Below are 72,089 nucleotides of genomic sequence, written 5' to 3'. Positions count from 1 at the left end.
CCAAATTGCGTGAAAATGTAATCACATGTCAGTTCTAGTATAATATATTTGTCCAATGAATACCCGTTTATCATCTGCATTTCTTCTTGGTTTAGCAATTTTAATGGCCAGTAGTGGATACAGGATTAGTGTGAAGTCGCTCCTAGTTTTAAATGTGCAGAAGTTTTTTATTGATGAATATTTGCACATAGAACAAACTGTAATCGGTTCCCAGAACCCTGAGAACATGTGTATTTCACTGCAGTTCATTATAATTATGCTCCTGCGTTGTCGAAGAAACGACATAAACGTGCAGGAATGTCCTGAAGATTTCTGCAGGAAAGTCACAGGTACATTTCCGAGAACAGCGGTGATCCTCTCTTCTAATTCGTCCAGAGTGCGTGCGTTCTTCGGTACACCTCTTCTTTTGGCCAATTCCACAAAAAGTAGTTCCAAGGCATCGCGGAGGCCATTCTTGGGGACCTTGCCGTTCCAGCCAACCTCCTGAAAAATATTCGTCCGTCCAGTCGCTAACGATGCAGGCAAAATGAAGCGGTGTCCCGTCTTGCTGAAAGGGAATGTTCGCAACATTGCCCCATCGTGATATCAGTAGCCACACATATATATTCAGCAGTGGGCGATACCGGTCGCTGTTCATAGTGTCTCGTAATATGAATGGTCCAATGAAACGTCTGCTGGCATACCGCCGCAAACTGTGAATTTTGGTCAACTTTGTAATTTTTCAGTTGTCACTCCTGGATTTGTTTCTGCCCAGTAATGGCAGTTGTGTCGACTGACGAACCCTCATCACTTCAAATAAGATTCTTGAACCAATCTGACCAACCATTATGCCATGACAACACAGTTTCCCCATTTTCCAGCCGGCTGTGACAATCCGCCAACGATAACTCCTGTACATAATGGGGTTCCTAGGGTTTCCAGATCATGTTCTTCTTCAACTCAACACACACCGTGTGCCTACTGATTCCACTCTCATAAGCTGCCTGGTGTGTTAATTTATCATGACTGTGCGCAAAGATGTCCCTCACTGATGCTACATTTTCTGGAGGTCGCGTCACTGAAGGTCGTTCTCTTCGTGGTTGATCCTCAACTGACCCAGTTATCATTACCTTGGTGTGACAGTTCCTCATGGGATTAGTGTCAAGTGTGGCATGAGGGCCATGAACACGCCACCACTATCACTGAACAATTCAAACCGCGAAGCGATGTAGGCGCACTTTCGCAAAGTCAACTTTCTTGCCATCTCGTCGTTCACCACAAGTAGATGCTACAGATGGTCAAGGTACCGTCCAGGAGGCTGTAACAAAACATAACACCTTTCACTAATGAATATCAACAATCACAAAACTTATGGACATTTAAAAATACCACCCATCGTGTAGAAGAAAGAGCAAAATTTGATCACTGACAATGATGATATAAACCTTGTGCTTCACGTTCACAGTAACTTCAATAGGAGGCAGAAGGCATGGTGTGAAACACACTTGTGAAACATCACGGAGCCACATCCGGTCTGAACTCCACACTCCACAAACTGCGGGCTACACATCTCATTGGGTCGTCTGTGCACTCTACAGCTTGCAGTGTTTGGAAACACGTGAAGTCGCGACTAGTCAGACCACAGTATACACCTTCATTCAGATGCTGACCAGTGTAGTTTGGCACCATTATCTGCTGCTGTGACCAGTGGCCTCTGCGAAGTGATTGAGCCCGTAAGTAGTGGGACAACCTTCGTACCACCCCAAGTTGCAGTGTTGCCAAATTTATTCGAGATGGCGGATCCAAGATGGCAATGGTAGATGTGGCAACATTGCAATGGCGTCATGGCGGGAAGTTCAGATTTTGGCTTGAAAATAGGTCAACTGGGCTGCCCTCAGTAACCTAACCCCCTCCGCTCCGCCTATCACCCATAAAATGGCATGAAGTTTAAATTTTGGTGTGGCAAAAAGGGCACCTGGGCTACCTCCACCAGCCTAAGTCATCTGACCGCCACCCTTTCCTTGGAATTGACAGGAAAGGGCTCAGTCTGTGATGAACTGCTGGATAGGATGAACATAACTCTCTATTTTGCATGCAGTGTTTATTTAAACAATTTGAGTTGTCTTAGGCAGTAGCTCCACCCAGTGTGTTCACCATGAAGTCCAGAGTCCAGCTGACCTTGTGCTACACAGTACTGCCACCAGAGTGCACTGTCGTCCCTTGGCGGTCTGGCGAAAAATGGCTGGAGAACGACTCAGTCTGTGTCCAGCTGCTGAAGAGAGGAAGGAGTGTATTTTATTTATTTTGGAACAACCTATTTAGGGAGGGATTTCAAGTAGTTTATTTATTACACTGATACAAAAACTCACCCTGAGGTGCTTGAGTCACTGTAAATAGCCTACAGACCAGCAAACTACTAGTAAATCACCGAGATAGTGCAGTACACAGATGTACAGACATGGAAACAACTCATATATTGTCAAAATAATGCATGTGAAACGCTCTGCAAACACGCTCACTAATTGTAAACTGTCGAAGCAATGCATTGCAGAACCTACAGACATGCAAACTACTCGTAAATCACCGAAATAATGTATGTATAACGCTCTGCAAACACGCTCACAATGCTTAAACAGCCGAAATAATGCTGTGCACAAACACTCATCACAAGTAAAAACGCTTTCGAAGTATCGTTAAGAAATTCAACCGCGACATTCAGCGAACAGATCCCTACAGAGGCCCCAATACGCACACGCCAGGGCGGCGCGAGCACGTCGGTTCAGCTTGCGAGATGCCTCCAACCCCGCACGTGTTCACCTAACCACCTTTGCTGGCACAGTCATGCATAACCTTTGCCGCTACGGTCCAGCGAAGACCTAATTGCTGAGTGACTCACGATCGCAACAAGTCCTCCTCTGGACGCGGAATAGAAATATTTTGCAATGGTTCACAGAATTGCACAGGGTGCATTGTTCCGCCCGCATCTCGTGGTCGTGCGGTAGCGTTCTCGCTTCCCACGCCCGGGTTCCCGGGTTCGATTCCCGGCGGAGTCAGGGATTTTCTCTGCCTCGTGATGGCTGGGTGTTGTGTGCTGTCCTTATGTTAGTTAGGTTTAAGTAGTTCTAAGTTCTAGGGGACTTATGACCACAGCAGTTGAGTCCCATAGTGCTCAGAGCCATTTGAACCATTTGCATTGTTCCTAGCGATCCTAACGAGACATGTCAGATGCGTCTACCCGCATACGTGTTTATCGTGGCTGACGCATATCTTACAGAGTTGCGAGTCCGGCGGAGGCCTAATTGCCAAGCGAGAGATGTCTGCGAAGTGACTCACCCACATAGGCGCAGCTACAATGCTGTCGTTATTATACTGATGTCTCATATATTTGTAAATAACAGCCAAGTCTCCCTCTGACGCGCTATAGTAATCTTCTGCAGTGCTGTCAGAAACTGTTAACGAAAATAGTCCAGAATAACGCCACATGCATCTTCCTGACACTCCTAACAGCAGAGTCCGTCCTTCACATATCAGCCCTCATGGAAACCCTAAAGTGTCGCAGAAATGGTTAATGGTCGCTTTTGTTGTTGTTGTTGTTCTATGAGCTTTCGTGATGTCTCAAACTTGTCTGCATGGAAATTCTTGCCCGAACAGGTGCTGTTTACGAAAAAAAACTCAAAATAACACCGAATGCATTCTTCCTGATGGTTCTAGCCATTCTTTTTTCAGACGAGACTTTCATCACTAAAACTATCAAAACTATTTTGTACAGATCGCCATATTGCACTGACATTTAAGCCATGCAAAAGTGGGCTACAGATCGTCCAATACAGAAAGACACTTCCTCAACTACACTGCTTTGCCACTGACAACGGAAGATTGAATATTTCAGTGTGAAACCGATCTCCACGCACCATATTGATGTAGAAAACACACAATTTGTATTCTGTACCATACAAATCGCCACTTCTGCATCCTGCATATAGTTATCGACCACCAGACACTCGTACATATACTGTGAAGACAGACAGCATTATCACCTACACCATATATACTCCTCGCAGCACTAGATATTCCCCGCGTGGTCGGGTGGTCATCGACCACAGCAGACGGTCACAAGTCAACCACCCTCGCACACACTCGACCGACACAGGACCAGAGCGTCGTCGGCGGTCCGAAGCCACTCTCCAAACTGTTGTACAAAGGCTGGGTCGGTTCCCCTCGGCACAGCAGCGTTACTGATTCTGGCCCCTACCTGCTTCCTTGCTTTCTACACCTATCTCCAGACTCTGGGATTACAAGGACACATGTATTTTCACATGGTTTGCCGGAGTATCATACCATTTTCGCGATACTTCTCAATATCAAGCACTTACAGTGTGCTATCGATCGCTTGCACACTATAATTCCGAAGACATAGACTGGAAATTATTTCTCTAGAAACTCGAAACGTTAGCAAGATGGAGCGTGCTGTAAACTACTGAGTAACTAGAAATTTATTTCGAAAAAAAAAAAGATAGAGTTAACTGGTATCTCCACTCGCGAATACTGATGTCTTCGATATAACAGATTCCAAATCATCTTTATAATTTACAAAGTCAAGTAAGGTGTTTCTCACGTCTTGAGAACCAGCAAACGTGTCTTCCACCGCCGCGCGGGATTAGCCGTGCGGTCTCAGGTGCAGCAGTCATGGACTGTGCGGCTGGTCCCGGCGGAGGTTCGAGTCCTCCCTTGGGCATGGATGTGTGTGTTTGTCCTTAGGATAATTTAGGTTACGTAGTGTGTAAGCTTGGGGACTGATGACCTTAGCAGTTAAGTCCCATAATATTTCACACACATTAGAACTTTTTTTTTTTGTCTTCCACCTGCCTTTCACCTGCCAATCGATATTCTCTCAATCAAATAAAGACAGGAAATGTGCGGAAGCAGTCAACTGGACAGTTTACATGAGAACGAATAATGGTCCAGTACAAATACGCGTCCATATTGAGTCTTCTCAGATTTCCACAGAGAACACACGTGATCATGAAGGATGTCCAACACACACTGAGTATTAATTCGCTTTTCAGCCATCTAGAGGGCTACACGGTTAGGTAAGCTACATTACTGTACCCCAAACGGTCTTTCCATTCGGACAGCTCCTGCCATTAGCGGGAAACGTGAATCATTCCCAATACAGGCCACCATCGCCGCACGCCACGCACCCCTAGAGAGAATTGTCCTAGGAAACCGGCTACATATATATTTGTTCACTGTGCGTACAATTAAATTTTACGATCACGGTCTCAACTGACAACATTCGACAATGAGCGAAGTATCGGAAATACACCTTGCTGACAGATAGAGATGTGTGCCATTCTTATGACTTGACATACTTTTCCAAGAAAAAAAATCTTTCATTCCCCTTGCTATCGCATTATTCTATGTCAGATCCATACCTTCCTTACGACAGCACACAGTATTTTCTTTGCACATGTCGGAACACACACACACACACACACACACACACACACACACACACACACTAAGTGGTTCAAATGGCTCTGAACATTATGGGACTTAACTTCTGAGGTCATCAGTCCCTTAGAACTTAGAACTACTTAAACCTAGCTAACCTAAGGACATCACACACATCCATGCCCGAGGCAGGATTGGAACCCGCGACCGTAGCGGTCGCGCAGTTCCAGATTGAAGCGCCTAGAACCGGTCGGCCACACCGGCCGGCCACACACACACACACACACACACACACACACACACACACACACATTTCAGAAGCCTGATGCTCAAGATGAACCTATCACGCATCCCCTACTGCTAAGTATAATACGTCGCCATTAACTGATTGCTGGCGATACGAAACGATACTGAGTGAGATTCAGCGATGGGTGGACATGTCTCATAAGTTTTTGCTGCGAGTGGTACCACTGTGTCTCAGAAAGAGAGGCGTGGTTGTCTTACAAGCCGCCAGATGTTAGAAACACGATCGCAACAACCCTGTTACTGTCACAATCGGTCGTGGTTCTCCCGGTGCACACAAGTATCCATGTCAAAGCTATACTGGCTTTATAAATCGAGGTATTGCATTACCTCTGAATGAAGTGGTTTTTCCAGACAAATACCGTGACACTAAATATAGACGGTGATCGCTGGAGCGTATATTATCAGACCAACAGTGCAGTTACACGTCGCCGACGGCGCAACATCGTAATAAAATCAGTGAATTTAGAAAGTAATTCCGCTAAGGAGCGTGATATGAAGCCGGTATTTGCAACTCTCTCACACCATCGATGGATATTTCTCCAGTATTTGTAACACATTCTGTCTCGATGCTGTGTCAGAGGTTCTGCGATATATTAACTGGGTTATAGGCGATGGTTGATTGAGAAGGATCACGTGCAGTAGGTAATGTGCTGATTGAGGTGGTAAGAAATGTACACAGGCTTCTCAGATCTCATAGTGTTACACCCTCTGGTAGCAATATGTCTGCGATTTGGGATCAAATTTTTTCCATTCAACCACATATCTGCGTTGTATCCTATGGGGAAGAGTTTTCATAATTACAGCCACTAGTGAATCAAATTTCTGGCACACTCATAACTCGAAACGAGTCACCTTTTTCGAACCTATCTGCTACAGTAAAATTTTAAGTACTCCCTATGTATCTTGTAAAAACCCCTCACACTCTGCGCTGCCACCCTGCAGTATTGCACATGTTATCATTCCAATTTAAATTGGAACTGAGCTGAAGTCGGAGAGAGGGGTATCTACCACATTCTGCAGCCCGTGTAGAAACAGGCTCAGCTGAATTAGTGCGACAGGGCCGTGTTTTGACCATTCGATGGAAATGGGAACATGTTGTCGTAGCTATGCCAACAGTGTACAATGTGTAAGGTCAGCGCCGAAGGAAACCCACCCTTGCAAAACGAGATAGTATGCAGACAGTACGAACAATTACGGTTTTGTTTCTTGTCGAGAAAAGTAGGCAAACATCATACAGGTACTGCAGTCTGAAGCAGATCAGCATCCCTCAGTGTCCATTAACGTCTATCACCCCAACATTCTATCATCGTATTCCGTACCATCCAAGAGAGAAAAATTACGAACCATAAAAGCTCTGCTAACCTCATCCGATGGAAAACGCGACAAGATTTTTACCACATCTCTCTCCTCCCATATATCGAAAACAAATTCTGTCTGTGTGCCAGCATGTAGCACATGTGGCGGTCCTATGAGATACAGAGGAATTGATCCATTGCACAGACCTGTCTAAAATCTCACGGTCTGTACACATTTTGTTTTCTCCACCAGGACTTTGAGGTTTGTGTCAGGTTCTTAACTGACATTGACACTTTCTGATACGTTGCCTCTAACAGAAAACTATATGTCGCACAGTGTAAATCATGTTGTTGCTGTTGCTACCATAACACACGCGCACACACACACACACACACACACACACACACACACACACACACACTGGATGATTTTAAATGAAAGACACTTACATCACAAGGAAAGTGGAAGAGTTTTGCGGCGTTGTGGAGCGTTTCCGAACTGCTCTCCGACGGCGATAGACGACCTCTACTTTTAAACTCATCTGTCACAGTGACGGGATAGCTGATGACTCTGTGTTCTGTTTCGAATGATTCCTCATATTGCAGCCATTTACGCTGTATATAACTGACAGGGGTGACATATTGTATACGGAAACAGAAAAAGCAGACCGCATATTGGAACATGCCACACAAATACACAAGTATTATTAATAAAATAATATAGCCGAAATCCTAGAATTCCATTTCGCAAAAGTCATCACACAGAAGAAAGCAATCAAAGCAATTATAAAAAAACGAAATCTTTAAAAGTGCAACAAAAAATCGAAGTGTTGATGGTTGCATTATCTCTTTCCTGTCACAAAGTTAACATGAAACATCGCTATCGTGTGGTTTCGTCAATGGATCCATATCTGGACGCAGTAATTACAAGAGTGCAGACAGACAACGCTAACATTACTGACTTTCTTAAATAAGCCTGTAGTATACAATTGGATCTTTCCTTTCGCCTCCTTTTCACTAAACGTTTTAGAAAATACGACTACTGTGCCGTTCACGGTTAATTTGAAAGTATTATTTTCTCTGTAGTGTAACTGTTAATCTGAATCTTTCCAGTCTCTAATCACCCATGTGTTCGATCGTTTTTGGTTTCGATCGGTGACTACCACACCTACGTTTCAAATTCTTTATTCGCTTGCTGTGGAATGTTCCCATTTCCTAATCTCCTAGCTGCCTTTTGTGACTTTGTTCCCAGCAACATAGGTATCATTCTAGGAATGTGGCGATTTTAAAAGAAAATATTTTCTAGTTAGTATTTTTTAACGAGGGCGAAAATTTCCTCAAAAGAAAAAACGAATTTAGCAGAGCTTGGTTTCGATCCACGGACCTCTTTTTTTTTTTTTTTTTTTCAGTTTTAAACTATTTATATGCTAAATATGTCTAATACAGTAATAATGGTAAAACAAACTTTAAAAGTGGTTACAGAACATCGTAATATATATTAAGGTATGAAACGTGGGTTATTGGCCCAGCACGCTTCCACTGCGCCACTCTGCTTTCGTGTGATGTTGACATCAATACGTGTAACACAAGTGACACCCAATCACCTGATCACATTCGAAGTCCTTGGGTACTGTGGAGCGCCCCATTCTGCTCCTTCACGATGTCTAATGACTACTGAGGTCGCTGGTATGGAGTACCTGGCAGTAGGTGGCAGCACAATGCACCTAACATGAAAAAGTATGTTTTTGGGGGTGCCCGGATACTTTTGATCACATAGTGTATAAACAGCGATTCCTTATGATATAGAAGGCAAATTAATACACTTATCCGTGTCAAGGTTCTTTTATTTTCTCCTTTAATCCAATAACGCATCTAGAGATGAGGGTGTAAGCTCTCTAAACGCATTGTGTTAGAAAATAAAAGTTATTTTAATTTGTCTTTTAGAATGTATTTATCAGACAAAAGTGTACAGGTCTACCACGATCATCTCACTTCGATCATTAGAGCAACTTTCAAGTGATCAGTAAGTACAGATCTATGTAGTATATACATTAAAATCCCCCCAGAATTTTCATTTTTGTATATTCTGGCTAATCTAAGGAACTAATGTAGGGATTTTGATACGGTTTTCACTGACAGACAGACTGATTCACAAGGAAGGTTCGTGTACATAATTTTTTGTTTGTAGCAATGATGAGTTGTAATACTTGTATCATCATTTGTTCCATGTTTTCCCGCGCCCGGGTTCCCGGGTTCGATTCCCGGCGGGGTCAGGGATTTTCTCTGCCTCGTGATGATTGGGTGTTGTGTGCTGCCCTCAGGTTAGTTAGGTTTAAGCAGTTCTAAGTTCTAGGGGACTGATGACCGTAGATGTTAAGTCCCATAGTGCTCAGAGCCATTGGAACCATTTGTTTCCATGTTTAATTGGCGTTTGGAGTGATATCTCGTGGCAGTGATAGGGTCTACAAACTTGTCAGCCAGAGACGAGGCGGCATCTGACGGGAAAAGCAATAAACAGCAGCCACAACTCAAGAGAGCAGCGAAGCTACGCCACTTTCTGTACATATTACAGATTAAAGCTCCGAACCGCGCTTTTCTGTGTGTATAGGAGGCTAATCTGAGGAACAACTGTAGACCACACAGTGTACGTATGTTGTTGTGATGGGTGCAGAAATTAAGCAAGCAAGCAGGTAGGGGCCAGAAACAGTAATGCCTTTGTGTTGAGGGGAACTGCCCCATCCTTCGTTCAACACTTTGGAGAATGACCTCGGGAAATATCTAGTGCTGCGAGGAGTATACACGGTGCAGGTGCTTATCCCGTCTGTCTTGGCGGTATATGTACGAGTGTCTGGTGGTCGATAACTATATGCAGGATGCAGAAGTGACGATTTTGTATGGCGCAGGATACGAATTGTGTGTTCACTATATCGATATCATGCTTGGAGATCGGTTTCACACTAAAGTATTCAAGCTTCCGTCTTCAGTGGCAGAGCAGTGTAATTGGGGAAACGCCTTTGCGTATTTGACGAGCTGCAGTCTACTTTTGCAGTGTTTAACTGTCAGTGCTATATGGCCATCTGTACAAAATAGTTTTGCTGCTGAAAGTCTCATCAAGGGAAACAAAAAAAAAAAAAAAAAAAAATGCGGACAGTCCGGGCGAGTGTTTTGTATCAGTGTAATAAAAAGACTACGTGTAATCCGTTCCTAAAGAAATTGTTCTAAAATAATTAAACTATACTCGTATTAACAGAATCTTCCGTCGGTTCTTGGTAGAACAACATTATAATACATGAAAATCACCAGTTTGCTTTTGTTCTACAATATTACTTTTATTGCTAACCGGTTTTCTGCTTACAAGGCCATCTTCAGCAATAAAAGTAATATTGTAGAACAAAAGCAAACTGGTGCTTTTCATTTATTAAAGTATACTCCTTCCTCTCTCGAGCAACGGGGCACAGACTGAGTCTGATGAAGTGTCAGTGTAGAGTGTCTCGATGTGCGGTACTGGAACGTGGACGATGAGGGAGGATGACAGAACAAGGCTGGAGTGCAAGATGGAAGAATAAGTTGAATGGCTAGAGTGAAAAAATTGGAGGCACTGAGAAGAGTGGGGGAGCGCAGACAATTATCGAGTGAAATAAAAAGTAGGAAGAGGAGCCGCATAGGACTCGTACTCTCTGTGATCAAAAGTATCAGGACTCTTGTTACTGGACATTAGTATGGTGTGTGCCCAACCTTCGGCTTTATGACGGCTTGAACTCCACTGAGAACACTTTCAATGTGGTGTCTGAATGTCTGTGGAGGAATGGCATCCCATTCTTACTCAAGAAGCGAGACTAGAGAAGGTAGTGACTTTGGAAGCTGAGATTTGGAGCGAAGTCGAGGTTCTGACTCATCCGAAATTTGTTGTTCGGAGTGGGCACCTCAGTCCATTTCAGGACTGCTGCTCTCCAGAAACTATTGCCTCACAGACACTGCTGTATGATAGGGTGCATTGTAATGCTGATTCATAGGATCATTGTGTTCAAACAGTTCATCTAAAATACGAAGTATAGAATAGCGTAAAACGTGTTCGTATCCTTCTGTACTTAGCATTTCTTAAGCGCTATAATGGGACTACACACTAACCACGAGAAACACCTCCATACTGTAACATCATCCCTTCTGTATTCCGCTGTTTTCGCTGCACATGATCGCAGGTAATCTTCTCCAGGCATCCACTAAACTCAAACCCAAACTCTCCCGTCGTGTTACCAAAGACCGTAGACCTCCAAATCACTTCTTTCCTGTTATCCACTTTTAGCCGTCGCACTTTGCACAACCTCAGGTGTCACTTACCGTTACCTCCAGAAATGTGTGCGTTGTGAGGAGCTCCCCAACCACTCTATCTATCCTACAGAAAGTAATTTTCGTAGCTGAGCTGTGGGTAGCAGTTTGGAACACACAATTGACTACTTACGGTGATTGCTTGCTCCAACCTCCGCAATGCTCTACGCCCCATATCTGTCAGTACATCAAGTCTGCGTGGTCTATGTTTGGCTGCGGTTCTTCCTTCGCGCTTCCCGTCCACAGTGGCGTCACCATCCGTATACTTTGGTAGGTTTATAAGGCTCGAAACGGTCCTGTTGGGTCTGTTATTCAGGTGACATCCAGTGACTCCACGTTCGGAGTCGGTAAGTTCGCCTGATCGACCCATTCTAAAAAATGGTTCAAATGGCTCTGAGCACTATGGGACTTAACATCTGAAGTCATCAGTCCCCTAGAACTTAGAACTACTTAAACCTACCTATCCTAAGGACATCACACACGTCCGTGCCCGAGGCAGGATTCGAACCTGCGACCGTAGTGGGCGCGCAGTTCCGGACTGAAGCACCTAGAACCGCTCGGCCACACAGGCCGGCTCTACCCATTCTGCTGTCACTTCTTCGTTACTGACAACGCAGTACGCCCCGCCTCCTTTCATAATGGCAGCTCCGCCTCTTGTGACATCTCGTGGTCAATTCCGTATTACACAGGGCTGTGTGCATACTTTTGACCGGATGTTCATCTACATCTACATACGGTGCGTAGCGGAGGGTACCTTGTACAACAACTAGCATCTTCTCTTCCTGTTCCACTCCCAAACAGAACGAAGGAAAAATGACTGCCTATATGCCTCTGTACGAGCCCTAATCTCTCTTATCTTTGTGGTCTTTCCGCGAAATATATATTGGCGGCAGTAAAACTGTATTGCAGTCAGCTTCAAATGCTGGTTCTCTAAATTTCCTCAGTAGCGATTCACGAAAAGAACGCTTCCTTTCCTCTAGAGACTCCCACCCGAGTTCCTGAAGCATTTCCGTAACACTCGCGTCATGATCAAACCTACCAGTAACAAATCTAGCAGCCCGCCTCTGAATTGCTTCTACGTCCTCCCTCAATCCGATCTGATAGGTATCCCAAACGCTCGAGCAGTACTCAAGAATAGATCGTAATAGTGTTTTATAGGCGGTCTCCTTTACAGATGAACCACATCTTCCCAAAATTCTACCAATGAACCGAAGACGACTATCCACCTTCCCCACAACTGCCATTACATGCTTGTCGCACTTCATATCGCTCAGCAATGTTACGCCCAAATATTTAATCGACGTGACTGTGTCAAGCGCTACACTACTAATGGAGTATTCAAACATTACGGGATTCTTTTTCCTATTTATCTGCATTAATTTACATTTATATATATTTAGAGTTAGCTGCCATTCTTTATACCAATCACAAATCCTGTCCAAGTCATCTTGTATCCTCCTATAGTCACTCAACGACGACACCTTCCCGTACACCACAGCATCATCAGCAAACAGCCGCACATTACTATCCACCCTATGCAAAAGATCATTTATGTAGATAGAAAACAACAGCGGACCTACCACACTTCCCTGGGGCACTCCAGATGATACCCTCACCTCCGATGAACACTCACCATCGAGGACAACGTACTGGGTTCTATTACTTAAGAAGTCTTCGAGCCACTCATATATTTGGGAACCAATCCCATATGCTCGTACCTTAGTTAGGAGTCTGCAGTGGGGCACCGAGTCAAACGCTTTCCGGAAGTCAAGGAATATGGCATCCGTCTGATACCCTTCATCCATGGTTCGCAAGATATCACGAGAAAAAAGGGCGAGTTGCGTTTCGCAGGAACGATGCTTTCTAAAGCCGTGCTGATGCATGGACAGCAACTTCTCTGTCTCAAGGAAATTGATTACATTCGAACTGGGAATATGTTCGAGAATGCTCCATAAACCGATGTTAAGAATATTGGTCTGTAATTTTGAGGATCCGTTCTTCTACCCTTCTTATACACAGGCGTCACCTGCGGTTTTTTCCAGTTCCTCGAGACTCTACGTTGAGCAAGAGATTCGCGATAAATGCAAGCTAAGTAAGGAGCCAATGCAGTGGAGAACTCTCTGTAAAACCGAATTGGAGTCCCATCATGACCTGGCGATTTATTTCAAACCCATTCAGCTGATTGACAAACCCAGGGATGTCTATCACTATGTCTTCCATACGGGAATCTGTATGTTGTGTGTTAAGAATGAAGGAGCGGCTTGTAAAAAGTCTGTGAATGAAAATATTCTTCTCGGGTATGCTGCCGGATCATAACGTCTTCTTGACACAATATTTCTGCGGTCCAACTGGCCGTCATCTTCAGGTGAAGGTGCTGGTACACGATCTCGCCGGAACTGATTTCTCAGCGCGAGCGGCGGCCCCTATATAGGCAGCAGAAGGCGTGCGCGGGAAGGTGCCGTAACTGCCCTCTAGGGCAAGTAAACATACCGCGTCGCCAGTGGTGGAAACAGGCGAAATCGAGATATCGCTATCAAAAATTAAAAATTATTCCGACGATCGAAATACGGACCGTTGTTTTTTAATGTCTGGGTTCCAAGTCTTACTTAAAAGGTAACCTTGTATCTATTAATAAGATTATCAGATAAACGAATCTCAATGGATTCTTTTAAAACGCAGTCCCAATAGCGAGATGCAGGGGCAACGATTTGTGTCTCGTCATACAGCATTCTATGTCCCTCGGTGAGACAGTGTTCCGCCACTGCAGATTTCTCAGGTTGAAGCAACCGTGGGTGCCGCTGGTGCTCAACACATCGGGCCTGAATGCTCCGGATTGTCTGACCAATATAAGCCTTCCCACAGTGGCAGGGGATCTTGTACACACCGGGTTTCCTCAAACCCAAGTCATCCTTAACAGAACCAAGAAGCGCTCTAATCTTGACTGGCGGACGAAAAATACTTTTGATATGATATCTTTTTGGAATTCTTCCTATCTTCGACGAAATGCTCCCAGCAGAAGGTAAAAAGCCATCGATTTGCAGGTATCTTCTGGTGGTTCAGGCGAAGGTCCAAACTGGAAAGCAGGACGGATCTGTTTATCCGTATAGTCATTCTGCTTGAACAGAACCTTGAGATGGTCCAATTCTTGTGTCGAGCTTTCTATATCTGAAATGGCATAAGCTCTTCTTTCCCTGCATCCTAGCATCAAGTTTACGATGAAAGTGGAAAGCGATGGAAAGCTTCCGTTTCTGGATGTTGAACCGCTGAAATATTGTGTCAAGATGACGTTATGATCCGGCTGCACACCCAAGAAGAATATTATCAATTATTACGCCGGGTAAGCCTCCGTAATCACATCAGTCTTTGAATTGTATGTGGAAGGGAAAAGGAGATGAGCAAGCGAAACGTTTTTTTCACTCTGTTGTTACGTGTTTGAAACCGAGTCAGAACACTTAACGTTTTCCCTGTCAGCCGACGTGTCGTGTGTTTTATTTACCTGCAAAGCAGGTGAAGACGTTTACTCGATCCGCACACCTCTCCATTCAACTCTGCACAAATGTGAAACAAAACGACCGTGTTCAGTGTGTGTTGCGCGACTTATTTACTACCTAAAACTACTTTTACTATTCTGTCACGATCTCTTTCTTTGTCATAAAATGTTGTTGTTGTGGTCTTCAGTCCTGAGACTGGTTTGATGCAGCTCTCCGTGGTACTCTATCCTGTGCAAGCTTCTTCATCTCCCAGTACCTACTGCAACTACATCCTTCTGAATCTGCTTAGTGTATTCATCTCTTGGTCTTCCTCTACGATTTTTACCCTCCACGCTGCCCTCCAATGCTTAATTTGTGATCCCTTGATGCCTCAGAACATGTCCTACCAACCCGTCCCTTCTTCTTGTCGAGTTTTGCCACAAACTCCTCTTCTCCCCAATCCTATTCAATAGCTCCTCATTAGTTATGTGATCTACCCATTTAATCTTCAGCATTCTTCTGTAGCACCACATTTCGAAAGCTTCTATTCTCTTCTTGTCCAAACTAGTTATCGTCCATGTTTCACTTCCATACATGGCTACACTCCATACAAATACATTCAGAAACGACTTCCTGACACTTAAATCTATACTCGACGTTAACAAATTTCTCTTCTTCAGAAATGCTTTCCTTGCCATTGCCAGTCTACATTTTAAGTATCCTCTCTACTTCGACCATCATTAGTTATTTTGCTCCCCAAATAGCAAAACTCCTTTACTACTTTAAGTGTCTCATTTCCTAATCTAATTACAGCAGCATCACCCGACTTAATGCGACTACATTCCATTATCCTCGTTTTGCTTTTGTTGATGTTCATCTTATACCCTCCTTTCAAGACACTGTCCATTCCGTTCAACTGCTCTTCCAAGTCCTTTGCTGTCTCTGACAGAATTACAATGTCATCGGCGAACCTCAAAGTTTTAATTTCTTTTCCATGGATTTTAATACCTACTCCGAATTTTTCTTTTGTTTCCTTTACTGCTTGCTCAATATACAGATTGAATAACATCGGGGAGAGGCTACAACCCTGTCTCAGTCCCTTCCCAACCACTGCTTTCCTTTCATGTCGCTCGACTTTTATAACTGCCATCTGCTTTCTCTACAAATTGTAAACAGCCTTTCGCTCCATGTATTTTACCCCTGCCGCCTTCAGAATTCGAAAGAGAGTATTCCAGTCAACATTGTCAAAAGCTTTCTCTAAGTCTACAAATCCTAGGAACGTAGGTTTGCCTTTCCTTAATCTTTCTTCTAAGATAAGTCTTAGGGTCAGTATTGCTTCATATGTTCCACCATTTGTATGTAATCCAAATTGATCTTCCCTGAGGTTGGCTTCTACCAGTTTTTCCATTCGTCAGTAAAGAATTCGCGTTAATATTTTGCAGCTTGTCAGAAATAGGATGTTAGAAATGTCTTTTGCCTAAACGGCATGTAACACTACACAAGGGAGAGAATTTAGACAACGAGCGATGTGCACGAGCAACAGCGTTAAGGAGGAAGCGATGGGCAGCCAGAAATTAGGCGCAGTGGATAACAGAGAAGTGACGGTGGTGTTTCTGTACGAGGCCGTCAACGTACCGCGCCTCTCGTCCTGTGCGCCTGGCCTTAAATGCGAGCAGCGGCTGGGCTGCCGTGGCGTCCTCTGCGCGGCCTCTGTTCACCCTGCCGCGTTCCCGTTGCCGGGCTGCGCGCGCGCGTGTGTGTGTGTCCCCAGCTGCGGCACGCGCGCTGGGACCCCGTTTCAGGCTAATCGGCGGTGCGTGCCGCCACGTCGCAGTGCGTGGGCGTGCGTGCCACGGCGACGGCCGGCTGGCTGGCTGGCTGCGGGCTCCACAGTGCGTGACCGCCGCTCCTTCCCGCGGGAGGGTGGGAGGCGCGTATTTTTAACCCGCATGCTCGCAGCCGCCTGCGTAATGGCTCTGCGCAGACGGCTGCAGAGCGGCAGCTGTGCGCAGCAGCAGGTCAGGTCTCACGATTCGTCAGGCAGGGTCAGCAGCGCTCTCGGATTGTTCGCTGGCGCTGCTTTTGCCTACGGCAAAGTGAAGAGTGCTTAAAAACTTTCGTCCCATTTCACGACACTATACGGGGTGGTCCATTGACCGTGATCGGGCCAAATATCTCACGACATAAGCGTCAAACAAAAAAATTACGAAGATCGAAACTTGCCTAGCTCGAAGGGGGAAACTCGCGTCTTTCATGTGCTGCCACAGCCCGTTAACGCCAAATTCCGCAGCACTATCCTAACGGATAGTTGACTGGAATACTCTCTTTCAAATTCTGAAGGTGGCAGGGGTAAAATACAGGGAGCGAAAGACTATTCACAATTTGTACAGAAACCAGATGGCAGTTATAAGAGTCGAGGGACATGAAAGGGAAGCAGTGGTTGGGAAAGGAGTGAGGCAGGGTTGTAGCCTCTCTCCGATGTTATTAAATCTGTATATTGAGCAAGCAGTAAAGGAAACAAAAGAAAAAATCGGAGTAGGTATTAAAGTCCATGGAGAAGAAATAAAAACGTTGAGGTTCGCCGATGACATTGTAATTCTGTCAGAGACAGCAAAGGACTTGGAAGAGCAGTTGAACGGAATGGACAGTGTCTTGAAAGGAGGATATAAGATGAACATCAACAAAAGCAAAACGAGGATAATGGAATGTAGTCGAATTAAATCAGGTGATGCTGCAGGAATAGTAAAGGAGTTTTGCTATTTGGGGAGCAAAATAACTGATTATGGTCGAAGTAGAGAGGATATAAAATGTAGACTGGCAATGGCAAGGAAAGCATTTCTGAAGAAGAGAAATTTGTTAACATCGAGTATAGATTTAAGTGTCAGGAAGTCGTTTCTGAAAGTATTTGTATGGAGTGTAGCCATGTATGGAAGTGAAATATGGACGATAACCAGTTTGGACAAGAAGAGAATAGAAGCTTTCGAAATGTGGTGCTACAGAAGAATGCTGAAGATTAGATGGGTAGACCACATAACTAATGAGGAGGTATTGAATAGAATTGCGGAGAAGAGGAGTTTGTGGCACAACTTGACTAGAAGAAGGGATCGGTTGATAGGACATGTTCTGAGGCATCAAGGGATCACAAATTTAGCATTGGAGGGTAGCGTGGAGGGTAAAAGTCGTAGAGGGGGACCAAGAGATGAACACACTAAACAGATTCACAGGGATGTAGGTTGCAGTAGGTACTGGGAGATGAAGAAGCTTGGACAGGATAGAGTAGCATAGAGAGCTGCATCAAACCAGTCTCACGACTGAGGACCACAACAACAAAATCCTGACGGATACGTTCATCATACGTCCCACAGTAACAATACGAGTCAAGATAGATGTAACGGAACTTGAATACCGCATTTGCCTCTATTGGTTACGGTAGAGAGATCAATCTTTCGGTCCTGTCTGTATATTTATTTATAATATTGCATGAATAAAGGCTGGGCGAGTATAAAGCTATCGTTAAAAACGCACGCCGCGCGATTTGTTACGATTTGGTCGGTCATAATAATAATAATATGCTTTTGAATACAATTAAAATATAACGGAGATACCTGTTTACTGATATTGGAAATAATATGTAGTAAATTAATGACTTAGGTAGTCGATCCTATAAGAAGAGGTAAAATTGGGCATATTGAAGTGTTTTGCTTTAGATCGATGAGGCCAATGATACGGCGTCATTTTTTCGTTTACTCTTGGTTCAAATGGTTCAAATAGCTCTGATCACTATGGGGCTTAACATCTGTGATCATCAGCCCCCTAGAACTTAGAACTACTTAAACCTAAGCCGGCCGAGTGGCCGAGCGGTTCTAGGCGCTACAGTCCGTAACCGCGTGACCGCTACGGTCGCAGGTCCGAATCCTGCCTCGGGCATGGATGTGTGTGATGTCCTTAGGTTAGTTAGGTTTAAGTGGTACTAAGTTCTAGGGGACTGATGACGTCAGAAGTTAAGTCCCATAGTGCTCGGAGCCATTTGATCCATTTTGAACTTAAACCTAACCTTGAACAGTGGACCTTACATTTCAGATGTGTTACTACCCGTTTCTCTACCTTCATACAACCCTGTCAAATTGTCGGGAAATCCTTCTTCGAAATGTTGGTCAACTCGCAAGCCACATTGCTGGAACGTCCATGATATCGTCCAAGCGTTATTATCGCAAAACACAGTTCGCGTAAAAGTTAAAGTTTTTCTCCTTTTCATAAATTGGGGCCCGCTCTGCGCGATATAATTTTAAAAAACGGTCTCAATACCGCGTCCCTCGTGAGATGCGTACAGATTTATCCCGTAATTGACCGCCCTGTAGGTGTACTCAGTTTAATGACCACACTTGGCTGTCCGGGATTTCGTGTAACTAAATGTCCTTTTGTTCCTCTGATCGTATACAGACTGAAGCGCTTAGAACCGCTCGGCCACACGGGCTGGCGAAAAGGTACCCACTAAAGGTTCTAACTTGGTCGTCTGCATTCGAGAGCTTAAACTCGTTTAAACGCACAGTCGAGAATTATTAAATTCGTCTTCAATACTTGCTTGCTCCCCTCCGGAGACGGCTGCTGTCACTCCTTAAGACCCGCAGTCTTGTGTGCTTAACGCATGCGCCACGGGGTGTCCTTCTCGCGGGCCTCTTGCTACACAGTTTTACAATTACTCTGGGTGGAAAGAAACTTTTGGTATGGCTACGAAAATATTTAAAGAAAACAGCAGAGGTGACTCACTCTTTATGTAAACATTTTTTTGTTATTTTTTATGAGTATATCTCTACACTATAGGAAAAACGGAGAATCGGATCAAACTAGTTGAAATATGAACGATACACAATAAATTAACGTCAGCAGGAATGTTTTAGACTTTAAAGATGAGAGGCAAATGCCTAAACCCATTGACTGTGTACCAAAATATGTTTAGATCAGTAAATCAGTGGTTGTAGAGTTTTATATTTGTATCTTTAGGTGTTAAATCGTTCAGTGTATCAGTCCATAATATTTCTTGAAACATTGTAATTTGGGACCTCTTGTTTTCTCGCCGTGACTGATTAGTGGTGAGCTTCTGGATGTTCACACGACCGCCGTCTTGCCGTGCTGCGAGTTTTGCTGTTGCGTGCACTCGCTGTCTGCACTCCGACCACACTCTGAGCGTCTCTGCAGCTGAGTCCGACCGCGACGCCCAGTACGTCTTTTGCTGCTCTTCTGATTTTCAGAGCCGTAGTCTCCGGTGGATGTGATGGTTGACGAGGTCTTAATCAGCTGAGTGCCTGACCCCAAATCTTGTTTGAACTGAAACCTTTGTCCCCGTTTATTATGTTTTCCTACGTCTTCATTCTGATAGACACCTTACCCATGTTGTCCGAGAAACTTGACGATTGCAGCAAGAAGCTGATCTCGTCGTATTTCACTTCATAATTATACTGGAGGCGGTGCTCCGTGACAGCTGATTTGCTTTGCTATTATAGTTGGGTGTGTCGCTGATGTCCCTGTCCCACGTAAGACTTGCCGTATTCTTCGCATGCAGTGCACTACACACTCGGATTTCTCAGACCTAGGTCGCCCTTAACATTACAAAGTAGACTTTAGTTATGATCTTCAGTCGGAAGGCAGGTTCGCGCTATCCAATTCCATGCAATGCTCATCGTCCCTGCATAACTGTTGGAACACTCATCCAGTTGAATCTGTTTACTGTAATGTTGGTCCTCTCCCGTACCCCGTTGCCGGATGTCTTGATCTGTTTACCAACTCTACTGTCACATTCTGTACTCTGGAGGTACAGAAAGCTGTATGCTTTGTAACAAAATTTTCTACCCGCCCGGGAATAGAACCTTTTTTTTAACGTATATAGACTTTTATTTACAAAATAACAATTTCGTTTTACAAATACAGTTTACATTTAACTTGTAAAGACGAGACAATCCATTTTTTGGCTTTTATTTTTCTGTTACTGTACTGTCCAGGTAATTATTTCATTTGGTGTTTTTTTTTAAATATTTTTCGAGAGTCTGTCAGTCAGAGTTTTTTAGTTGTAGTTTAGCAATTTAGCTTTTCTTCACGTTGTTAGGCAGATATACGACGTCTCTGCAAAGGGTGTGGTCTATTGCTTTTTGGTTCTTACAAGAAAACGACAGCCTTAATTGAATAACTGTAGGTTAAAAGGAAATCGTAAATAAATTGTCCAGTGATGTACTGTTTCAAATTAACCAGGGCCTTTAGGGAACTAAAGAAAGACGAGTGTGGTGTAAGTTTTTAGTTATCACCGTTTGTTATGGCACTACAATACTTCTTATTGTAGAAACTATGTTACAAATCAATATAAACTATGCTATTCGGACTCATCCGATTTCGTATTCAGAAGTATAGTTTTCTGTCCGCTTGGAGCGCAGGTGTCTCAGTGTATGACAAAAAATGAGCAGGGGTCTTGTGGCTGTATGTGTTAGTGTTATAACTTAACAATTCTGTACCCTGACATGTTCCAGTGTACACATGTATTTATTCATTTTAGATATTTGGAACACACCATGAATTAAATTTCGTAATTAATTTTTTTTTACACTTTTCATATAAAGATGCTATTGTATACGCCACACACTACATAAGGAAACCGAAAAAACATTAGGTGGGCGTAGTTTCAACTGCGTTCTTTCTTTACAACAGGCTCGTTTTGCTTTCATTGAGTCGTGCACTTTCGCTTAATACCACTGATGATATCACTCTTGATGGAACATTATAAACTGAAAAACAAAACTGCAGACATCTTTCGCTTAAAGGAAATTTCAGACATCTATGTTTGGAAAGAGCCTTTTGCAATATATGGTGTTTCAAGGCTGGAGGAAGATGAAGCAGGTTGCCCATAAGGACCGACGACAAGGAAAAAAGAAGACACGAGAGACCTTCAGAGAGTCCGCTAAGTCGCAACATTCGTGGAGCGCCTTGTAGGCGCGAAGTGGTCTGCGTACTCGTCTGCGGAAAACCTCCGACCGCTGCGCTGTCGCAGTTTTGGACAAGCTACTTGCCTGCGGAATATCTGTCCGAGTAGCCTGATAGTAGCATATTGGAATTACGAGATCATCAGGGACATGTATCACATATTTCTCGGTGAAGTGGGCTCGTCGTCTATACGAGAAAGCTGTTACATTTGCAGAGCTGGACTATATGAAAACCTCTGCAAAATCGACGCATGTGGGGTTTCTACATTCACATGAGCCACCTTTCCAAAATGGCGGATCGGTGAGCAAGTATGGTGTGCATCTAGAAAATGAAATACCTGCGTAGGACCATAGCCAGTAACTGTTGCCTTGTAATCAAACGTTGGTATCAAAAGTTGCAGGAAGAAAATCCTTTACTAAAATCACCTGGTCTTCCAGGATGCCGATTGCGCATAGACCAATCGCATAATCTTCCGAAACAGTTTAATGGTTTCTAATTTAAGTAACAGTATAAAGTCATCTTGAGTACAGCGAATTATTTAAAAGATGAAATTAATTTGAGAATTCAAAACACAAATAAAATGACTCCACAGGTTTCCGCAGCAATGTCGTTGATTGTTGACTCAGCACCAGTCTTTCAATATCTTCTGATCCGACATTTTGGCCTTCTTTCTGAGTCCGTCTTCAGGGAAGCGATTGCACCCAGGGTGCAAAAATGTTGTGATAGCAATAACCAAGATCTTTTAATAAAACATATTCTCCTCTGACAAATATCTTAAAAGAGCAGAAATAGCCCTAGGACAACAGAAAGACTCATCTGTTAGGTCCTCAACGTTGCTTCCGCCGTTGAAGGCTTGGTTGTGAAAAACTTACGAAACATTTACGATTCAAAGTGTTGGTCACCGATGTATTCACCTAGCAGACATAATACGAATCCCGCTACGGAATTGTGCATTCGTTCATATGACCGGGAGTGCTGGTCAGCCAGGCCCTGTGCCATTGCTTGAAAAAGGCGGTAGTCAGAGAGAGCATTGGCCGCGCGGGATTAGCCGAGCGGTCTCAGGCGCTGCAGTCGTGGACTGTGCGACTGGTTCCGGCGGAGGTTCGAGTCCTCCCGCGGGCGTGGGTGTGTGTGTTTGTCCTTAGGATGATATAGGTTAAGTAGTGTGTAAGCTTAGGGACTGATGACCTTAGCAGTTAAGTCCCATAAGATTTCACAGACATTTGAACATTTGAAAGGGAGCTATGCTCGAGAATACGGCGGGTGGGGCAGGACTTCCCATTTCGACGTTTCCAGATATTCTTTTGACAGGCTTTGCGACATGGGATCGAGCATTCCATGCTGCAATATCACTTTTGCATGTCTATCGCTATATTCTGCCCGTTTGTGTTAAATGGGTGGCTTAAACGCATCAACTGCTTTGGATGACGACCTCCTGTGATTGTTTCCGTGGGTTTCAGTAGATTCTAAAACCTTCTCTCTTTGCCGGCCGGAGTGGCCGAGCGGTTCTAGGCGCTACAGTCTGGAACCGCGCGACCGCTACGGTCGCAGGTTAGAATCCTGCCCCGGGCATGGATGTGTGTGTCCTTAGGTTAGTTAGGTTTAAGTAGTTCTAAGTTCTAGGGGACTAATAACCTCAGCAGTTAAGTCCCATAGTGCTCAGAGCCATTTGAACCTTCTCTCTTTCTCTTCGACGTCGAACTCACCGTTCTTGAAGCGTTGAAACCATTCTCTGCTCGTTCTTCCACTAATAGGTGCCTCGCCATAGGTCTTATCCAGCATTTTATGAGCCTCATCCGCAGATTCCTTCATGTTAAAGAAGAAAAATAAAACTTCCCGCAAATGTCGAGAACTGAGCTCGTAAGTTGACAAATGACGCAGTCACAAATAGACTAATATTTTGATGGCATTATGTTTACAAATGGCTAAGCTTATCGTATGACACTTACGACCTACCCCCTGCACCAGCACTACTGCCATCTATTGTAAAACGGCGGAAGCAAACTTGAAGACGTAATATAAAGTTCGTTACAGAACCAGTTTTAACGTACGTCTGTGAAACAGGATATTTTTTACGGTATTCGTAATACGTAGTTCAAAAATTTCCATGTCCGAAATTCATTGATTGAGTTGAATCTAAGTGGCCGCTAACAGATTCCTTCAACGAAATAGTCTTCTGTTCAACGGAAAGTCTAACATTTTCTCTGCTGTTTAGACAGCCGGCTGATATTTTACTCGGTGGTAAAAATTTCTCCCCGGCCGGGAATCGAACCCGGGTCTCCCGCGTGACAGGCGGGGATACTAACCACTACACTACCGAGGACTGTGAGCCAAAACTGACAAAGGACTGTTAAGAAATTCGTCTCTTGTTCAGAGAGGCCATCAACTGAGGAAAAGCATTGTTGAACGTTTACTGCTCGTTAGTATTTACTAATTTAGATAAATTGGTGTCTTAATTTTGACTATTCTGTAGATTTACCTGCGCTACCACGAGGCGAACTGTGCATTACAGTCGGCTCTCGATATTTTGAAGTTCAGGGGACTTCAGAAAAGTTCAAATAATTGTGAGTTCGATTTAAGAGAAGTTTGAAATCATTTTAAATAGAAACAGTGTAAGATCAGAGAAGTTTGAAGTCATTTTGATCGCTTTTTTTCCTAGGAACAATGTTCCGAAAGATCAAGCTGGAATCAAGAAAAGTTCAACTATAAAGATAAAGTTAAATAATGGTACTGTATTTTGAATAACATTTGTGTATTTTAACACAGTCATGCGAAAAATGTGAACTGGCTCTCATATGTAAAGGACGTCGATATTTTTTATGAATTTCATTAATTCTCTGTCACAGAGAACTGCAACTCATACCCACGGGTGGTGTGTACGCGTCCATTCGTGACATTCGACCATGCCTTCGGCTTGTTTCACTTTTTTCGTCAGGCGGTGTAGCTGCATAATTTCTGTTGTATTGCATGTGTTTCTCGTTCTATCGTTGCCAAACGTTGCTTCAGGATCGGTGTTGTAAGATTTTCATTTCCGAGACGCCGTCGTGTCATGTAGTATGCATAATAAACGAAAAACATACACAGTTATTGTGTCGACCAAGGAAGATGAGGAGTATATCAGAGAGTGCGGTGAGTATCGTTAAAAATGGAGGAGCGCGTGTCACGCATTTACGGTCGCCAACAGTGTCGGCTGGATTATTTTCTTGCTTCATTTTGTATTTAAAATTAAGAAATGTACAGTAAAAAGTCGCTGTTAATCTGTTTAGTGCAGATGTAGCTGGATTTGAACGAATCCGAGGCCATCATCAGTGCTAAAGACGTGTAAGTGACAGTAAGATGCATGCATGAATCAAAGCATGTAATACTAGTATAAGCTTTGTACAAGAGTAAACTAACATACAGGTAAGATGCAAGTCAAATCATCATTATTGCTTGCCTGTATGAACGACCCCTTTCGAGAATATCTATGTCATTATTTGATTTCATATTGGGGCCACTGCTTACAGTTATTACACAGCGGACCTCGGTGTGATTCATAATTCCGTGCAGGTCCCTCTGTACATTTCTTGTTTAGATTACAGAATTTACTAGCCTTCTTCATATAATGTTGGCTGATATTTGGAAAATATCACATACAATAGATATAACCATTGCCAAAAACTGCTAAGATATTTATTATTCCAAAGGCAGTCGCTACCCATTTGCTGATCGACCTGTCTGGTGGTTGCTGTGTGAACTAACGGTGGTTTGTGCAGATATTGCTGTTTAGAAAGGTAAATAAATAATAAAAATGTACAATTACTTGATAACCATCTTGAGGTTGAAGGTGTTTTGTCTGTGTTTGCTTTACCAATGACATATGTTTTTGGGTGGGGTTCGCCTTTAGCAAAAATATCCTGTTTCACAGACATACGTTAAAACTGGTTCTGTAACGAAGTTTATATTACGTCTTCAAGTTTGCTTCCGCCGTTTTACAATAGATGGCAGTAGTGCTGGTGCAGGGGGTAGGTCGTAAGTGTCATACGATAAGCTTAGGCATTTGTAAACATAATGCCATCAAAATATTAGTCTATTTGTGACTGCGTCATTTGTCAACTTACGAGCTCAGTTCTCGTCATTTGCGGGAAGTTTTATTTTTCTTCTTTAACATGAAGGAATCTGCGGATGACGCTCATAAAATGCTGGATAAGACCTATGGTGGGGCACCTATTAGTGGAAGAACAAGCAGAGAATGGTTTCAACGCTTCAAGAACGGTGAGTTCGACGTCGAAGAGAAAGAGAGAAGGTTCAAATGGGTCTGAGCGCTATGGGACTTAACTGCTGAGGTTATCAGTCCCCTAGAGCTTAGAACTACTTAAACCTAACTAACCTAAGGACATCACACACATCCATGCCCGGGGCAGGATTCTAACCTGCGACCGTAACGGTCGCGCGGTTCCAGACTGTAGCGCCTAGAACCGCTCGGCCACTCCGGCCGGCAAAGAGAGAAGGTTTTAGAATCTACTGAAACCCACGGAAACAATCACAGGAGGTCGTCATCCAAAGCAGTTGATGCGTTTAAGCCACCCATTTAACACAAACGGGCAGAATATAGCGATAGACATGAAAAAGTGATATTGCAGCATGGAATGCTCGATCCCATGTCGCAAAGCCTGTCAAAAGAATATCTGGAAACGTCGAAATGGGAAGTCCTGCCCCACCCGCCGTATTCTCGAGCATAGCTCCCTTTCAAATGTTCAAATGTCTGCGAAATCTTATGGGACTTAACTGCTAAGGTAATCAGTCCCTAAGCTTACACACTACTTAACCTATATTATCCTAAGGACAAACACACACACCCACGCCCGCGGGAGGACTCGAACCTCCGCCGGAACCAGTCGCACAGTCCACGACTGCAGCGCCTGAGACCGCTCGGCTAATCCCACGCGGCTTTAGCAAAACACAATTTTGTTTTTTGTCCCAGACATGTTTCACTGCAGTTGCAGCATCGTCTGTTTAACAGCCACAATTATATAAAAAAATCACTGATGATGATGCAACTGCAGTGAAACATGTCTGGGACAAAAAACAAAATTGTGTTTTGCTAAAGGCGGACCTGACCCAAAAACATATGTACAATTACTCTTGTTTACACAAATAAAACTTTGCTAAAAATGCAGTTGGTTTCATTTTAACGAGCCGGCCGCTGTGGCCGAGTGGTTCTAGGCTTTTGAGTCCGGAACCGCGCTGTCTACGTTCACAGGTTCGAATCCTGCCTTGCGCATGGGTGTGTGTGATGTCCTTAGGTTAGTTAGGTTTAAGTAGTTCTAAGTTCTAGGGGACTGATGACCTCAGATGTTAAGTCCCATAGCGCTCAGAGCCATTTGAACCATTTCATTTTAACGCTCCAATTACAAATCTCTGAGGATGTGGTGAAAATTAATGCCTCCGAATTTTTCATTCTGTTTTCAATATCGGTTGAATTATTCCATTCATTTATATTACTCGGTTGACTTTCCCACTTGGCTGACACAAGCCCTCTGCTACTAGAGGGCTCCGAATTGTAGCGTGTAACATGGCGGTTTCTAACGTCAATTGGAATCCAGAAAAGAATGAGAGCTGTGTACGGTTATGATGGTATCGACATCGGTGACGTGTGCACTGGGTTGTTCGTGCTCATAATGGAGGAAACGGTGTTATTAACCTCAAAGTGATTGACAGACCTCGGAGAGTGTGATGACCTCAACCCTCAGGAAAAATAATTATCAAAATCTGAACTGTGAAGTCATCCAAAATTCTAGTTGGAAAACCACACTCTTAGTTATACTTCTCAATTGGTCGCGATCCCACTTTGTTTATGAACTGAAAACTCTAATATTCATGAGAAACTGCTCTGAAATTAACGTGAACCGACAAAATTGTGTATATGTTCTCTGAAACTTCAAAGACATCTAAGACAATATCTGAAAGGAATTGGAAAAAGTGACAAAATTTCGTGAATCACACACAATACTGTTAATAATTGCATGAACACGGGGGGTTAACCATACATCTACCCAGTTTTGAGTGTAACCAGTGTCTCTTAATACTACAACTCGTATCAATACAATATCATGAACTTTTATTACTGGGTAAACAGCCCCTACGTGATTTGACAGCTGACATTTATAATTCACGCTCACGTCAGAAAATGCACCAATACGGGAATAGCAGCTTTTACGTTATTGGTCGGAACGCAAGCAATTATGGCGGTCGCCGTAATTTTCGCGCGACGCCATATTTCGCGACAAAATACTCTTATTAGTCACTGTCATATATCTAGTCTCATACAATACATAAAACTACATAAAATAACTACAATAATTTTGACATGCAAGGAGAGTTAGTCCTAATGAGAGGAAGAAGTTTATATTTGCTGGTGTTTCAACAATGAGTACCAGGCAACTTTTAATTCACTGATTGTAATTTTATTTTCGTTAGCAGAAAGCAAACAAAGTAAACAAAGAATTCAGTTAAATAGAGTCTGTAATTGTTATACTTTTAATAGAGAAAGAAAGTTTCTAGGTCAGGGGATAGCGTTCGGCGAAATCTCTTAACTTTTTGTTGCATACGAAGCGTTGCGTTGGGCAGCACAATTCTCGGCGGGTTACGATCATGAGAGCAGGATACAGGCAGTTCCGCTGGTTAATCTTCTCCGGCGAAACGCAAATAAAGTTCCGGCACAGCTGTATCATTAACCCCGTGGTGATTAACAAACCACAAGACGCCAGTATACGACCGTTGTTGACATGTCCTCTCTTTCAAAGTACATTACGTAGAAATCGCTCGTTTTTACACTTTACGCACTGTCCGTGACGATATCGTCCATAATTACACGGTTCGTCACATTCATATAGCCTTAGCCACAAATACACAGTTCGTAGAATCGTTCTTGTGTGTGAAGCACACCGTAAACAATGTCCACTCTGTTCTCGCATTTCAAACTTCGGCAACGTCACTGAGAACCATTTATATTGCACTGTTAATTAAAGTCTTCACTTTCACGGCTTGATAGAATGTGATATACAACAGTTCCACCACCCAAAAACAATACCAGCAAAGTTCATTCGCATAAAAGCACTGTTCGTGTCGGTCACAACAAAGTATTGTTAGCGGCACTTTCACAGTCCGGTTTATTTGCTCTTAAAGTTCGCTGGCGATGACATTACATACCGCAGTGGTAAAGAGAATTAACAATCTGATGGTTCGGTATCACTGTCCATACAATTACGTATGCTTTTCATAAAACACAGTACTATTTTTCCACGCACGCTTCACAGACACACCATCCACCATCCCCTCTACTACACAACAACCTTTAGACTATTGATATCACTATCGCTGTCCCCAGTCTATAGATGTTATATCGTTATCGTAAATTACATAAATCTTTATAAATGTTATTGACTGCATTTTTCAAATGGCTCTGAGCACTATGGGACTCAACTGTTGACGTCATAAGTCCCCTAGAACTTAGAACTACTTAAACCTAACTAACCTAAGGACATCACACACACCCATGCCCGAGGCAGGATTCGAACCTGCGACCGGAGCGGTCGCGCGGCTCCAGACTGTAGCGCCTAGAACCGTTCGGCCGCTCCGGCCGGCTGCATTTTTCACAATTAATAATATTCCAAAAGAGAACTTTACAAACTTTACCACAGGTACAAAGCAAGAAACATATTTATGCATTGGCAAACGAAATAATCACAATTACATCTTTACATTCAAAAACCACAGTAGAATGTTACATAATCACAATCAGAAATGCCCATATGAACAAAAGAAAAAGAATAGAAATCTAAAGAAAATAAAAAAAAATTATATGCGTAATTAGCAATGCCTTCACAAGAGGACGACAATTTACGGCAACCGACGAGAGTCATCGGGATCGGGTTAAGGAACTCGTAAGAGAAAATCGTCGGAAAACGCAAACACAGCTCTCGGGTAAGAATGGCAGATCACGAGTTTATGTGAAGGCCACCGTTGCAGAAAAGCTGTACAGAAAACTTTGCCCACGGTGGCTGCCTCTAATGCTCACCCCTGACATGGCACGGAGGACACTGGACATCTGTCAACAATTTCTTTTGCATCTGGAGCGTGACAGTCGAGGGTTCCTTCATCATAATGTGACAGATGATGAACGCTGGGTTCATCATTTTGACCCAAAAAACCGCAGACTATCATTGAAGTTCCATCAAAAAGGGCCATCGACGCCATAATAGTTGTGGCATGCCATCAGCAGACAAAGCCATCCTCACAGTTTTCTGCATTTGAAATTCACACCTAAAGCCACATTATAGACTCTGCTTTGCACTCAGACAACTGATTCGAAGAATTCACTCTTACACAGAGCGCTCTCTCCTTCAGCATGGCAGTGACAGACGTAGGTTTGCCTTTCCTTAATCTTTCTTTAAGATAAGTCTTAGGGTCAGTATTGCTTCATATGTTCCACCATTTGTATGTAATCCAAATTGATCTTCCCTGAGGTCGGCTTCTACCAGTTTTTCCATTCGTCTGTAAAGAATTCGTGTTAGTATTTCGCAGCCGTGGCTTATTAAATTGATAGTTCGGTAACTTTCGCATCTACCAACCCCTGCTTTCTTTGGGATTGGAATTATTATATTCTTCTCGTAGTCTGAGGGTATTTCGCCTATCTCATACATCTTGCTCACCAGATGGTAGAGTTTTGTCAGGGCTGGCTCTCCCAAGGCTATCAGTAGTTCTAATGGAATGTTCATCTACTCCGGGGGCCTTTTTTCGACTCAGGTCTTTCAGTGCTCTGTCAAACTCTTCACGCAGTATCATATCTCCCATTCCATCTTCATCTACATCCTCTTTCGTTTGCTTAATATTGTCCTCAAGAACATCGCCCTTGTATAGACCCTCTATATACTCCTTCCACCTTTCTGCTTTCCCTTCTTTGCTAAGAACTGGGTTTCCATCTGAGCTCTTGATGATATTCATGCAAGTGGTTCTCTTTCCTCCAAAGGTCTCTTTAATTTTCCTGTAGGCAGTACCTCTCTTACCCCTAGTGATATGATATGCGCCTCTACATCCTTACATTTGTCCTCTAGCCATCCCTGCTTAGTCATTTTGCACTTCCTGTCGATCTCATTTTTGAGACGTTTGTATTCCTTTGTGCCTGCTTCATTTAAGGCATTTTTATATTTTCTCCTTTCATCAATTAAATTCAATATCTCTTCTGTTACCCAAGGATTTCTACTAGCCCTCGTCTTTTTACCTACTTGATCCTCTGCTACCTTCACTATTTCATCTCTCAAAGCTACCCATTCTTCTTCTACTGTATTTCTTTCACCCACTCTTGTCAATCGTTCCGTAATGCTCTCCCTGAAGCTATGTACAACCTCTGGTTCTTTCAGTTTATCCGGGTCCCAACTCCTTATTTCCCACCTTTTTGCAGTTTCTTCAGTTGATAACCAATGGATTGTGGTCAGAGTCCACATCTGCCCCTGGAAATGTCTTACAATTTAAAACCTGGTTCCTAAATCTCTGTCTTACCATTATATAATCTATCTGATACCTTCTAGTATCTCCAGGGTTCTTCCATGTATACAACCTTCTTTCATGATTCTTGAACCAAGTGTTAGCTATGATTTAGTTATGCTCTGCGCAAAATTCTGCAAGACGGCTTCCTCTTTCATTTCTTAGCCCCAGTCCATTTTCACCTACTATGTTTCCTTCTCTCCCTTTTCCTACTACTCAGATCCAGTCACTCATGACTATTAAATTTTCGTCTCCCTTCACTACCTGAATAATTTCTTTTAACTCATCATACATTTCATCAATTTCTTCGTCATCTGCAGAGCTAGTTGGCATATAAACTTGTACTACTGTAGTAGGCGTTGGCTTTGCGTCTATCTTAGCTACAATAATGCGTTCACTGCGCTGTTTGTAGTAGCTTACCCGTACTCCTATTTTTTATTCATTATTAAACCTACTCCTGCATTACCCCTATTTGATTTTGTATTTATAACCCTGTATTCACCTGACCAAAAGTCTTGTTCCTCCTGCCACCGAACTTCACTAATTCCCACTATATCTAACTTTAACCTATCCATTTCCCTTTTTAAATTTTCTAACCTACCTGCCCGATTAAGGGATCTGACATTCCACGCTCCGATCCGTAGAACGCCAGTTTTCTTTCTCCTGATAACGACGTCCTCTTGAGTAGTCCCCGCCCGGAGATCCGAATGGTGGACTATTTTACCTCCGGAATATTTTACCCAAGAGGACGCCATCATCATTTACTCATACAGTAAAGCTGCATGCCCTCGGGAAAAATTACGGCCGTAGTTTCCCTTTGCTTTCAGCCGTTCGCAGTACCAGCACAGCAAGGCCGTTTTGGTTAGTGTCACAAGGCCAGATCAGTCAATCATCCAGACCGTTGCCCCTGCAACTACTGAAAAGGCTGCTGCCCCTCTTCAGGAACCACACGTTTGTCTGGCCTCTCAACAGATACCCCTCCGTTGTGGTTGTACCTACTGTACGGCCCTCTGTATCGCTGAGGCACGCAAGCCTCCCCACCAACGTCAAGGTCCATGGTTCATGGGGGGGGGGGGGGCAATTTAGTTATATTTTTGTTTATTTTGGTAGTACTGTCGTTTTAAGTTGACGACGCATGCTTCGTTTATTTACTGTTATATATTTGCAATTTTCAAGCTGCTAGGTTAGTTTCGCTATCGCTGTCGTGCTGTTAATCATGGCTGCTCCGCTGTCTATTTGCAGCAAAGAACAGCAACGTTTAGTAATTTGTTTTTTGTGGTCTGAAGGCGTATCTGGGGCCGAAATTCACCGAGGACGTTCGGTACAGTACGGGAACAGTGTTTTGCCACAACGGAGTGTCTTCGAATGGATCGAAAAATTGCGAAATGGTCGCACAAGTGTTACGCACGATGAAGAAGCTGGACGATCGTTTACCGCCGCAAATGAAGAAACCATTGAGCGTTGACGTGAAATGATTCTCTTAGACAGATGATTAACTATTGACGAAGTGGCACATCGTCTGCAAATTAGCCACGGTTCTGCCTACGAAACCATCCGCAACCGACTTTGGTTTGATAAAGTTTGTGCCAGATGGGTCCGAAACAACTTACAGAGTTACATAAACAAACGCGCTTGGACATCTGCAATAAACATTTGGATCGCTACGGTAACGAAGGGGACAACTTCTTAGACAGGATCATTACTGGTGACGAAACATGGATCCATCATTACGAGCCGGAGATTAAATGGCAGTGTATGGAATGGAAGCATCCAAATTCACCGTGCAAAAAATAAGTTCAAGACTCAACTGTCCGCAGGAAAACTGATGTTTACAGTTTTTTGGGACCCACAAGGTCCAGTTCTGGAACATTATGGGGAAAGGGGCACAACAATAAAGAGTGAGATGCTTACTGCCAGGCTAAAGCCCGCAATTCGAAGCAAACGCCGATCGCTGTCAGAATGTGTTATGTTGTTGCACGACAATTCCAGTCCGTATACTGCTGCCCATACTGCTGAAACGCTCCAGAAACTCAAATTTGAAGTACTGGATCATGCTGCATATAGTCCTGATCTTGCCCCTTCTGACTATCACGTGTTTGGCCCATTATAACAGGCATTAAGGAGGGGTCGTCGATTTGCCTCGGGCGTAGCAGTGAAAGAAGCGATGCATTCCTGGCTCGCAGCTCAACAGAGAGCGTTCTTTTATGAGGGTATCAGGAAGCTTGTACAACGATGGACCAAGTGCTACGGAACGCAAGAAGACTATGTCGAAAAATGATGTTCTTGTTAGTTTCCTATTTGATTACAATGAAATTTTATAACTACTTTAAGGATAATAATTGACTTAGCCGCCTATTATATGGTAAGTGCACAAGTTCGTAGAATACAGTGATAATAATAAACACAAAAGATACACTCAGCAGAGAGTTTAGTCACCAATAACATAATCTCCTTCTGTATTTACAACAGGCTGCCAGCGGTGGGGTAACTTTTCCACTCCATGACTGTAGAAATCACGTGGTTTTGAGGCGAAGAATTCATCGAGATATGTTCGGAGCGCATTTTCATCCGGAATGGAAGTTCCTTGAAGGTTGTTCGATAGAGAGGGGGAAAGGTGAAAATCTGAGGGCGCAAGATCAGGTTAATGAGGTGGGTGCGGAACGACTTTATGACCCACCTCCTGTAGTTTTTTGTCAGTCTAGCTAGCAGAAGGCGAGCTGGCGGGCGTTTCGTGGGGTAGCGTCACGTTACACAGTCTTCCTGGATTGTGTCTGCAAGACGTCCCAATTGTTGACAGTAATTGTCAGCAGTGGTGGTTACACCTCGGGGATGCAATTCGTAGTACACCAGACAGTCTCTGCTTCACCAGCTGTGTAACACTGTCTTTTGTGGATTAGCGTAGGCCTTCCTGTGGGGAGTTGCTGCTTTTTCGGGCGCAACCATTGCTTTCTTTTCCTTATGTTAGCACAAAGGCAGCGTTTCTCGTCATCAGTAACGACACAAGACAGGAATGGCTGGCGCTGTTCACGAGCCAACTGATGGCGAGCGAGCAGAGATGCACGTGTGGCCGGTCACGCGCTGGATTTTGTGATTTTGGCTTAGGGAATGCTTTCGTTACCTATGCACCCTATTTTTCAAATGTGTCCCCACTGCATGCAAATATCGCACGACGGTGAAGTGATCACAGATCATCACGTTTGCCAGTTCTCCAGTACACCGACATGGATCATCGTGGAATACTGCGTTTAAACGATCTACATCAAACCCCGAAGGCCTTCCGGAACGTGGAGAGTCACTAATCTCAAAACGATCCTCCTTAAAACGAGGAGAAAACGTTGTTGCCGCGCTCCGTCCAGTGGCGCGTCCCAGACACGGCGCAGACGTTTCTGGCTGCCCCGCCCCCGCTGCTCTCATTCCTCTGCGGAACTCAAGTAGAAGACTCTTCCGGAAATGTTCCCACTTCACCACTTGGCACTCCATTTTCTAGCGTCCACAGCTCCACTCACCATCTCCAAATGACAAAGTGAGAGTATGTAAACGTAAATAACAACAGTAAATTGCAAATAAAGAATGACAAACAAGTTAGTCCATAGCAACCAGAATACCAACACGCAAAACACAGACACTACGAAGTTATACCCGATCTAACATTTTCATCCTTTGGTTTTGAAGCTCTAGCAGCGACCGTGTGTGCAAATCAAATTTTGGAAATTCAGGTCCACCTGATATGCTGATAACTGTTCTCTGCAACCTGCGCAAACCACGTTTTAGCACCTTTGCCTCTTGATCAGTGGAGACTTTCATCGAGTTCTGTAAAATGTAAACATATTTTAAGTAATAATCATTCTAAAAAAAAAAGTTTGTCTGCTGTGATTATTACATTTTTTTCTAGGATTTTTGGTTCTGTGCGGCTCTCTTTGCATTATTCAATACTTGTAGCTTCTCATCTGCAGCTAAATGTTGCTGTTATAAATTTGGTTTGCGCAATAACAAATCACTTTCTGTATAAACGTATTTTCGCTCCGCGAATATATTTGTATGGTGCGGTTAGTTACTGTTATTTTCGTAGCATGTATCCTCATCTTCCTATTCATCTGTTGTGGAAAAACACAGAGAACTGCCATATTTATAGGAACTCTACTCAGAAGTTGTACGTTTGGACTTCAGCAATTACATAGTTGATGTTGCTGTCCTGCGTCTGGTCCCTCTACATGCTTACCTGTTTTCGGACTCAGTCTGGCGCCAAATATAGCGATTCTCTACAAACATGCAACCCAGGCTGGGCGGTGTAGTAGATACAACAGGGGACTCTTTACTTTTTTCCCCTTGCGAGCTAATATTCCTCTTTGTAATCAAAATATAGCTCGAAAACTAAAATTATTCTTATAATTTCCAACTCCGTCTTGCAGGAAAGCAGAAACTCTCTTCAGAAGCATAAACCTTTGTTCCAGTGATATCTTCTGTAATAACATGTCGTTGACAGACTAAATTCTTGTAGCAAATTTTTGGGCAACCAAAAAGCTATTTTCCGAGTAAGTTAAAGCAAACTGACAGTTACTGGTCAGTTAGATTTGATGACTCCAAATGTCTTACTCCCGTGCAGAGGAGCGAAAGATCATTCTTGGGAACTGAGCTACTTTAATGAGTGCTGGTAAGTTGAACTTTACTGCTTGAAGTTCAGTATTTACTGCTGGTATGAAGTATCGCCAGCGCTTGTGAAACGTAAATGCTTTGTTATATTTTCCCCGTCCTTAAGTTGGCTTGCTGGTCTTCGGGGCTAGATTGCGTGGTCGTGAAGACTCCTGAGGTACGATTGTCATACTGAAGGAACGCTCTTTAGCTTGGAACATACCGTGGATAAAAATTACGTGTAGTGTTGCTGTGAACGCGATCTGCTTTCTTTTGTGCAGTGTATGAATTGTCATACCAAGCAAGTGCCGGTGTAGTGCTCTCATTTGGTGATAAGATCTGCAGTAATCAGTGAAGATTTAGAGCCCGAGATATGGTCCACTTTTGCTCTGTTCCATTTCCACGTTTCAGATTGTTAATTGCGACACTAGGCAAGGACTGCTGCGGAGACAACTTCACGCCTACCTCCTTGCTCCTACGTCCCTGCTATTCAGATATTCATTGTTTTGAGATTTCATTTTTATAACTCCTTTGGTAATACCTTTTCTTATGCTTACCGAGTCAGTACCCTGTCTTCAATGACCGATATATCTGTAGCTTCTTCCGTTTCTTATTGAGAACGCGGTCTTGATGTGTGCCGGAGCACAACCCGTCTGACCTCATCGCTGATACACCACGCCCCCTCCCGCTCGGCCACCCGCCCGCCACTCCAGGACAACGTTGGACTGCCGCCACACAGCTATTACGAAACCGAAGAATGTAGCTGCGTCAGCCGTATCGCAGGACTTTCGAGGCATCTGCCGAAATAGCTCAGTTGGGAGAGCGTTAGACTGAAGATCTAAAGGTCCCTGGTTCGATCCCGGGTTTCGGCATTAATTTTTCATTCCGTTACTTCAGTATCCCCAGAGATCCACTAGAGTTAACTCTTATATCTTGCAAAAGTTGTTGTCGCCACATTAGACTATTACGTTTGATTCACCATATACTATTTTTGTTGTTCTTTATTTCTGTTACACCATTTTTCTGCTTTTCCACACTAAGATCTGTCCCCAGTAGAGGAGCTCGGTCGTCAGTTCCGTGATAGTGCTAGTACCCAGGATACGCCAGCTGCGCGCCAGTTTGCCTCAGGTAACAGTAAAAGGCTTGATGACACCCTTCCCAAATGAACTAGCGCCGGCGTACAAGCCAGAGGCGTTGCAGCGTCCTACTGATAAAGGGCGCATACTGCCAAGTTCCGGTTAAATTTGACTCGATTTTGTAATAACTGAAATAAAATCACATACACTTTCAGCTTGCGAGTTTTCATTTCGTTTTCTCCTTCACTTCTGGGTGCTACTTTTTTTTCCAGACCGTATAGGCTATATACAAAGAGCCTGACAGTATCATTTCAATTAACCGTATGGCGTTCCAACCCCTGTGTCCAGGGTGCATGCAATGATTTGGTAGGGAAGGCTGCCTTACAACTGTTGCACCCTCTCCTGTGGCGAGCTGGGCCACAACAGTTGCGTAGTCTGTCGGGAAAGTGAAGAGCGAGCTAGCGAGTCCCCACTCTGCCTACCCTGCTACGTCACAGGCCGCTTCTACAGGCTGTTCCACAACGTAGTGCCGGCCCTGCCGCGGCGCGCGCTTTAAATCTGTGGCGACGCCGTGTACAGATACGTCCCGGCTGCTGCGTTTATTTTTAGACAAATGCCTTAAAACCATAATGAATACAAAAGACGATAGCTTCTTCGAAGCAAAACATTATAGAGAAAATAATATTAACATAAGAACAGAAGTCAGGATTCTACTACAAACATAGAACCGAATGCCCATTCATGTTAATTTATGTTCCTCTATTCATAAGACGAACCAGATATAGTGCAATCAATCTGTAGAATTTGAGGATTTTTCTTACTTTGTGTTTCTACTAAAAGGTAGAAGTTTTCTTTGAAGGGCTGCATTGGAACTTGCAGCACGAAGAGTGTTTAAAAAGTAACCAGATATTTATAATTTCGTGTGTTGCATTAGTTAGATTTGCACTACTTTTGTGGTGTCACCGCCAGACACCACACTTGCTAGGTGGTAGATTAAATCGGCCGCGGTCCATTTAGTACATGTCGGACCCGCGTGTCGCCACTGTGTGATCGCAGACCTAGCGCCACCACAAGGCAGGTCTCGTGATACGAACGAGCACTCGTCCCCAGTTGGACGGACGACCTAGCTAGCGACTAGATGTACGAAGCCTTTCTCTCTCATTAGCCTTCAGCTAAGTTAATGGCTACGAACTAGCAAGGCGCCATTAGCCTTACAGTGATTGTAATTAAAGTCTCCTGTGTATAGTCAAGAGCGATGTACCACAATGATTGATTAAAGATAAGTATTAATCTAGCTACGTACTTTTCTTCATAGCATTAATTACGTAGCCTGTTCCAGTACTTGACGCCCGTCTGCGTTAGTCTAGCGTGCATTTTCAGCCATCTCGACCTACAAGGTGTCGGCCCAGCTGCTGACACATCAACTTTTTTGTCACTGTCTTCGTAAACATGTCTGAAAAGTGTCTGTACAATGTTATGCATATTGGGTATTTACTCTGCTGTCAGCTGTCAAATAGGTTACATGTGTTTTGTAGCATCAACTATTATTTGTTTTGTATAAAAATACATTAGAGAATCTGTACTAAATTTTGTTTTAAGAATGGAATAAAGCGTATCAAATTTTTAGAAATGTTAAATATTGCTTTTGGTGCGTCTCTTATAAGTTAACCAAGAGCATACAAGTTGTATAAATATTTCAAAGCAGGCCTTAAAGGACAGCGGTTTCACAAGAATGGCTGAGATTAAAAATGCACAGTCAAGGGACCTATGAAGTATCCCGAGGAAACAGTTTCTAAAGTGTTTCAGGAATTGGAAAAAGCACTGGCATGAGTGTATACCATGTAATGGGAAATATTTTGAAGAGGATAACATTGTTGTAGATTAGCAAGTAACGTTCTTACCAAAAAATAAAAATTAATATGTGGACGCACCTCGTATGTCAAGCTTTTTACATAGAAGTCCATAATCGGTATACATGTTTGGAAAGGAATTTCAGCAGTGTTTAGAATAGCTATTGGACGCATGTTTTAAGCAATATGTCTTAGAATCATGTGAATAGTAACCGAGATAGTGTTTTAGTGGCCGAATACATTCAAATGCTGCTGTTCTATAAGTATCAAAGGTTTTACGTGATTGAATCACGTTCTACTAGTGAAACGTTAATTGATTTTACCATGAACTTCTCAAGTTATTCCTGATTTTGTACAGCTAGTAATAAATATGTTTATTGCTTTGGACCACATTTGTGTTTATCTTCGAAAACTGTTTAACACTTCTACTACCATGTGGTACATTTCTACCAAAAGAAACTTTATAGCGTATGAGCTGAGTCAGGCTAGTTTTCCTTGTCGGCGACTCCAGTAAACCATGCGTCCTATTGTGGCGAGGCTGACGTCTGCATAAGCTGCAGCCCTTTTATTGGGACTGGAAATATTAGCCAACAGTCCTTTGTGGGTCGCCTCCTCAACACACGCTGTAATAACGTTAGAGACGATCGAACGCTCGTTACCCCGCAGATACCTCCTCCTCCTCTTCGTATTCTGCACGTTTTCTTGCAATGCAGGGCGATTATCCATCACTTCCGGATATTGAAGTATATCAGTGAGTACACAAACTCAACTGACTGACACAGGCAACTAAGATCCAACGTACAAAAACGACGTATATCACTGCACGCCGATCTACACTGCTAGACAGGTAACGGGCAACATATTTTGGGTGCCCCTGAAGGCCGGTGGCAGGGTTCTTCCGCGAAAGGCCACTTCTCCCACCAAAAGCGCTGCTCGCTCTTGAATTTACAGACACATTTTTTTTTTTTATAACTTGTCCTTAACGTCTTGTACAGTGCGAGCGGGACGCGGCTGCGGTGCGAGCTGGTTTTCCAAACATGTTCTGTCGGGGACAAATCTGGGGATATGGCTGACCGCTAGACTACCGTACCTCTACGGTTCGTAGAAGCGCACGGGATGTGTGGACGAGCCTTGTCCTGCTGAAAAATGGCACCGCAATTCTGTCGCAAGAGATGTACTGCGTAAGGACGCAGATGGCCCTGCGTATCATTGTGCCATCACAGTTCCCTCACTCACTACCAGCCATACAAATTAAACAGTTTTCTCCGTCAGTCACGTATATATTTTACCGCAAAGTGTTTCGTTGGTTCACAATATCATCTTCAGGGGGCGGATTGTTTACTTACATGGCTGATATTACTGAAGAGCTCAGACGACTTTTGACAGCAGCGGGCCATGCGTAATGTTGCTTGCGTTGCGTCTTTTGCTGACTCTAAAACTGTTTCTTAGAAAAGGCACTTTTAAGGTTAAAAAACGTGAATTTGTGAGAGTAAATTGTACTTACAGGGGCAGCAGAGTCGTAAATAGTCTGCATGCTGCTACTTGCTGTGTGTACTGTCCACTGTACATTATGTTTGCACCGTCAGTTCAAACATGTTATATATTTAGAGATTTGCCTGCTGATATTTGATACAAAGATAATTGAAAGGTGCAATAGCTGGAGCTTGGTTGTTCGTTACACTATAATATAATTCAATTACTATATTGAATATTTGTATGCATAATATGTTTTTATTTTATTTAAAAGTATGAATGGGATGCAACAGAATATAGACATGTGCGCAATTCAGTTATTAAATCAAATGCTTATCCAGTATATAAAAAAGATTGCAACAGATCGTGCATACATACTGAAGGTTGAACTTACTGGAAAATGAATGGTAGAGGTTAAATGAATTGCTGTGCATTGAAATGGTAACTATGAGAATGCATTACGTATTTCGTCAAAGTTTCTGAATAAGTTGGTTGACCCTGTTTCCCTATTCGTAATTCATCATTGACTAGATTTTATCCAAGTTTTTTTTCTGTAGACATAGATTTATAGTGGCTGTGATGAATGAAAAACAGTTAAGAAAGTCAATTATAAATAGCGCAGCGCAGAAAATAACGCAAAATGCCCAAAACTGCAAATCTGAAATGAAACCTGTCGACACCAACCACTTCTAGCAAGAGGGGAAGGTGCAGACTATGTAAAGAAACACCAGTACCACAGAAGATGCTTTGTAAATAAAAGCGAAATGCGTCTGGTGTTATTATATTGCAGTCAGCTCAAGACAGATCACCTGTAATAACAGATGTTAACAGTTGCTACGGAAGATGACCACACAAACAAACGTAATACCGCAAGGTATTATTGTTGATGTATATGACAAGGGTTGGATGGACGTGGCTGGTATGAAATTATGGATAAACAGAGTGTGGGAGGAAGGAAACGTGCTTTATTGAAGAACAGTTCTCTTCTTGTGCTAGATCTGTTCGGTAGTCATTTGAAAAATTCTGTGAAAGAGAAATTGTTGCAGGGAAATATAGAGCTTGCTGTTATTCCATAAGGAGTTACTTCACAATTGCAACCTCCTGATGTCTCAATAAATAAACCATTTAAAGTGACTATGAGAGACGAATGCACCAAATAGATGATGGATGAAATCCAACACGAATTCACGTCGAAAGAATCTTTAAAACAACGTGCAATCAAACAATTGTGTCACTGGATAAAATAGTCGTGGTCTAGAGTAAGAGAAAACATTATTGTTGAATCTTTCAAGAAGTGCGGCATTAGTAGCGTTCTCGATTACAGTGAAGACCGTTTTATATATGAAGAGGACAACGATAACAACAAAGAGGAAGGAGAAGAAGAAGAAAGTTCGGATGAAGATTTTCAGATCAGTTCGGTTTTATAAACGAAGATTGTTTATTCTACTCTGGCTTTGCAACCTCGTGATAAAAGTGATAAAAATATAATTTAAAGAAATTGGTTAAAAAGTAAGATGCATCTTACAGTCCTGATCATCTTAGCAGTCGGTGATATACAGTATGCTCCATCGGATGGCTGTTGGTGTGTACTGTCGGAAATGTCTGAACGCTAATACGCTGCAATAATAGCACAGGCCAACGATGGAAAAACTTTTTTGCTGAAAATACCATATTCTAATGTTTTTCAGGGTGGGAAATCCAAATATGATACATAAAAATCCGTATCACCCATCATTGCATCACATTTTACAGTTAAATTTATTAAATTAAGCGGTTTTTAAAGAAATTTAGAGCTTTTATATGGTTAAAATAATTTAAAAAGGAGGTGTAATAAATGTAGATGACGTTGGTAGCACTGCTGAAAAACATTTGCTGGCAAAAAAGGTAGATTCTATTTTTGTGTTAACTGATGGTGTTTTGTTTGCGGTTAACCTAACCTCACTTTCCCATTTCCTGTACATGTGCTCAGTACAATGTCTGATCGTGGTTGTAAAAACTCTGCTGAGCGCTTTTGTTATATCTGTGGTGAATTTGTGATTAAAAAACACCAAAGAAACATTACAGACTTTGTACAAAAGGTTTATCTATCATATCAAGATAAATCTTGGGCGCCACATAAGGTATGTTACGTGTGTGTTGAAGATCTGAGAAAATGCTCCAAAAAGGAGAAGAAAGGCTTTAGCTGTGCTGTTCCCATGATATGCAGGGAGCCAAGAAATCATTCCGATGATTGCTACTTTTGCAGTGTTGATATTACTGCTCATAATTCAATAAACAAGAAGGTAATAAGCTACCCTAACCTTCCGTCCACCATATGGCCAGTAGGGCATGGTGTAGATTTACCGGTTCCTGAACCACCAGATGATTTAAACTCTGTTCCAACAGAAGTATTTTTTGATGTACAAATTGATTTAGATCAACCAGTTGATGATGAATTCCATTGTAATACAGAAAGTCTAGAGCCCAAATTGTTTACTGAGACCGAGCTTAACGATTTGTATAGGGAACTGGGCTTAACGAAAGAGAAAGCTGAATTTCTTGGCTCTAGATTAAAAGAAAAGAACTTATTGGCAGTTGGAACCAGTATATATGAGGGTCACTCCAAAATAAATGCACACTATCTTTTTTAACCCATCTTTTATTCTACATGTTTGAAAGTTTTACAGTGTGTAGATACATCCTATAGGAACAATATTTTCATTTCTCCACATAATTTCCATCCCTCTCAACTGCCTTATGCCATCTTGGAACTAGCGCCTGTATACCCGCACGGTAAAATTCTGGACCAACCTGTTGGAGCCACTGTTTGGCAGTGTGCACAAAGGAGTCATCATCTTCAAACCTTGTTCCACGAAGAGAGTCTTTTAGTTTCCCAAAGAGATGATAGTCACATGGAGCCAGGTCAGGACTGTAAGGCGGGTGTTTCAGTGTTGTCTAACCGAGTTTTGTGATCGCTTCCATGGTTTGTTGACTGACATGTGGTCGTACATTGTCGTGCAACAGCAAAACATCCTGCTTTTGCCGATGTGGTCGAACACGACTCAGTCGAGCTTGAAGTTTCTCTAGTGTCGTCACATATGCATCAGAATTTATGGTGGTTCCCCTTGGCATGATGTCCACAAGCAACAGACCTTCGGAATTGAAAAACACCGTAGCCATAACTTTTCGAGCAGAATGTGTGCTTTTGAATTTGTTTTCTTGGGTGAATTTGCATGATGCCACTCCATTGATTGTCTCTTCGTCTCTGGTGAAAAATGATGGAGCCACGTTTCATCACGTCACAGTTCTTCCAAGAAATTCTTCTCCACCAATCTCGTACTGTTCCGAAAGGTCGCTGCATACTGTTTTTCTTGTTTCTTTGTGAGCCAATGTCAACATCCCGGGAACCCATCTGGCACAAACATTTGTAACGCCAACACTTTCAGTATTCTGCAAACACTTCCTTCCCCTATCCCAACGTAGCGTGACAATTCGTTCACTGTGATGCGTCTGTCAGCAGTCACCAATTCGTTAACTCTCTGCACATCGTCTGGAGTGTGTGCAGTACGAGGCCTGCCGCTGCGAGGACAATCCTCAATATTGCCGTGCCCGCTTTCATCACGTAACCTGCTTGCCCACCGACTAACTGTACTGCGATCGACAGCAGCATCTCCATACACCTTTTTCAACCTCTTGTGAATGTTTCCCACTGTCTCGTTTTCACAGCACAGGAATTCTATGACAGCACGTTGTTTCTGACGAACGTCAAGTGTAGCAGCCATCTTGAAGACATGCTGTGACGGCGCCACTCACGGGAACAGGGTGAACTAAGTTTGAAAACAAGTGGGAAGGATGTATCTACACACTGTAAAACTTACAGTTTTCATTCTGCATGGGTGTATTTTTACAAAAATAATGTGCATTTCTTTTGGAGTGACCCTCATACAAGAGTAGAAAGAGAGAACAGCAATTTTCCACGTTTTTCAACAAGAAGGTGATTTAGTGTACTGATGAATGAGTTTGGTATTGAATACAAAAAGGAAGACTGGAAGCTGTTTATTGATTCATACAAAAGTAGTGATTGAAAAACGCTACCAAGGCCGCTGTAACACCAACATGATGGGGGACTACAGTTGGTCACTTCACCGAGAAGTTCACCAAGCGACTCATCGTAGAAAAAGCTACACAAGAAGCTTAAAAGAAAAAAGAGAAAGAAAATACAAACCAATTTCAGCTGAAAAGTGTTTCAAGTAGCTTACTGTAAATACAAGCCTTGTTTATGATTTAACAAAACATTTCATTAATTTCCCTCTTTACTTTATAATATAAGATTTATATGCTATATACTAAAAAGCATATTGCTCGAAAACTATGGATGATACAAAAAACTAAGGCTATATTTGGATTTAGCTCATATAAATCTATAAATATCAGCTATCAAAGTAAAAAATGTTTAAAAATTTTTTTTTCGTTGGTCTGTCTAGCCTTCGGAAGGATCCAGGCTGGAGGGCATTTCCAGGGTTATCTTGGCAAACTATGCATATATCCCTGGGACCATGTCCAACCCTACACCCTTCTGCAGGATGTCATCTGCCAGCAGTACAATGCAGCCTGTCACACACCTTGCAGAGTACGTGCGTCGTTCGAAGAGCACTAGGATCAGTTTACTGTACTCCCCAGGCCACCAAACTCCCCGCATTGAAACCCGATTGAGAACCTGTGGGTCCACCTTGATCGAGCTGCTCGGACCACGGACCCTCACCCGAGAAACCTACCGCGGCTGGCCGCGCCTCTGGAGGCGACATGGCTCCAGCTCCCTGTCGGTACCTTCCAGAACGCCACTGACTCTCTTCCTGCACGTCCCGCAGCTGTCTGCACTGAAAACGTGGTTTCTCTGGCTTCTGACACGTAGTCACATTAATGTGACTTGGCGGTACATACACTACTGGCCATTAAAATTGCTACACCACGAAGATGACGTGATACAGACGCGAAATTTAACCGACACGAAGAAGACGCTGTGATATGCAAATGATTAGCTTTTCAGAGCATTCACACAAGGTTGGCGCCGATGGCGACACCTACAACGTGCTGACATGAGGAAACTTTCCAACCGATTTCTCATCCACAAACAGCAGTTGACCGGCGTTGCCTGGTGAAACATTGTTGTGATGCCTCGTGTAAGGAGGAGAAATGCGTACCATCATGTTTCCGACTTTGATAAAGGTCGGATTGTAGCCTATCGCGATTGCCGTTTATCGTATCGCGACATTGCTGCTTGCGTTGGCAGAGACCCGTTAGCAGAATATGGAATCGGTCGGTTCAGGAGGGTAATACGGCACTCCGTGCTGGATCCCAACGGCCTCGTGTCACTAGCAGTCCAGATGACAGGCATCTTATCCGCATGGCTGTAACGGATCGTGCAGCCACGTCTCGATCCCTGCGTCAACAGGTGGGGACGCTTGCAGGACAACCACCATCTGAACGAACAGTTCGACGACGTTTGCAGCAGCATGGACTATCAGCTCGGAGACCACGGCTGCGGTTACACTTGACGCTGCATCACAGACAGGAGCGCCTGCGATGGTATACTCAACGACGAACCTGGGTGCACGAATCCAGGTTCTGTTTACAGCATCATGATGGTTCCATCCGTGTTTGGCGACATCGCGGTGAACGCACACTGGCAGCTTTTAGTCGTCATCGCCATACTGGCGTATCACTCTGCGTGATGGTATGGGGTGCCATTGGTTACGCATCTCGGTCACCTCTTGTTCGCATTGACGGCACTTTGAACAGTGGACGTTTCATTTCAGATGTGTTACGACCCGGGAGTCTACCCTTCATTCGATACGTACGATACCCTACATTTCAGCAGGATAATGCACGACCGCATTTTGCAGGTCCTGTACGGGCCTTTCTGGATACAGAAAATGTTCGACTGCTGCCCTGGCCAGCACAGTCTCCGGATCTCTCACCAATTGAAGTCGTCTGGTCAATGGTGGCCGAGCAACTGGCTCGTCACAATACGCCAGTCACTACTCGTGATGAACTGTGGTATCGTGTTGAAGCTGCATGGGCAGCTGTACCTGTACACGCCATCCAAGCTCTGTATCACTCACTGCCCATGCCTATCAAGGCCGTTATTGCGGCCAGAGGTGGTTGTTCTGTGTACTGATTTCTCAGGATGTATGCACACAAATTGCGTGAAAATGTAATCACGTGTCAGTTCTAATATAATATATTTGTCCAAAGAATACCCGTTTATCATCTGGATTTCTTCTTGGTGTAGGAATTTTAATGGCCAGTAGTGTGTTCCCCAAACACATCGCGCAGTCTCGTTACCTTACACCAGTCTTATTATTGCTTCTCGGTTCTTGTGCATTTTATATTACACCTCTGTCAATAGTAATTTACACCTCTTTTACTTAGAATTACGGAAGTCTTGCACCATTTAAATTGTCAATCGCGTTTTCTATATCGACAAATCCTACGAAGATGGCTTGAAATTCCTTTAGTCTTGGTTTCATAAGCAAGCGCCTTCACCTTTTCTAAAGCCGAACTGTTCGTCACCTAACAGAAGGTCAAATTCCTTTTCTGTACTTCTATTTCACATTACTGTTGTGAGCAATTTCAAGCATGAGATTTAGACTGATTGTGCGATAGTTTTCAAACTTACCTGCCCTTGCTGTCTTCGGGATTGTGTGGATTACATTGTTCCGAAAGCCTGACTGAATGCCTTAAGACTCATTTATGTTACCCACCAATTTGAATAGTCGTTTGGTTGCCATTTCACGCTGTGATTTTAGAAACTCCGAAGCAATCTTGTCTATGCCTGCCGCCTTATTTGATCCATAGTCTTCCAGATTTCTTTTAAACTCTTGACTCTAGAACTGGATCCCTTATGTCTTGCATGTCGACTCCCAGTTATTCTTCTGCGAGACAGTTCCTCCCTCTCGTAAATACCTTCAGCGTACCCTTTCCACTTACGCGCTCTCTCCGCTGCGTTTGATAGTGGAATTTCTTTTGCACACTTAAACTTGACGCCTTTGCTTTTAATTTCACCAAAGACCGTTATTCCTTTTCAGTATGCTGAATCAGTCCTCCTATTCTTATTTTAATTTCTTGTCACTTTTCTGCAGCCATTTCAGCTTGAATTCCCCGCACTTGCTACGTACCTGATTTGATTCCATAGGGAACTATGGTGCACTTGGTTCAAATGGTTCAAATGGCTCTGAGCACTATGGGACTTAACATCTATGGTCATCAGTCCCCTAGAACTTAGAACTACTTAAACCTAACTAACCTAAGGACAGCACACAACACCCAGCCATCACGAGGCAGAGAAAATCCCTGACCCCGCCGGGAATCGAACCCGGGAAGCCGGAAGTGGGAAGCGAGAACGCTACCGTACGACCACGAGATGCGGGCGGTGCACTGTGATCGTAGGCTATAAGGAAGGAGAAGTACATAGCAATCAGTCGCGATTCCGGGTCTATAGGGAAAGGAAACTGAGACAGTTGTTTACCGCAAATATAACAGTCTTAGGTTAGGTCATGTAGTGCGTTACGACTTACCAGAGTTTCATTTCATTACAGTAATTTAAAAGCACCTTTTTTAATATCTACAATCAACAAACATATTTACATATCACTTTGAAATATTCATGAAATCACAGTTTACAACATGCTTACTCATATCTTGGTGTTGAAGCGATCCATCAAACCTATGCAAAGGATCATTAATGGTGTCATACACGTATCTTATTCAAAATTATTTCATCACTTTAGAAATAAAAATTGAAAAGATTTTGTTGAAGATCATCTTGATATAATGCAGTTACGTACCAATTTGAAATTGGTCGTAACAAGCTAAAATCTAGCGTAGTCGCTCATATCATGGTGGTTAAGTGAGGCACAAAATACTTAATATAAAAGAAATGTACAATTTCGTACAAGAATTTCAATGAAAATCTGTTAACTCCGTAATCAAATACAGAAGACCAACATGACAAGGATGATTTAACCAGGTACACATAATAGAACATATAAACGCCCTGTGTTGACGTAAAATTTCGTACATAAACGTGTGGTGTAGCTCAACGACGTTTCGCTGTTTTCAGGAAGATGATAAAACAAACTACCATTACACTTAACTTTTGAGGCTGAATTTGAATAGTGAATTACTTGTTTGGCGGTAAAATAGATATAACACTGGATAGTATCATAACACGTTATGTTAGGCGAACGCCAGATAAGATGAGATAGCAGCATACCCCCATCTCATCCAGGAGGTCCGTGAATCTGCCTTTATCAGCCGTGTGCAACAATGTGATACCCAACATCAGAGAGGGGAGGATGTGTCCATTCTCAACAAGTGCGCAGCAAAATTGGATCCCTCAACTGTATCCTGCCTCACCAAAGCTACGCGTTAAATCCAACCTCTTATTCCGGAATCTCTTTCCGACCGTGATCCACCGGAACGCTTGCCGCTTCTCGAGGCCTTCTCCCAGATACCTGCTTGCTTCTTTTGTGATTTTTGAACAGTGTTTTAACTATTACTAGCTGAAATTTTTTGCAGAACTCAGTTAGTCTTCCTCGTTTCTCATTCCTGCCGAGTCCTTATTCTCCCATAACTCACTCTTCTATTGCTCCCCTTAGTATCGCATTCCGCTCACCTGTGGTTATTGTACTTTCATCTCTCTTTACGCACTGAATTATCTGTTAAAAATCCTCACATATGTTCTCAGTTTTTTCATGTTATGCTTGTATATTTGAAGCATCACTGTTGGGCGTTGGTTTTCTGTCGATTCTAATGGTAGCAACCGTATCTCTTAACCCCTGTATTTTTTTTCTCACTGGTGTCTGACTATATCGAGACTGAGGCGTTGCATTTTCCCTTTTCAGATTTCCTAGCTTCCCTACTACATTCATATTTATGATATTCCACGCATCGACGCGTAGGTTACCTTTTGTTCATCTTCTTACAACACGCAAATCGCCCGAAAATTCAGCAACAACATGAAATGTGACAGAGGTTAACACTCATTGTCAGTGATACATTTAGAAAATTTTATTGAGACCCGTAGGCAGGTGTGAAAGTACCTTACGATATTTAACAATTTCCTTTCATTCCTGTGTAAAACATTCTCGGTTTTCTTGCCCCATCAATTCGGGATAGAACCTCAAGCTTTCGACAATAGCCTCCATCATCATGGTCAGGAGCAACTGACTGCCTTCACTACTGCTGTGGTACCCTTTTTATAGCCTGTGGACGGCTTCTGATTGGTCAGCTTGTGATTGGTCGGCGATTACGTAATGCTGTCGCAGACGGTGTCAATGTGTGCGCTGGTGGCGCCACCGCTTCTGTGGGAACGTAAACCCTGCAAGGAATGTCTCTGCTGATTCAATGTATCGAGCACCCGCTTCCGTGCACCGCTCAGATAGTATCCACTATCACGGCTTAAGTTCTTCTCACTCATTCTTATTTCAACATCCTCCTTAATAACATAATCCCAGTATTTTATGTTTGTTCGTTAGGCTGTCCTCCGCAATTGCCTATTTCTCCAGTTCTCTATTTTTAATATGCCGTTGGTGTTCTGCACAGCGGTCGGAAACTGTACGAATGATCTGACCTATATACTTGCTTCCACACTCACAGGGGATGATATAAATTCCAGGGTTCCTGAGGTCGAGACTCTCCTTAACAGGGCCCGTCATCTTCTGAATTTTCTTAGGAGGACGAAAAGTCGGTCTTATACCCCGTCTACCCAGGACTCTTCCTGTTTTGCTGGATGTAGCGCCACAAAAAGAAAGGACCGCAATCGGTGTTTCATCCTGTGAGTGTGCAGCACTTTCACGTTTGCTTTTTCTTGGAGAACGCTGCTTTTACGATGGTTGTCCAGGAAGTAAGTTGCGATCGGTCGCGAAATGGAAACCCCAGTGAAAACCAGAAACGTTTTATTTGCAACAGTTAGGTACACTTTCCACCTGCTTCTGTACGTAGTCGCGGCTCCAACTTCGAGTGTTGCCGTAGTGTTGTATCAACTTTGGAATATCTTCGTCATAGAAAGCAGGCGCCTGTGCTTTGTCTTTGAAAAAATTTTGTCTTCATAACCAGCGGTTATTGTGAGCAGAGATGAGACTGTATTGTGGGTGATCGGACACTTCTCATCGGAAACGCTGCAGGAGCGTCTTCATTGTCCCTGAAGTGTGCTGCCGAGAATTGGCATAAAGAAGGAACTGCTCGACAGTTGTGTTGTGTGGGCTGCATGACACAGGCGAAATCGCTAACCAGGCCCTCATACTGGGCGGGAGACGCTATTCTCTATGCATCTTTGCGTGCTCACTGTTCACTCAAAACTGGAAAGGGCGACGCGACACGATCGACGGGCATACTAGACACACTGTCCAACACATTTGTGCAAAGCTTTACCGGGCTTTCCCAGTGGTTTACATTTCGCGACCAATCGGAACTTACTTTCAGGACAATCCTCGTATATCGCGTGTACCACAGCCATTCTTTCGGAACACGTACTTCACATGGTTAATTTCGGGCTTCAAGTGGTCCTCGTCAGAAACAGTTCTTGCACTGTATACCAACGTGCTCAAAACGGCCATCTCCTGAACATGATCATGGAAACTCTGTGCATTAAGCTCTAAATCGGTATGCGTCGGCTTACGGTACACAGAGTGGCCGGGACGCCCGTTCGCCTGTCGTTGTACTGAAACGTCTAAGAAAGGCAGCCTCCCTTCCTTCTCCATCTCGACGGTGAACCGGATGTTCGGATACATGCTGTTCATGTGTTCCACGAGTTGTTCGAGAGCTTCTGCGTCGTGTCGCCAGACCATAAATATCTCGTCAACACAACGATAAAATCGCCGACCAATCAGTAGGCTCCACGGGCTATATAAGCCCACCACAGCAGCACTGAAGACAGTCAGTTGCTCCTGACCATGATGATGGGGGCTATCGTCGAAAGCTTGAGGTTTTACCCCGAATTGACGCGGTAAGAAAACCGAGAATGTTTTACGTATCAGTGCCGTCGTGAAAGACTTCGTTCTCATATTTCTTTCATCTCGTTTGCACACAGAGAAAGAATTCTAAGAAGATCGTCGCAGAAGAAAAGGAAAATATCTGTATCATTTTCTTTTGGTATCTGCTTTACGTGAATTGGAAATTATCTGACTTTAGCTCCTAAGCAAATGGGTACGGAAACGTGTAGACAGTAAATCAATCTCGGACATGTTACAAAGGTATAGGGCCCGCTTTTTCCGCCGAAGAACGGAAAAGTATTTCTGGGATATCATTCGGTGATATTCAGTAGCATAACGTCTTCCAGTAGCATAACGCCACGCACGCGCACTGTCTGTCACAACTGGAAATATTCGTTTTGCATATGGCAAAATACTTAGAGCTTTGTTTAATTTATTTTTTCCAAAAATCATAGAACTATGCACGGATAACCCGGAAACCAGGTAACCCGCATCGACACGATCAGGAGTTTACCGTGTTTTGAAATTATGGAAATGTAGTACATACCATTTTAATCACGAAAATCTTTTAGGTGGTGACGTACAGTGTTGAAACTAGTTGCGATGTAATTAAGATATTAGCAAGATTGTAGTGTTATACATAAAAATGCCGGACTCAGAAAAGCCTACGTAGTAAGCGAAGCACCCATATTCGTCCTAGAGACAGTGATTCCATTACACAGCAAAAGCGTTGGACATTCTGATCCGTTGCAACAGAACCCGGCTGCCTCATGATTAGCTATAATCGAAACTGATAGCATAATAAAGGCTTTTCATAGAAGCCTAGCTAGTGATTTACGATACCTGTTTTTTTTCTTATCCTAAGAAAGAAGGTCATGAATGGACTCCATGCGACAGACAACTGGAGTTGCTTTTAGAAACATAATGTTCCGAAATTTTAAGATTCCACTGTAGAAACAGTAAAGAGAAGGTCTAAAGTATTCTAAATAATTAAAAACTTAAATATACAATATTGATGTACCACAATAATATTTATTTTACAATTCGTTATGAACCAGTGGTCGGCTTTCTAGGCCATTCTCATAAAGCAATAAATATTACTGTCGACCATGAGTACTGATATTTAAGTTCTTTAGAAAATGCGTTTTAACCAGCAGCTCTTTTATTTAAACCTACGCATCATCTACCAGTTTCGCTCATAGACCATCATCGCAATGTGTAAGGCAAAACAGACCAGTTAATAACATAGCCTTGACGTTGTGTCAGCTAAAAGGAAAGTGGGATATTACGGTATACTGATATTTTTTACTTTATGGACCGTCTGACAGCAACTGAATGAAACACAATTTTAGTGCCATACGCGTTTCGCCATTATTTTCTGCAAGGCATCTTCAGTGGCCTGAAATATGTACATAGGTTTGCTATGTAATTTACATTTTGGTCACTGTACCTATAGGTCATAAACAGTTCTGGTGGTTGGTTATAAACTATAGTTACATTGACCACAATGTAAATTAAATAGCAGTCATATGTGCATATTCCAGGCCATTGAAGATGCCTAGCAGAAAATAAAGGCGAAACGCGCATGGCACTAAAATTGTGTTTTATTCAGTTGCTGTCAGACGGTCCATAAAGTAAAAATTATCGATATACCGTAATATTACACGCAACTGAGGAAGACAGGACTACAAAAGTTAAAGTTGGATATGGCGTCCTCTTGGGTAAAATATTCCGGAGGTAAAATAGTCCCCCATTCGGATCTCCGGGCGGGGACTACTCAAGAGGATGTCGTTATCAGGAGAAAGAAAACTGGCGTTCTACGGATCGGAGCGTGGAATGTCAGATCCCTTAATCGGGCAGGTAGGTTAGAAAATTTAAAAAGGGAAATGGATAGGTTGAAGTTAGATATAGTGGGAATTAGTGAAGTTCGGTGGCAGGAGGAACAAGACTTCTGGTCAGGTGACTACAGGGTTATAAACACAAAATCTAATAGGGGTAATGCAGGAGTAGGTTTAATAATGAATAGGAAAATAGGAATGCGAGTAAGCTACTACAAACAGCATAGTGAACGCACTATTGTGGCCAAGATAGATACGAAGCCCACACCTACTACAGTAGTACAAGTTTATATGCCAACTAGCTCTGCAGATGACGAAGTAATTGAAGAAATGTATGATGAAATAAAAGAAATTATTCAGATTGTGAAGGGAGACGAAAATTTAATAGTCATGGGTGACTGGAATTCGAGTGTAGGAAAAGGGAGAGAAGGAAACATAGTAGGTGAATACGGATTGGGGGACAGAAATGAAAGAGGAAGCCGCCTGGTAGAATTTTGCACAGAGCACAACATAATCATAACTAACACTTGGTTTAAGAATCATGAAAGAAGGTTGTAGACATGGAAGAACCCTGGAGATACTAAAAGGTATCAGATAGATTATATAATGGTAAGACAGAGATTTAGGAACCAGGTTTTAAATTGTAAGACATTTCCAGGGGCAGATGTGGACTCTGACCACAATCTATTGGTTATGACCTGTAGATTAAAACTGAAGAAACTGCAAAAAGGTGGGAATTTAAGGAGATGGGACCTGGATAAACTAAAAGAACCAGAGGTTGTACAGAGATTCAGGGAGAGCATAAGGGAGCAATTGACAGGAATGGGGGAAATAAATACAGTAGAAGAAGAATGGATAGCTTTGAGGGATGAAGTAGTGAAGGCAGCAGAGCACCAAGTAGGTAAAAAGACGAGGGCTAGTAGAAATCCTTGGGTAACAGAAGAAATACTGAATTTAATTGATGAAAGGAGAAAATATAAAAATGCAGTAAGTGAAACAGGCAAAAAGGAATACAAACGTCTCAAAAATGAGATCGACAGGAAGTGCAAAATGGCTAAGCAGGGATGGCTAGAGGACAAATGTAAGGATGTAGAGGCCTATCTCACTAGAGGTAAGATAGATACCGCCTACAGGAAAATTAAAGATACCTTTGGAGATAAGAGAACGACTTGTATGAATATCAAGAGCTCAGATGGAAACCCAGTTCTAAGCAAAGAAGGGAAAGCAGAAAGGTGGAAGGAGTATATAGAGGGTCTATACAAGGGCGATGTACTTGAGGACAATATTATGGAAATGGAAGAGGATGTAGATGAAGATGAAATGGGAGATATGATACTGCGTGAAGAGTTTGACAGAGCACTGAAAGACCTGAGTCGAAACAAGGCCCCCGGAGTAGACAATATTCCATTGGAACTACTGACGGCCGTGGGAGAGCCAGTCCTGACAAAACTCTACCATCTGGTGAGCAAGATGCATGAGACAGGTGAAATACCCTCAGACTTCAAGAAGAATATAATAATTCCAATCCCAAAGAAAGCAGGTGTTGACAGATGTGAAAATTACCGAACTATCAGTTTAATAAGTCACAGCTGCAAAATACTAACACGAATTCTTTACAGACGAATGGAAAAACTAGTAGAAGCCAACCTCGGGGAAGATCAGTTTGGATTCCGTAGAAACACTGGAACACGTGAGGCAATACTGACCTTACGACTTATCTTAGAAGAAAGATTAAGGAAAGGCAAACCTACGTTTCTAGCAATTGTAGACTTAGAGAAAGCTTTTGACAATGTTGAGTGGAATACGCTCTTTCAAATTCTAAAGGTGGCAGGGGTAAAATACAGGGAGCGAAAGGCTATTTACAATTTGTACAGAAACCAGATGGCAGTTATAAGAGCCGAGGGACATGAAAGGGAAGCAGTGGTTGGGAAGGGAGTAAGACAGGGTTGTAGCCTCTCCCCGATGTTGTTCAATCTGTATATTGAGCAAGCAGTAAATGAAACAAAAGAAAAATTCGGAGTAGGTATTAAAATTCAAGGAGAAGAAATAAAAACTTTGAGGTTCGCCGATGACATTGTAATTCTGTCAGAGACAGCAAAGGACTTGGAAGAGCAGTTGAATGGAATGGACAGTGTCTTGAAAGGAGGATATAAGATGAACATCAACAAAAGCAAAACAAGGATAATGGAATGTAGTCTAATTAAGTCGGGTGATGCTGAGGGAATTAGATTAGGAAATGAGGCACTTAAAGTAGTAAAGGAGTTTTGCTATTTGGGGAGCAAAATAACTGATGATGGTCGAAGTAGAGAGGATATAAAATGTAGGCTGGCAATGGCAAGGAAAGCGTTTCTGAAGAAGAGAAATTTGTTAACATCCAGTATTGATTTAAGTGTCAGGAAGTCGTTTCTGAAAGTATTTGTATGGAGTGTAGCTATGTATGGAAGTGAAACATGGACGATAAATAGTTTGGACAAGAAGAGAATAGAAGCTTTCGAAATGTGGTGCTACAGAAGAATGCTGAAGATTAGATGGGTAGATCACATAACTAATGAGGAAGTATTGAATAGGATTGGGGAGAAGAGAAGTTTGTGGCACAATTTGACCAGAAGAAGGGATCGGTTGGTAGGACATGTTCTGAGGCATCAAGGGATCACCAATTTAGTATTGGAGTGCAGCGTGGAGGGTAAAAATCGTAGAGGGAGACCAAGAGATGAATACACTAAGCAGATTCAGAAGGATGTAGGTTGCAGTAGGTACTGGGAGATGAAAAAGCTTGCACAGGATAGAGTAGCATGGAGAGCTGCATCAAACCAGTCTCAGGACTGAAGACCACAACAACAACATGTCTTCACTCACCTGTTTTACCATACACCCAGTGTTGGTTGTCTGTGACCGAAAACGGTAGATGATTATGGGTTAAATAAAACAGCTGATGGTTAAAATGCATTTCTAAGGTACTTAACGGCTGTTAGTTCTCATCTGAAGAAAACATTAAACGATGTTTTAAGTTTTTAAAATGTCTATGTTCCCCCAAGTACCGGAGGAATTTTCCGTAAATATTCCAAATAAATAATGGACCACGACGCAAAGCCATAGAAGTGAGTGAGAAGAAATATAAAAAAAAAACATCATTTTAAGACCACCACGAAGTCAATGGGGAAACCCATACTCATATCTCTGCGAGGACCTTCTCTATAAAGGAACACAGCGGGCAGCTCTCTTGTCCGCTAAAGTTGACTACACGCGTCATTGTGGCTTGTTGCCAGGTGATGTCATATCCAGATAGATAGCCATGTTTCCACATAAAATTGTGATTATTGTAAGGCCAGCGATAAATAACATCTTTCAGTTTGAGATGAGAGTAGAAACATCTTAAGCACATCGATCCGGTATGGTCTAGTGGCTAGGATACCTGGCTCTCACCCAGGAGGCTCGGGTTCGATTCCCGGTACCGGAATTGTTTTTAATTGGCGTACATGAAGAAGTAGATTTGTAGAGTAGTTGTTTTTTGTAGAAGTAGATTTGTAGAATAGTTGTTTTTAACTAACAATGTGTGAAGACCTAACACAGTTTTTTGTTCACGGCATTCCCACCTCAGTACATCGTAGCGAATATTCGTCTTCTTCTGAAGTCATTATCCCTCCACTGCTTAATAAAGACCTCTGCCGTATTCTTCCACTTTTACTCGGTTCTGTGCCATCGGGAGCCACAATGTTCGAAAAGCCCTCTTCATACAATACAACTATCTATTTTAGGACCTTCCAGAGCTTCTTTTATGCCCTCAAGGTCTGCACTGAACCATTCTATTTGCCCGTCGGAGTCTGGATGGACAGCCTGCTACGATTTCAGACTAGTGACTCTTCCAGGAAAGTCTATTTTAGAATTCTTCCTCTGATGGGTTAGTTCCTCATCTCGTTCCTGAGAGAGATGCACAGAAATGAGCACTCGCCTTTGTCAGTGCCAGTGTTTCTAGATCGTTAGTTGTTACTGACAGAAACTAGTTACTCTACACTTTCGCTTTTAGGTTCATCGGGCGTCTTTCTTCACCTGTATCAATTGAAGAGTAATGACTGCTGCTCAACTGAAACCTATTCAAGATTCCAGTTAATGAATAAATAAATAAAACAAAAAACAATGCACCAGTTAAGTTTTGTACATGCATAGTAAAACGCGTTCCAGAAGCTTTTCCCCATTTACAAGTGCTACTAGAATTTACGCTGGTATTGTGTGTGATATCTGCATGTTTGCATTGTTCTGCTTTTCTTGTCCTGCTTTCGTATTTTTAAGAGTTCAAGTTACTGCATACAAAAAATAAAAAGAAAGAACCCTACATTAGTGAAGTAGAACTTGTAATTGGAAATAAATAAACGTAACTGGTGCAGTGTTTTATTGTTTAAATCACTAATGAAACAGTTACAGCCTTTCGAAAAAAAATCATCTTTCGAAAAAACATCGAATATGATAAACAAAATTAATTCAAACCTATTCCTCTTGGAATCTGTATTGCGAACGTTTCCCTAGCCTAATTCTATGTCCGAAGAAGAACATGAAATAGGTAAATCGTCTACATAAACAAATACCTTATTGCTTCGTGGTAGCAAAAATGCCTTTAGCTGTGAAAACCTGTAACATCAAATGAAATGAATAGAAAATTACTAATAGTATGATATATTGCCTCTTCAGTAACGTATTAACAGAATTTACATTTCGAAGCATAGAATTACCTTCAGCGACTCAGGTGCCTGTTAACATTGCAGCGATGGCCCTTAAGTAGTCAGCAGGGTACATGAACATGAAGCTGTGATTACAATCTAACATTCGCTAGCAAACTAAACTATTGGAGGACAAATAGATGATTTCTGCAGTCACAGAAAAAAGAAAATGTTATACCATAAAGGTAAATGGGCAGTGAGAGAGCTGGGACAGTCTGTATAGTTGTCAGATTTCTTCTCTCTACGATGCTATGTAGCATTTCCCGATCCCCCTCCCCACCCTATCCCTTATGCTATGCTTTCGCCAGTTTTCCCTATTCTCACCCCGCTCATGTCACAATACAAGATGGACCACTTTTGCGAAGTTTAAAATTGTCCGAAATTCAAGATATCCCGCTTATGTTTAGTTTAAAATGACAGGAAAGCCAAGTTAGATCACTTATGCTAAGTTTTAACTGCAGGAAAATTAAAAAAACGGTGGGTGTTTTCAATGATCTACTTTCAACACGTTTTCCCCCATCCTCCAGGAGAGGGTTGCTGCAAATATGACTCAGCAGTTTACCCACCTAGCTACTTCATTTCAGAATGCTGCTGTTCGCCAAAACTTATCAACTGAGTGCCAGCGGATCGAAGCATATTAATGTCTGCATGGAGTCCGACATAGCAGTAGGAGAGGAGAGTGTCCAGTGACCTACGAAGGTGCAGTTCAGTGAGGTGGAGTGGAATAACTTTACAGTGAGCTGAAGTACATTGAAGGTCTGGTGGCTACTGACTATGACGCATTCACTCGAGACATCGATATCTTCAGCAGAGGGCGTCATCATCGACATGTATGCGGTTGCTCTACTGAAATTAACATCTCTAGACTCTACACAGGGTGCATATTTAAAACAGTCAAGTGTAGTAAACCTGTACGACTTCTACACCATAGGATTTCTCTGTCCATGACCTGATATATACAGAGATGCCAAGAGATGTGAAAAATTGGTAGAGTGTAGCAGTTTTCTGCGTAAGATGTATGTGCCTTTAGTATTGTGTGGTAACTCTGAATGCCTCTCAATCCTGTTAAAGGCTGTAGAGGGCGACACTACCGCCTCACATACAACCTCATAGAACGACATGTTCCATTTGCGGCTTTGTGTATGATCATATGTTCATATGACTCGAGTCATTGTAATATTTTTAATCTTATTGTGGGGAAGATCCTGCGAGATGCTTGCTCTCTGAGGTAAAAACACTTGCAGTGGACGTTGATGAGATTTATCACGCCAACATTCCCCAAAGTATTATGCAAGAAGTTGCATCATTGTGCAATAAAACATTCGACCGCTATATTTGTGGGATTCCCATAAGAAATATGGGCAGAAAACTAGTTAGGGAACATTGCCATCTAACTGCAAATTTTGCAGTGTACTACAAAATTCATGCAACTTTAATTATAAACTCCTACATCACATACCTGATTTGTTTACAATTTGAGCTGGTATGATGCTCATTTCGTTACTAAACATTTGGTCGATTTTGTTTTATGCAATGATTAGGTTAGTGTCCTAGCTGAGAGCACAGAGAAAGGTATTTCATTTTCAATGAGAGCCACCAAGTATATTACACTGCACTTCCTGGACAGATTATTATTCATGCAGCCATCACTTCAAAAACTGTGTGTCAAGAGGATACGCATCTTTCTGGAACTGCACATCCCAATGATGCTAAATTTCAGCTAATAATGATGAAGGGGGATTTTCCCATACAAATATCTGTATTTGGCGGAGAAACACCGCCAAACCGTGTTACCTGTCATATTTGCGCTTTCCATTAAACTTACAGGTGATTGCCTTAATGGGTGCAGAATATGGGCACACAATGTGTGTTTGGTAGGAGTTTACTATCGAAAACTTGGGTAATATTTAATACTTTACAGGTACATGTATGTACACCTCCTTGTTGATAGTTTTGACCAAGTCCAGATTATATGCATGGAAGTATGCGAGCTGTATCTTGCCTTCTAGTACACACTGAGCCTGGGTTATCGTGGGATGCAGTGCTCAAAAGTACAGATGTCACACTTGTACTTTTAACTAATGTCGACATGCTGTGACTTTTCGAGTGCAGAATTCGTATGGGACTTCGTCGTTGTGTCCGTAGACACATCAAACCAAATAACCCATGAATGGGTGAATTTATAAAAGAACATCTGTCAGTTCAAGTTACTTGCTGTACTTCGATGTTAATATCTAATATGGGTTCGTTATGCAACAATTTGAAACTATTGGGGGTTTCGGTGGTTGACTCTCGCTGAAATTGACTGGTTGGATATCTCAGCTGTGGCAGATGGTTTTCGTGTATGATATGGTGTAGAGGTGTATTGGGCATATCCTGATACTTTTCGTGACATGTACACTGATCTGTTACTATTTCCAGAGCAGCAAGTTCCGCAAAACGGTTCCCACCTCAAGCTCATCATAATGCTTGTGGATAAAATTACTCACGTAATACATCCTAGACAGCTTCTACAATGTCTCACTTTGGGTGTGGTTCTGACAAGGGAACCTCCCCATCGCACCCCCCCCTCAGATTTAGTTATAAGTTGGCACAGTGGATAGACCTTGAAAAACTGCACACTGATCAATTGAGAAAACAGGAAGAAGTTGTGTGGAACTGTGAAAAAATATGCAAAATATACAAACTGAGTAGTTCATGGGAAGATAGGCAACATCAAGGACACTGGGACCGCAGGAGCGTCGTGGTCTCTTGGTAACGTTAGCAGCTGCGGAAGAAAAGGTCCTTGGTTCAAATCTTCCATCAAGTGAAAAGTTTAATTTTTTATTTTCAGTTTATGTGACAAACTCTTATGTTTTCATCACTTTTTTGGGAGTGATTATGACATCCACAAGAAAACCTAAATCGGGCAAGGTAGAAAAATCTTTTTACCCATTCGCCAAGTGTACAAGTTAGGTGGGTCGACAACATATTCCTGTCATGTGACGCACATGCCGTCACCAGTGTCGTATAGAATATATCAGATGTGTTTTCCAGTGGAGGAATCGGTTGCCCTATGACTTTGCGATCAAATGTTTTCGGTTCCCATTGGAGAGGCACGTCCTTTCGTGTACTAATCGCACGGTTTTGCGATGCGGTCGTAAAACACAGACACTAAACTTATTACAGTGAACAGAGACGTCAATGAACGAACGGACAGATAATAACTATGCAAAAAAAAGAAAGTAATATTTTCACTCGAGGGAAGACTTGAACCAAGGACCTCTCGTTCTGCAGCTGCTCACGCTACCACGGGACCACGGCGCTCCTGAGCTCACATTGTCCATGATGTTGCCCATGTCGCCCATGGACTACTCAGTTTGTATATTTTGTTTATTTTTTCACAGTTCCACACAACTTCTTCCTTTTTTCTCAATTGATCTGTGTTCAGTTTATGAAGGCCTACCCCCTGTGCCAACTTATAACTAAATCTGATGGGGGTGCGACGGGGAGGTTCCCTTGTGAGTAGAGTCACCAGCTATTCAGTTCCGGTAGAGCCTCCGGTCAATGTAGTACTATAAATTTAAATACTGAGAAAGGATCAGCCATGATGTATGTTTCTGATTCAGATTTTTACAGATTAATGAATAACTCCAGTTTCGGTAAGACAGTGGAAAAAATGAGGAAATATCATGATATTAAATTAGTCAGACGTTGGGAGGGTCATTGTGGAGTGAGACAATTGACTGCCAAACCAAGTTTTAAGTGGGCAGCCGTCTTGAATGAGAATTTGTGACTCTGGACGTAGCAAAATTTGCGATACAGTTCACAAAACATGTTTATATCAGTATGTGTGTACTGGACCTATCAAACAAAACTCTGTATGTACCTTTTTAATTTTGAAGTTACAAAAACTCATTTTCAAAACAGAAGGTTGCTAAGTATGAAAACTAACAGCTTCGTTTATTGGGTGAAGGTCTGTGATCCATATGAGCTGATATGATGCCACTGCAATGCATTTGACACATCTGGATATGGAGCTGGTAACCCTTATGACATTAGACTTGCAAACATGCATGTTATTGGCTTGACAAAAGGCGAGTAAAATCAAACACAGATTGAGAGTTCAAAGGTCTACAATCCAAAACCAGGCAATGCTGCATGACGCCAGTGGGGAAATCTGGCAACCATGGAGTCTGTCCCAGTTCTCTCATTTCCCTTCTATTGGGTCCAGTGTCTGAAGTATTACTTGTTTATGTTACACAGATACTTGTTTATGTTACACAGATACCATTACATTTAATAAAAAATAAAAACAAAGCATTTTAACTGTAATGATCTTTGCACATCATGAAAAAGTGCTACTATGTGATGTGAACCCTGGTAACTCACAATTTTATCAATCTTCTTCACCTGTGTCAGTAATCTCTGAAAAAAATTGCACGTCTTTTATCTGAATCTGCAGCACTCAGTTGGAGAAGATTTAAAAATGCAGTAAGTGAAGCGGGCAAAATAGAACACAGAAGTCAAAAAACTATAATTGACAGGGAGTGTAAAACAGCAAATCCAAGATGGATGGAGCAGAAATGCAAAGCTGCAGGATTATGCTGTATCAAAGGTAGATGGCCCCTATAGGAAAACCTAAGACACCACTGTCAAAAGAGCAGCATCTGTATTAATATTAAATAAAATTAAGAGGAAGTAGATGAAGATGAGATGGGAGATATGATAGTGCCAGAAAAATTCAACAGGGCACTGGAAGACCCAAGTTGAAACAAGGTTCCTGGAGTATATGACACTGCCTCAGAATTATTGAAATCCTTGGGAGAGCCAGACATAACACATCTGTGTCATCTGGTGTACGGGATACAGGAGACAGACCAAATATTCTTAGTCTTCATGAAGAAAGAAATAATTCCAATTACTAAGAACGTAGGTAGTGCCAGGTGTGAACATTTTCGAACCTTGAATTTAATATGTCATGGTTGCAAAATAGTGACACAAATTATTTACAAAAAATGTTGAAATGTTAAAATTTGGATTGTGGAGAAATCTCTGAACATGCGATCCACTACTGACCGTACAACTTGTCTTAGGAGATAGGTTAAAGAAAGACAAACCTACATTTATAGCATTTGTAGATTTAGACAAAGCTTTTGACAATTAGTAGTGGGACAAAGTATGTGTCACCCCGTGTTACATTGTTGGCAAATTTATTCAAGATGGTGGATCCAAGATGGCGGCCATATATGTGGCAACATTGCAGTGACATCACGGTGGGAAGCCAAATTTTGTCGGGAAAATAGATCAATTGGGCTACCTCCACTTACCTAAACCCCTTCCTCTCCCCCCTTCCCTACTCCCCACCCATTGTAAATTGGCAGGAAATTAACAATCTGTGCTGGGCTGCCAAATAGGACAGATGTAAGTATGCATTGTTTATCTAAACAATTTGTGTTGGTCGTAAGCAGTAACTCCATCCAGTGTGTTCATCACGAGTTCCGTAGTCCAAGTGACATAGTTCGCACTACCACCACAAGAGCGCATTGTCGTCCCACCACTTCTCCCCTCCCATGACGTAATCCAAGAAGGTGGTCTCAGAAAAAATGGACACAAAAGGATTCAGTATGTGTCTAGCTGCTGTACTAGGAGGACAGACATAATTGTTTACTTTGCTTAATGGATGAGATTTCTGTGCAGGGAAGGAGTAATACATTAGCTGTAACTATGCATCTGAGGACTGTATTGATAGTCATGATATTTGGTGAAGACGAATATACTTCATGAAATAATGAAGATGCAGCAGGATAGGGCCAAGTTACACATGGCAACTCATGCTGATAAATCCATGTTCTGTAACTGTAGATCGTTAGATAAAAGTCCAGTCAGTCTTCCGAAGTGTGAGGGGCAAGATGTTCAGGCCAGACAGATTCTCCACGCCCCGCTGGAAGACAGGCAACGCGCTGGGCTCCATGCCCCATGAGTCTCCACACAGACTTATGCCATGACCACACGGTAGCTCCAGGGCTGCATGCTAAGCACTTCCTGTCACGTTGGAAATACCTGTGGCCCTCTTTCTCCTCTATTCCATCCCTGGTGCATGGATACCCTGTGTCATTGAACATGAACTCCATTAGACATTATTACACCTGGTGTTGTAGAATATTGTCACATACATAACTTGAAGATGTCACTGGAACTAAATGTGCCACCATCACACATTGCAAGATCGCTGTTGTTACTGGTGTCAGAGGGGCACCTTCCTTTAAGATAAGCATTAAGTTTCAGGCACCCTGTTTTGAAATAGGTCACTATAACAGAAGTGCACCGCGGGAATGCTCAGGAAAGTAAGGTTAGCTTATTCCACCAAAATATTAGAGGATTAAGCAATAACGTACAATCTTGCCCGCTTGCAAAATTTAAAGGAAAAGATAGACGTCCTGTGCCTGTCTCAACGCCACATAACCACGGTGTTAGATCAGTTACATATAAAAGATTACAGTATAGCAGCTTACTCATGCAGAACCAATATGGTAAAAGGAGGAGTTGTTGCATATATTAAGACAGAACACAAGTTCAAAATCATTGACACAAGTAGATTTTGTAGTGATCAGCACATAGAAGTGTGTGCTGTGAATTAATGCTGATAAACAGCTCACTTTTAAATGTAACAGTATATAGATCCCCACTGGTAAATTTTGAATTATTTATGAGGAACCTGGATTCTTTAGTGTGCCGTCTGTCAGACATCAGCAAGCAGTGAATAGTCTGTGGTGACTTCAATGTAGATTATTTAAAGCGTTCTGAAAGGAACAATCATCTGGAAACCTTATTTGGATCCTACAATTTTCTCTCAGTGGTTAACTTTCCAACACGAATGGACAGAGACACTACGTCCCTAATTGATAATGTTTTCTTTGATGAGGCACAAAGCAAGAAAATAATGTTTTCCCAGAAACAAATGCTCTCTCTGATCATGATGCACCATTAATCAGGATAAATGACATTATCCCCTACAGTCTGAATACACCTCAGTGGAAGTCAGTTAAAATCATTAATGATTACATGACAGATTTTTTTCAAAACAGTTTAAAAGAAACAACCTGGGATGAAATTTATAAAGAACCAAATGGCAACATAAATTTTGTTTGTTGTGGTATTCAGTCCTGAGACTGGTTTGATGCAGCTCTCCATGCTACTCTACCCTGTGCAAGCTTCTTCATCTCCCAGTACTTACTGCAACCTACATCCTTCTGAATCTGCTTAGTGTAATCATCTCTTGGTCTCCCTCTACGAGTTGTACCCTGCACGCTGCCCTCCAATGCTAAATTGGTGATCCCTTGATGCCTCAGAACATGTCCTACCAACTGGTCCCTTCTTCTTGTTGAGTTGTGCCACAAAGTCCTCTTCTCCCCAACTCTGTTCAATACCTCCTCATTAGTTATGTGATCTACCCATCTAATCTTCAGCATTCTTCTGTAGCACCACATTTCGAAAGCTTCTCTTCTCTTCTTGTCCAAACTATTTATAGTCCATGTTTCACTTCCATACATGGCTACACTCCATACGAATACTTTCAGAAACGACTTCCTGACACTTAAATCTATACTCGATGTTAACAAATTTCTCTTCTTCAGAAACTCTTTCCTTGCCATTGCCAGTCTACATTTTATATCCTCTCTACTTCGACCATCATCAGTTATTTTGCTCCCCAAATAGCAAAACTCCTTTACTACTTTAAGTGTCTCATTTCCTAATCTAATTCCCTCAGCATCACCCGACTTAATTCGACTACATACCATTATCCTCGTTTTGCTTTTGTTGATGTTCATCTCATATCCTCCTTTCAAGACACTGTCCATTCCGTTCAAATGCTCTTCCAAGTTCTTTGCTGTCTCTGACAGAATTACAATGTCATCGGCGAACCTCAAAGTTTTTATTCCTTCTCCATGGATTTTAATACCTACTCCGAATTTTTCTTTTGTTTCCTTTACTGCTTTCTCAATACACAGATTGAATAACATCAGGGAGAGGCTACAATCCTGTCTCACTCCCTTCCCAACCGCTGCTTCCCTTTCATGTCCCTCGACTCTTATAACTGCCATCTGCTTTCTGTACAAATTGTACATAGCCTTTCGCTCCCTGTATTTTACCCCTGTCACCTTTAGAATTTGAAAGAGAGTATTCCAGTCAACGTTATCAAAAGCTTTCTCTAAGTCTACAATGCTAGAAACGTTGGTTTGCATTTCCTTAATCTTTCTTCTAAGATGAGTCGTAGGGTCAGTATTGCCTCACGTGTTCCAACATTTCTACGGAATCCAAACTGATCTTCCCCAAGGGTGGCTTCTACTAGTTTTTCCATTCGTCTGTAAAGAATTCGCGTTAGTATTTTGTAGCTGTGACTTATTAAACTGATAGTTCGGTAATTTTCACATCTGTCAACACCTGCTTTCTTTGGGATTGGAATTATTCAATTCTTCTTGTCAGTAGTTCTAATGGAATGTTGTCTACTCTCGGGGCCTTGTTTCGACTCAGGTCTTTCAGTGCTCTGTCAAACTCTTCACGCAGTATTGTATCTCCCATTTCGTCTTCATCTACATTCTCTTCCATTTCCAGAATATTGTCCTCAAGTACGTCGCCCTTGTATAGACCCTCTATATATTCCTTCAACCTTCCTACTTTCCCTTCTTTGCTTAGAACTGGATTTCCATCTGAGTTCTTGATATTCATACAAGTGGTTCTCTTTTCTCCAAAGGTCTCTTTAATTTTCCTGAGGGCAGTATCTATCTTACCAATAGTGAGATAAGCCTCAACATCCTTACATTTGTCCTCTAGCCATCCCCGCTTAGCCATTTTGGACTTCCTGTCGATATCATTTTGAGACGTTTGTATTCCTTTTTGCCTGCTTCATTTACTGCATTTTTATATTTTCTCCTTTCATCAATTAAATTCAATATCTCTTCTGTTACCCAAGGATTTCTACTAGCCCTCGTCTTTTTACCTATTTGATCCTCTGCTGCCTTCACTACTTCATCCCTCAGAGCTATCCATTCTTCTTCTACTGTATTTTCCCCCCATTTCCGTCAATTCTCTTATGCTCTCCCTGAAACTCTGTACAACCTCTGGTTTAATGAGTTTGTACAGGTCCCATCTCCTTAAATTCCCACCTTTTTGCAGTTTCTTCTGTTTTAATCTACAGCTCATAACCAATAGATTGTGGTCAGAGTCCACATCTGCCCCTGGAAATGTCTTACAATTTAATACCTGGTTCCTAAATCTCTGTCTTACCATTATATAATCCACCTGATACCTTCTAGTATTTCCAGGATTCTTCCATGTGTACAGCCTTCCTTTATGATTCTTGAACCAAGTGTTAGCTATGGTTAAGTTATGCTCTGTGCGAAATTCTACCAGACGGCTGCCTCTTTCATTTCTTTCCCCCAATCCATATTCACCTATTATGTTTCCTTCTCTCCCTTTTCCTACTCTCGGATTCCAGTCACCCATGACTATTAAATTTTCGTCTCCCTCCACTATCTGAATAATTTCTTTTATCTCATCATACATTTCATTAATTTCTTCATCATCTGCAGAGCTAGTTGGCATATAAATTTGTACTACTGTAGTAGGTGTGGGCTTTGTGTCTATCTTGGCCACAATAATGCGTTCACTATGCTGTTTGTAGTAGCTTACCCACACTCCTACTTTTTTTATTCATTATTAAACCTACTCCTGCATTACCCCTATTTGATTTTGTATTTATAACCCTGTATTCACCTGACCAAAAGTCTTGTTCCTCCTGCCACCGAACTTCACTATTTCCCACTATATCTAACTTTATCTTATCTATTTCCCTTTTTAAATTTTCTAACCTACCTGCTCGATTAAGGGATCTGACATTCCACGCTCCAATCCGCAGAACGCCAGTTTTCTTTCTCCTGATAACGACGTCCTGTTGAGTAGTCCCCGCCCGGAGATCCGAATGGGGGACTATTTTACCTTCGGAATATTTTACCCAAGAGGACGCCATCATCTTTTAATCATACAGTAAAGCTGCATGCCCTCGGGAAAAATTACTGCTGTAGTTTCCCCTTGCTTTCAGCCGTTCGCAGTACCAGCACAGCAAGGCCGTTTTGGTTATTGTTACAAGGCCAGATCAGTCAATCATCCAGACTGTTGCCCCTGCAACTACTGAAAAGGCTGCTGCCCCTCTTCAGGAACCACACGTTTGTCTGGTCTCTCAGCAGATAGCCCTCCGTTGTGGTTGAACCTACGGTACGGCCATCTGTATCGCTGAGGCACGCAAGCCTCTCCACCAACAGCAAGGTCCATGATTCATCTATTCCATGTTAAATTCATATCAGTATTTGAAAATAGCGTTCTGCATAAGCTAATTCGAAGGGACATTAAACAACCATGTAAAATACCTTGGATCACTAAGGACATTAAAGTATCTTGTGAAAGGAAAAGGGAGATGTATCTTTTAGCAAAAACAAGTAGAGACTCCGCAGTAGTTGCGCACTACAAAAACTACTCAAAATGACTGAGAAATGTTATTAAAAATTCAAGAAACATGCATATAACGTCTGAAATCTACATCTGACAACAGAGGTAAGGCAATATGGAATATAGTGAAGCAAGAGACAGAAGAGCATAACATTACTACTGAATTTAATGGAAGGGTTATAAATGACTTATCACAGGTAGCAAATGTAATTAATAATCATTTCTTAAACGTAGTAGAAAGCACAGGGAGCAACAGTACAAGAGAAAGATCACAGCAATATCTTGAAGAAGTAACTCCCATAGAAGTACATCATATGAATGTACCACCAACTTCTACTTCTGAAATTAAGAGGGACATACATTCTCCCAAGAATGAAAGCTCTTGTGGTTTTGATGGTGTTTCCAATAGAGTACTAAAGATTTGTTTCCATATAATAAGTCCAGTATTATATGAAATATGTAATGCATCACTAACTCAAGGCATTTTTCCAGAGAGACTAAAGTATGCCATTCTTAAACCTTTCTTTAAGAAAGGTGATAAGAGAGACATCGGTAACTACCGACATATTTCACTGCTGACATCATTTTCCAAAATTGTTGAAAAAGTGATGTACTCTAGAATAGTAGCTCATCTTGGCAACGATAATATCCTCAGCAAATCACTTTTTTGATTTCAGAAGGGTTGCTCTACTGAGAATGCCACTTACATGTTCACACACCTGATATTACAAGCATTAAATAAGAAAATAGTACCGGTAGCTATTTTCTGTGACCTATCCAAGGCATTTGGTTGTGTGAATCATACTCCTAGATAAATTGAAGTTTTATAGGATTGATGGTATAGCTAACCAGTGGATTACATGATATCTAACCAAAAGAATGCAGAAAGTTGTACTTAGTTGTAATTCAGCCAACAGAATCCAAGGACATAATTCTGACTGGGAAGAAATCACGTATGGGGTTCCCCAAGGCTCGGTATTAGGTCCACTGCTGTTTCTCATATATGTAAATGATATACCATCGAATGTACAACAAGCAGAAATAGTTCTTTTTGCAGATGACACAAGTATTGTATGGTCTCATCCCGAATTTCACAAAGACACATGATATTCAGTTTTGCAGTTCTAGGGGTACTGCACCAGTGATAAATGTAACACATGGTAATGGAATAATATATAGGGTGGAAGCTCCAAAATTCTTAGGTGTACATATTGATGACAATTTAAATTGTAAAAAATACATTTTGGAACTCCTAGAACAACTTGGTTCAGCCACATTTGCGGTTAGAATCATAGCAAATTTTGGAGAGAGAGAAATCAGTAAGTTGACATATTTTGCTTACTACTGCTGCTGCCAGTGTGAGAGCACTGTCCGCCATTTTCTGCAGACGGGACTTTCAGTGGCAAAACTATTTTGTACAGATCGAAAAAGCATACAGATGTCATATTGCACTGACAGTTAAGCCCTGCAAAAGTGGTCTGCACATCATGAAATACGAAAATTATCGCCAAAGACACTTCCTCAGTTACACTGCTCTGCTCCTGTCGAGGAGAGCTTGGATTTTTTTTCGGTTTGAAACCCGCCAATGCTGCTGCGCCGGTGTGGAAGTACTATCCGATCTTTATTTCTGCAGATGGACAAATTACGAGACTCTCTTGCCACGTATTCTAAAATTGCTTGTAAATACGGTAGTGCAGTTGTTGACACCCACGTTTTTTTCTGCTTGGATAGTGTAGAATAGTACTGTGTAGCGGTTCTGTGTGCTTTATGTATTCGTTTGTTTTGATTGTCCTCGGTGTCGATGTACTGTGTTGCTGCACTGGCTGAAAAATGGGTCATGGATTCCAACACTGACCACTGTAAATAATGCAGCTGACAGGTGCACAGTTGCGTTTCACAGTACTTTAATTTCACTGTTCACCACCCGCAATAATACACAGTTGTATGGCCAGTGCACTATTATTTAACTTTCGATAAGCCTCACTAACAGTGTGCAGGGAAACATCCACATCTATGAGCAGTAAAAACCTAAGCAGCAAGAAGAATAGAAAGGTACGTATGGAGCAGACAATGTCATTGTTTTAACAAATGGCCTAATGGTGTAACACTTATTTCACAGCTAAGCAAAAGCGTTGTTGTCGTTCTAACCAACACAGGTTCCTCGTCTGAAACTCGGCTGTCTGCTGACGGTCTCGTAACCAAAAATCGGGCCCTTATATATCATCACACTAATAGGCCTTGAAACTACACATTGTGTAAGTTTACAGAAATTACAATTAAAACTTAACTTATTCGATTAACTGAATACATCGATAAATTCCGTCTTTTCAACAGTTTCTTCTACAAGGTTTATGCCGAATTGTTTATGAAATGATGAAATTAACAGATATAGTTATGCAAACAATACTTTGGACAAAACAGTTAATTACTTTGGAACTAATTAAGGGTTGGTTTTGCTAACATGTTTTCGAATAGAGCCAAATAGATACTAGATTACTAGTATTTAGTCTTCCAAATGTTTATAATTAGTACAGGATTTATATTTGTTTATATGTCAACAGTAGAATTGAAGTTACGAAACGATTGCTGATTTCGCCCTATAATGAAAGACACTAACTAGGAATAGTCGAAATAAATTAGAAAATCAATTACATACCTAAAACTAGGCACAAAATTAGACTTGATACTATACTCTTTAAAACTGAGGGTCAACCTTTCCCTGTTATGAAAATACAAATTATATTCACATTTGTTAATGGTAATTAGTTCAAAAATGAAAAAAGGATTTAAGTAGGCAGTTGCTTCATCACAACAGTACTCGAGCACAGTTGCAATGCATTTGCTCTGTTTTCTGTATGCGTATCTGTCGCGGACGGCTCAGGGAGAAAGGCAGTGCAACATCAGGTCTGTTGTTGAATTCACGTGGTCACAAATAAACAAGGCTGTGGTGTTTCCTGAGAGACAAGAAGTGTGCCTAGGATTAGCACCTGTCAGAGCGTGGGGCCTGCCCAGTGACAAGCGGCCTGGCAGCCAATGCATGTTGCAGGCTGACGAACTGTGGGACGCCGTGTGACCTCAGCTAAAAACAGTTGTGTTACGAGCTGGGGGACTCCAATATGCAACTACAGAATGGATTGCTTGGTTGACCCTGTGCAATGATTGATTATGTGTTTTAAAACCTAAAAAAATAGTATTTACAATGTGGTTTTCTGTATTCTCTGTGGTGTCAGCTAACAAACAGATGTTGTATGGCAACATTCTACTGTATTTCTGTTGAGGTAAAAGTAATACACGCGAGTTGACTGCTGTCTTTGATGCTTTCCTGGACAAAAAGAACATCTGCCTCTAAACTTTTTTGCATCTGTGTCGAAGGATGATAGGAAGTGGATGGAGTGACCGGTTGAAATTGAGTTGCAATGACGTATGATGTAAAGGTAGACTGATTATGCATTCTAGAGAGAGGGGGAGATGTTGTTGCAGGTCATTTAGCCACTGCTTTCCATTGTTCTGTCAGGTTGCATCAGTTGTGTGGCGTAATCTGTACAATGGCGTGTTCTATGTGACTTAGACCACTACTCTCAGTCATCAGAGGACGTCCATCTCATGTGGGATGATGATGAAACATGTCCATTCTCTTTTGGCACTTTCCTCTAGATGAACGAAGATTTATGTGACATACTCCATTCCCCAGCCACATGTTAGGAGGCATAAAATCGAGTCTTCAGTTTAAAT

At 42.3% G+C, this 72,089-nt stretch overlaps 3 non-coding genes across 3 annotated transcripts; 2 read left to right on the top strand and 1 right to left on the bottom strand.

Annotated features, from left to right (window-relative positions):
- Positions 1-24,047: 24,047 nt before the first annotated feature.
- Positions 24,048-24,119, bottom strand: Trnad-guc. The gene has a single exon. It is a non-coding gene; the product is annotated as a tRNA-Asp (tRNA).
- Positions 24,120-36,749: 12,630 nt separating this feature from the next.
- Positions 36,750-36,822, top strand: Trnaf-gaa. The gene has a single exon. It is a non-coding gene; the product is annotated as a tRNA-Phe (tRNA).
- A 19,723-nt stretch (positions 36,823-56,545) lies between these two features.
- On the top strand, positions 56,546-56,617 carry Trnae-cuc. The gene has a single exon. It is a non-coding gene; the product is annotated as a tRNA-Glu (tRNA).
- Positions 56,618-72,089: the final 15,472 nt, after the last annotated feature.

This window comes from Schistocerca americana, chromosome 9 (genome assembly GCF_021461395.2).
Source record: "Schistocerca americana isolate TAMUIC-IGC-003095 chromosome 9, iqSchAmer2.1, whole genome shotgun sequence".
Taxonomy (NCBI): domain Eukaryota; kingdom Metazoa; phylum Arthropoda; class Insecta; order Orthoptera; family Acrididae; genus Schistocerca; species Schistocerca americana.
The sequence above is the reverse complement of the archived record's forward strand: the minus strand, read 5'-3'. Positions and strand labels throughout refer to the sequence as shown.